We start from the raw sequence: 72,089 nt of genomic DNA on the forward strand, positions 1-72,089 counted from the left end.
TAGAAAACCTATGGGCTATCATAACTCACAACTGGGGTGTTGGCGAAGAACGGAGCCGGGAAATTGTAGCGCGACATGCTAATGAAGTGTGGGAATGACTGAGACGCCGCCCTAATATATGCTTCAATCTTGTGGAATCCACGCCAGAGAGGATTAATGAGGTTATTAACGTACATGGCGGCTGGACATCTAATTAGATTCTTGTGTTAGTCCTTTACCTTTATGTCAAATGTAAATGCATAATCTACCTGACTACATGTTTTCATATCCTACATATAACTTTCGAGTGGAAATTATTGGGAATAACATGTCGGGTAAGTGGGTTATGGCCAACATTTATCAATACCTGTCTCTAAATGTCTACATGTGTAAGTCTTTCTGTGATACAACATTATGCATCATCATGGGTTCCATGTAATCCAAATAAATGGAAATATAATTTTATATAGGTTGTCATGTCGTATTCATCTTTGATAATGGAATACTTTGGGGGAACGAATAATGATGAAACACGTTTCATAACGTGTGTGTGTGTGTGTGTGTGTAATCTTATGAAACGTCGTGGTTATGATAATATAAAGTGGTGGGGGGCCGGTGGTAGAAGCGGTATCGCTCTTGCCTCGCAAGCAAGATGTCACGGGTTCGATTCCCGGGCCGGTGGAAGTTGTTTGGACATACTTCCTAGCCCCCATTAGTCCCTGTTCACCTAGCAGTAAAGTAGGTACCTGTTGTAAGTCGAAAGTTGCGTAATCGTATTCAGGGACAAGTTGTTGGAGCTTCCAATAACTTGATGACATAAACCATTGTCTCTTCAGGCTTCTACGCCCTTAACTCATGAGACATAAGGCAAGCATGAACTTAGCATGCTTCCCTGTTGGGCGCTGTAAACGCTTCACCTTACACAAGGATGTAGGGGAGTGTCCCCCCCCCCAAAAAAAAAAATAAATAAAGCGGCGTTTGTCAGTAGTGATAACATGTAATACCTCACCACAGTTTCCTGTCGCTCAATACAGAGAACCGAATGATTATGATGATATGACTATTTGCTGGTGGGTGTTTAGCTTGGGTTCATCACCTTGCGTAACACCTGTGACATGTTTCCCTCACCCCTTTACCAAACCTCCACCACTTGTGGGAACAAATGCTCTTCCCGATATTACAGCGACGTCACCTCATGCCTCCATGTAATGCCAGACATGGTCTGTATATCCTGTTTTGTTATGAGAGTAAACATACAGTAAAAACACAGCGTTCTGTCTTTCTTTCCGATGTTAATTACGTGATAAGTTCTCCACTCCCTCCTACCCGGGGGAGGAAGTGTGGTAGGACGGTGGGCAGGGGGCGGGGTAGCACGTTGTCATTGCTGCTAACGCTTCTCACATGTTATAGGCTTGTTTTATGTTGACGATGCATTTCAATATATATTACAGATGTTACACCATGTGTAATATCACAATTGGCACCTTTACGTATGGGCCTTGTCAACCCATGCCCCAAGTCACGGTTACCAACCTTCCCAAACTATCCCTGCTGCTTCGGCCTACCTGCTCGAATATTTACGGGGTTCGGAACGCAGACACGACTTTTTTGGCTGACTGTACATAAATAATTCGAATAAGATAACAAGCATAATATAGGTGTACAATACTATAGATATATTATTAATCCTGAGAAATATGTGTACATGTTATTAATAAAATAAATTTAGACATTCATTTGAATTCTGTGATGATGTAATACCATGATGATAATGTAAACTGTATTTTTCCTCATTATTGGTAAATTATATGATTGGTCAAGAGAGATAATGGTACAGATAACGTCTCTATTACATGTTCAAAATCTTATCGTCTTATTTTTACGAATGACGGGAAGTTGTGACGTAAAACAATTAAAATCATTTACGTATGTTCTGTGCACATCTTTAGAAGAAGTTTGAAATAAAATTTAAGACTTTGTAATTAATATCCAACATATTTTTATATAAACTAAAACTAAACAGAGATTTGAACGAGTGGTTGCCTACCTGTTGACAGTTCTGACTTGTTCAAAGTTAGGTTATGCCGTAGTATTGAATGTCACTTGTTAAGTCTCCAATTGTCGAAAATGGAAGTTTCTATATACAGAAGAATCAAGGAGCAGTTTATACGTAGGAAGGAAGGAGGAAGGAAGGAGGAAGGAAGGAATGGAGATAAAAAAATGAAGAAGAAGGGAATGAGGAGAAGTAAGTGTAATTACTAGCCTTATTATGAGCTTAAACACCTTAGCTATTAAAGCACATTAATGACAGTAATAATGGTTGCCCTTCGTGTTCGAGGATGGCCTGCCAAGGGCCACCTAGGCGTGAACTTGTTTCAGGCGAAAAAGCTGTCGCCAACACAACGACTACACCCTGGGTTATCGAGTTGCATGACCCAGTGTCAAGGAATAGTCCTAGAAGACCGGACAACTCGTCAACTGTAAACATACCTTCAGAATACAACACAAATCTTGTGTAGTAAAAACATTGCAGTCAACAGTACTGTCACTTTCAAGGCCCCAACCATCCTTTCTGATAATCCTGAAAAAAACACGAGACAGACAGACACATAGATAGATAGATAGATAGATAGGTAGATATAAATAGATAGTATTTATATGCTTACAGTATATAAATTCTGTAAGTAATACGGATAATGACACCAATAACTTAGATAAATTATTTATTATTGTTTTGTCATGTTACATCTGTTATCTATATATTTACACAAGGTACACATTGAGGATTAAGGTCACTTATATATTATTATTATCAAGTGTCTCACGGGTAAGATGTTACAGTAAAGCTTTTGTAACGTGAGCACCAGTTAACTGTTCATGTACAACTACGGTACAGACAAGAACCAGGCAAGATCGGCAAGAATCATATTTATTGTATTTTGGGAACGTTAAGAAAAAATCATTTGTCACACCATGTTACTCTACAGATTATTCCCAGAGTTTAATTAGCGTCGTCTGAATCAATCAACTACTGCAATACGATGTTTGTTTTTTAATATTGTCATCAAAGTTTCTAGTTATGTTGTATCTACCAGCCAGGCTACGCTATTAACTTATTTTCAACAACTATTTTAACCGTATTTGGGGTTTAAACTGATAGACCATTTAGTGTACTGTACTTTCTCCTGATGCCGCTGACCAATACAACGCCCTGGACGACTTTACCAAATTTTACAAAGAGAAAATTTCAGATGACTCTTCTTAGTAATGTATGTTAATTTTGCCTCCTAACTGGTGCTAAGTGAACGTATCTTGTTAAAAGTATAGTTAATGTGTATGTGAACGTAATTTTACTGCTATTTACGTTAAGTGTTGCAGTCACACATCTTCAGCTACGAGTAATATTTATTCTACAAACATTTGATAATCTTGAACCATCGTTGTTGTAGAAGTGTCTGTCATACACTCAACCTCGCCAAATATTATCTAGGGGGAAAACCTGACTTAGAGAAACTTAAATTTAACTTGACTTTAATGGTTAACCCGTTTTGCTTGTGGATGTTGACCATTATATTTAACACCAGCCAATGAGGCGTTACATTGGGCTAATTATATTGAATAAGGACTAAAATAATCGCGCATTTCCGCTAATTAGCTGAAAGAAATTAAAGAGAAAATCGGATTTATTTATTTTTTTTTATTTTTTTTTCAACCACTACCGTAACTGTGTCCAGATATATTGATACTCATGCGCCGTTTTTACAAGTAACATTTTCTTAGGTTGATAAAAGTTATCATAATTTTTATAGAATCTGAGCATGGCACATTAAAACCAAGAATATTGTATTCACAGAAGATGAAAGTGTGCTTTTAAATATCAGATAAAACTATAAAAGTCGCCCATAGTTTTCTACGTGGGATCGAGTTACCGGAAACACATTTTGCCTCGTCCTGCTACTAGTGACTTCATCATGAGCATCATCCTGTGTGGGAGAGTCTGGCTGTGTATAACCAAGTTGAGAAATCATTGTTGTAATCAGTAAACAGAACTTTATACATGACTTAAGAAACAATGACCTTTTTGGTGTAAGACAGAGCCTAACCTCAGGTCGCCATTCCTTCATCATCCTCGCCTCGCGGAGCGTCGGATGAATAACTGATCAAACAAACTAGAGAAAAATAAATATAAATACAATATGTACATTTTCAACATATTTTTTGTTACGCTGTCTCAGTACATCAGTAACTCTACACACAGACTGCGACACACATGACACCATTACTTGTAGTTCACCAGCACGTCTAACATTTAATTTTTTTTTCATTATATTCTTTTTGCCTTTGCGGTTTCCAACTCTTGATCTGCGGTAGAAAAACTTTTACTCCATATATATATATATATATATATATATATATATATATATATATATATATATATATATATATATATATATATATATATATATATATATATATATATATATATATATATATATATATATTTTCTAAGAGACAGTATTTTATGGCAGTCAAGAATGACAAAATTACTTAGCCTAATGTGTGAGATTCTTATCTTAAACTAAAAAATATATTTAACATTGAAAATCAACTTATAACATCTGCTTCTCATACTGTTTGTGGACTTTTATTATTTAGTTTGTACACGGTACAAATCTGACCTGCAGTTAGTGTTACTGTACACAGGTTGTGGCCCACAGCCTGAACCTTCACTACCGTTACAACGGACTGGTAGTGTCATTTCTTTCAGGTAAAGTCACTTGCTACTGGTCACATCAGTTGCTGCTGATATTTTTTTTTCACTTTCTTTTGACTCAGTCATTTTCTGGTTCAGTGGTCACCTTCGTCACCTAAATTGAGAGTCCCCATTCGACACCTTGGACCCTGAACCATTGCTGGCTTTGTTATTATTTTTTAAATTACTTGTAAATATGAATGGGCGAGTTTCGTGCGGTTTGGTAGCACCGTAGAAACTATTTTTGAGGGACCACAGCAGGTAGAGGATGAGCCCCGAGAGCAGCGCCCCCACAGCGGTGACGACACAGGACGCCACGAAGAGCACAGGAAGAATATTGTTTACCTCTAGACACGAGAGGTTGGGGTACTGGAGCATTCTCACCCACGTGGGTCCCCGCTTCTCACACTCACAGAACGTCACGTTCAGTACGATATCATTTTCCCTGCCCGCGGCCACAGTGGCCAGGGTAACTGTTTCGAATTCGAAAGCCTCGTCGACGTCATCATCATGCGGCAGGTCCCTCGCTTCTCGTCCACTGCCCTCGCTCTCATCTTCGTCATCTTCGATTCCCTCCATATACTGCCTGGACGTGGGCACCTTCACAGGGATGGGAGTGGTCAGTCCGTACTGTTGACTTCCCTTCATTGCAGCGAGGTGGACCCCCGTGCCGGTGGACGGGTGTAAGAGGGCTGTGTGTTGTGTGTGGCAGGTCATGGAGGCCAGTTGGGTGAGGTGGAGGGCGGTGAAGATGCACACACACAGGCATGTCACCACGCTGATACAGCACAACGCCACCACCACGCCCTGAGGAGTACCACCATCTTTACTAACACAGTAAATAATGATAAAAATTGATCTTCTCAGCAATTATCTTCAGCGCTAAAGGAGGAGGCAAAAATCTTTCCCGTCTAGCTCCTAAACTGGTTAGCGGCCACGCGATAATACGCTGTTACCAACCCTACCATGAACCTTTGACTTTATCATTTGAAGAGAAAAAAAGTTGCATCTGACCGATTTCTGTCGTGAAAACTACAAGTATTTAAAGCTTTTATAACCAATATTGAGTTATATTAGATGAGTGAGAACCAGAGAGAATACTAACCTTGAGGATGTTGGCAATAGAGCGGTGCCGCCGCCTCTGGAAGCAGCTGATGAGAATGGCGCCGAACACCCCCGCCAGGAACACCTGAGGGACAACGTCACTATAAAAACTGGTTCAGTTCCTCGACCTCTGAGGCATCAACTCTGCCTCGTCTCGACCCCAGTCCTTACTACTGCATTCTTATGTGTTATTACTTATAAAACTCTTTCAGACTCGACAGCGTTGAAGCTTGATCAAAAAAAGACAATACTGTATTATCATAGATGCGTTAAGTAAGTTAGCCTCAAAGGTGGGCGGGTAACCGGTCGAGCCTCCGACACTGTTGCCACTACAAGGCCGCGCTGCACGTCATCCCGCGACCTTACCGCAGTGCACAGAGTCCACAGCCCGATATGGCGACACTTACAGCAAAACACGCGGAAGATAATGTTACTAAGTAATATACGCTATGTTACATATATATTGCGAAAAATACATAAATAACTCATATACTGACTAATATAAAGGGAAATCTTACGAAGTCAAAGATATTACAACCCGGAACTAACATTGACACTGGATAAACAACCACCACTAAAATCATAATACATGATTCAAAGTTTCTCAAAACTGACAACAGCTGGTCAACATATCGGTATAGAGGCCACTCCACGAAAGCTCTCTAAAAACCAAAACAAAACTCATTAAATTATTGTGCATTGAAATATATTCGAGTTTAAATGACAAGCTATAAGATCAACAAGAAAAGACTTATATTAACACAGCCTCAGTGACGCTAATGAGTGTAAACAATGTGAATGATATTGTCAAGATAATGATTACAAATAAGAAACCTTGAAAACTGGGTTCGCCTGAAAAATCTCCACCCTAACTTAACTTAACCTAACCTAACCTAACCTAACCTAACCTAACCAAACATAATCGCTCCAAATAGTGAACCTCATCCCACCAAATAGTGTTTTAGAGAGAGAGAGAGAGAGAGAATCACGCCCTGACGACGCCACTTCTGGGAACAACATGTACACGAATCTTGAACCCGAGTGTGGAATTTTTACCCTCCAGCTGCCAGCTCCACCTACTGAGATATATATGTTGTACGGCAAGTGTGAGGACAGCAGGTGTTATAGGTGCAAGTGTGAGGACAGCAGGTGTTATACAGTAGGTGCAAGTGTGAGGACAGCAGGTGTTATAGGTGCAAGTGTGAGGACAGCAGGTGTTATAGGTGCAAGTGTGAGGACAGCAGGTGTTATAGGTGCAAGTGTGAGGACAGCAGGTGTTATAGGTGCAAGTGTGAGGACAGCAGGTGTTATAGGTGCAAGTGTGAGGACAGCAGGTGTTATAGGTGCAAGTGTGATCCCATGATTATATTAACACTAAGTAATTTCCCGTTCTATTTACCAACCTGTGTTAGAGGCGCCACTTACCTGACGTTACACCTGTATGTCACTCCTTGATCTGTATTTGTACTGAAACTCTTTAATAAACTCTCTTATTCAGTTGGAGTTTTCAGGACCAGGAAGTGACTTTAAATGAGTAGCCTCCTCCCTACCTGCCTCTTCTTAATTGACCTGTGGGTGACCTGTCAGTGACCTATGGGTGACCTGGCTACGGGGATTGTGGTGACATCTTGGGAATGAGAGGATGTGAGAAGTGGTATGGAGACAGAAGGAGATTTAGAAAACAATGATATATGAGAGAGAGAGAGAGAGAGAGAGAGAGAGAGAGAGAGAGAGAGAGAGAGAGAGAGAGAGACACTCCAGAAGGCGAAGGACAGTTGCAAAGAGGCGGGGTCGACAAGGGCGTGTGGACCGGGGGTGTGTGGTCCACTTGCCTGGTCCATACCCGGGCGTCCTCCAGCCCGGCATACCGAACAAGGATCTAGTGGCCACAGGTGTTAGTTGTACTCCTCCCCACAACCTCTCACCCCTCTCCCTTACGCTCTCCATCCTAATGCGACACGGAGGAGGAGGAGGAGGAGAGATGAGGAGGGGAGATGAGGAGGAGGAGGAGGAGGGAGATGAGGAGGAGGAAGAGGAGGAGATGAGGAGGAGGAGGAGGAGGAAGAGGAGGGGAGATGAGGAGGAGGAAGAGGAGGGGAGATGAGGAGGAGGAGGAAGAAGATGGGGGGAATAGGAGGACAGGAGGAAGAGGGGGAGGAGAGGAAGAAGAGGGAGGGGGGAGTAGGGGGAGAGGAAGAGAAGTGGAGGAGGGAGGAAGAGGGGGGATGAGGATGAGTAGGGAGAGGAATACGAGGAGGAAGCGTGCAAGAGGGGCGGTGCCGGGTCGAGGTTTTCGTACAGACGGGAACCAAACATGGTATCGAGCGAGGCAACACCAAGTACAGTATGTGAGCGTACAGGGGTAAGGGTGTCTGATACGCTCTAAGGGTTAATAGAAATTCGTGATACGAGCTTACAGACGAATGTTATAGGCCCCTGCACATGTGCTCTATAGGCCTCATATGTGTGTTAAAGGGGATCCTCTCGGCTCCCCCATACAAGGGACCAAGACCAAACTCATTTTCCAATAGAATATAAACATTATCAGTAATTCATGGATAACTTGTATGTTCGCTCCGTGTTTCTTATCCATTTTGTACTGGAAACTTTTGTTAGACGACCCATCCACTCCCCAGTGATCCAGCATGTACTGTAGCAGGTCATGTCTGGGCACTGTAGATTTTCAGTCATTTTATTTATTTTTTTTCATTAAACGGTTTATTATTATTATTTTGTAATTATATAGTTATTATTATTATTATTATTATTTTGTTGTAATTATAGTTATTATTATTATTATTATTATTATTATTATTATTATTATTATTATTATTATTTTGTTGTAATTATATAGTTATTATTATTATTATTATTATTATTTTGTTGTAATTATATAGTTATTATTATTATTTTGTTGTAATTATATAGTTATTGTTATTATTACACCCTGTAACACACACCAGTATACTTCGATGAGCATAAGCAGTTCATGGGGGTTGTCACACGTCAAGAGAAAGCGGCCTGCAACGAGCTCACGGAGAAATAGGTCAAGGTAGGGTACAGGTGTGTTGCAGGGTACAGGTGAGGTACAGTACGTTGCAGGGTACGAGAGAGAGAGAGAGAGAGAGAGAGAGAGAGAGAGAGAGAGAGAGAGAGAGGTCCTCTGGGTATAAGTATTTTAAGACATATCCTTCAGCAAGCTCTATCAAGATGTTCTCGAGCTGATCCCTCCCTCCCCCCTTCCCCTTCCCTCTCTCTCCCCCCTCTTTCCTTCCTTTTAATTACCTTTTCCTCCCACCTTACCTACCTCCCTCTTTCTCGGGTAGTAGGTAGTAGGCAGCTATCAAACAGGGAGGTACTACCGCCTGGGAAGATATTGGAAGCATAATGTGTTGTCTAATGGTAGACCCTGCTGCCATATGGCGCCACGAAAATTGTGACCAAGTCCCAGGTTGCTCATCTGACTTTCTGCCTCATTTACACACAATTGCAGGGTCTCAATTGTTTCTCTTGCTATTGACAACACAACATACATATATCGTTTCTCACTAATGATCTTTTTTTTAATTTCTTTATGGTTCCTTATTATTATTATTATTATTATTATTATTATTATTATTATTATTATTATTATTACAGTGTTTTCAGTATTATCATTATCATTATTATTTTATTTTTATTTTTGTATTTTTATTATAAATTTTACTTATCTGAAATATTATTATTATTATTATTATATCATTATCATTATTATTATTATTATTATTGTTATTGCTATTACGTTTTCCCCCCCCCGGGCCCTGATGTGGGTCGGTGACCTGTGTCCGGGTGGGTTAATACCAGTAAAAAAAAAAAGTTCCCCTCCCCCCCTTCCTGTCTCCCTCACTGGCTTCCTGCCTCACTGCCTCCCTCCACCTCCTGTCTCCCTCATACCAGTAGCCCTCTTGTCCTCCCTCCTCCCTCCCTCCCTCCCTCCTTCCCTCTTCCCCCCCCACCAAGACAATCGCCCCTCTACTCACGGGGACGCCAGCGTAGTGAGGAACCTCCCTAAACTTGAGTGAGGGAGCCCACATGAGGAACCAGGCGGCCAGCGTCACGCCCATCACGCCCACCAGCACCTGAGCCGTCACCACCAGCACACCCACACGACCCAAACTTTTGGGCGCCCACCGACGTTCGCGTATTTCTGTAAAGGAATAAGATAATAATAACCATAGTAACAGTTAAAATAAGTACATGGTTATTGTACTGACCACCTGAAGTTTAGACACCCTAGTTTATTTTACCTGATTGAATATCCTAAACCTACTTGGTTGTGTTGTGTGGTGTAGTTGTGTGGTGTGGTTGTGTGTGGTGGTTGTGTGGTATGGTGGTGTGGGTATGGTGGTGTGGTGTGGTTGTGTGGTGTGGTTGTGTGGTGTGGTTGTGTGTGTGGTTGTGTGGTATGGTGGGTGTGGTGTGGTGTGGCTGTGTGGTGTGGTGGTGTGGTGTGGTTGTGTGTGGTGTGGTTGTGTGATGTGGGTTGTGTGGTGGTTGTGTGGTGTGGTTGTGTGGTGATGGTGGTGTGGTGTGGTTGTGTGGTATGGTGGATGTGGTGTTGTGTGGTGTGGTGTGGTGTGGTATGGTGTGTAGTGTGGTGTGGTGTGTAGTGTGGTGTGGTGTGGTGTGTGGTGTGGTGTGGTGTGGTGTGGTATGGTGTAGTGTGGTGTGGTATGGTGTAGTGTGGTGTGGTGTGGTATGGTGTGGTGCAGTGTGGTGTGGTATGCTGTGGTGTGTGGTGTGGTGTTTTGTGGTGTGGTATGCTGTGGTGTGTTGTGTGGTGTTTTGTGGTGTGGTATGGTGTTGTGTGGTGGTGGTGTGGTGGTTGTGTGTGTGGGTGGTGGTGGTGTGGTGTGTGTGGTGTGTGTGTGGTGTGTGGGTGGGTGTGGTTGTGTGGTGTGGTGGTGTGGTGTATGTGGTTGTGTGGTGTGGCTGTGGTATGGTGGGTGTGTGGGTGTGGTTGTGTGTGTGTGTGGTTGTGTGTGGCTGGTGGTGTGTGGGTGGTTGTGTGGTGTGTGTGGTGTGGTGTGTGTGGTATGTGGTGTGGTTGTGTGTTGTGTGTGTGGTGTGGTGTGTGTGGTGGTGTGGTGTATGTGTGGCTATGTGGTGTGGTTGTGTGGTGTGGTTATGGTGTGGTTGTGGGTGTGGTTGTGTGTGGTTTGTGTGTGGTGGTGTGGTGTGGGTTGTGTGTGGTGTGGTTATGTGGTGTGGTTGTGTGGTGGGTTGTGTGTGGTGTGTGGGGTGTGGTGGTGTGGTGTGTGTGGTGTGGTTGTGTGGTATGTGGTGTGGTGGTGTGGTGTGGTGGTGTGTGTGGTGTGTGGTTGTGTGGGTGTGGTGTGTGGTGTGTGGTGTGTGGTATGGTGGTGTGGTGGCTGTGTGGTGTGGTGTGTGTGTGTGGTGTGGTTGTGTGTGGTGGTTGTGTGTGGTGTGGTGTGGTGGTTGTGTGGTGTGGTTGTGTGTGGCTGGTGGTGTGTGTGTTGTGTGTGGGTGTGGTTGGTGGTGTGTGGTGTGGTGGTGGTGTGTTGTGTGGGTTGTGTGGTGTGGGTGTGGTGGCTGTGTGGTGGTTGTGTGGGTGGTGTGGGTGTGGTTGTGGTGGTTGTGTGGTGGTGGTGTGGTGTGGTTGTGGGTGTGGTGTGGCTTGGTGGTGTGGTGTGTGTGGTGTGGTGTGTGTGTGTGGTGTGGGTGTTGTGTGGTGTGGTGGTGTGGTGTGTGGTGTGTGTGGTTGTGTGTGTGGTGGTGTGGGTGTGTGTGTGGTGTGGTGTGGTGGGTGTGTGTGTGTGGTGTGGGTGTGTGTGGTGGTGTGGCTGGTGGTGTGGTGTGTGTGGGTGTGGTTGTGTGGGTGTGGCTGTGTGGGTGTGGTTGTGTGGTGTGGTTGTGTGGCTTGGTGGTGTGGTGGTGTGCTGTGTGGTGTGGTGGTGTGGTGTGTGGTTGTGTGTGTGGTTGTGTGGTGTGGTGGTGTGGTGTGGTTGTGTGGTGTGGTTGTGTGGTGTGGTTGTGTGGGGTGTGTGGTGGTGTGTGGTGTGGTGTGTGTGTGTGGTGTGGTGTGGTGTGTGGTGTGGTTGGGTGTGGTGGTGTGGTGTGGTGGTGTGGTGTGGGTTGTGGTGTGGTGTGGTTGTGTGTGTGGTGTGGTGTGGGTTGTGGTGTGGTTGTGTGGTGTGTGGTGTGTGGTGTGGCTGTGTGGTGTGTGGTTGTGTGTGTGTGTGTGTGTGTGGTTGTGTGTGGTTGTGTGGTGTGGTGGTGTGTGTGGTTGTGTGGTGTGTGGTTGTGTGGTATGGTGGTGTGTGGTGTGGTTGTGTGGCTGTGTGTGTGGTGTGGGGTGTGGTGGTGTGGTGGCTGTGTGGTGTGTGGCTGTGGTGGTGGTTGTGGGGTGTGGGGTGTGTGGTGTGGTTGTGTGGTGGTGGTGTGGTGTGGTGGTGTGGGTGTGGGTTGTGTGGTGTGTGGTGTGTGTGGTGTGGTTGTGTGTGGTGTGGTTGTGTGGTGGTGTGTGGTGTGGTGGTGGTGTGGTGGGTGTGTGGTATGGTGGTGTGGTGTGTGTGTGGCTGTGTGTGTGTGTGTGGGGGTGTGGTGGTGTGTGTGGTGTGGTGGTGTGGTGTGTGTGGTGTGGTTGTGTGGGTATGGTGGTGTGGTGTGGTGTGGGTGTGTGGTGTGGTTGTGTGGTGTGTTGTGGTGTGGTGTGGTGTGTGGGGTTGTGTGTGTGTGTGGGTGTGGTTGTGTGTGGCTTGTGGTGTGGTGTGTGGGTTGTGGGTATGGTGGTGTGGTGTGGTTGTGTGGCTTGGTGGTGTGGTGTGGTTGTGTGTGGTGTGTGTGTGGCTTGGTGGTGTGTGGTTGTGTGTGGTATGGTGTGGTGGGTTGTGTGGTGTGTGTGTGGTGGTGTGGTGTGTGTGTGTGGTGTGGTGGTGTGGTGTGGTGTGGTTGTGTGGTGTGGTTGTGTGGTGTGGTGGTGGTGTGGTTGGTTTGTGGTTGTGTGGTGGTGGTGGTGGTGGTGTGTTGTTTGGTGGTTGTGTGTGTGGTGTGGTGTGGTGGTGTGTGGTGGTGGTGTGGTTGTGTGTTGTGTTGTCATCAGGTGAAAGAAGCCGGGGTGCCTAATCTACAGGTGGTCCAGACTCAGTGATACTAATAATGGCTTCAAAATATCACCAACGATTATGACTGAACATTAGAAGAATCATTCATAACAAGTGCCACACCTGATCTAGTGCCACACCTGGCCTAGTGCCACATCTTGTTTAGTGCCACACCTGATCTAGAGCCACACTTGGTTAGTGCCACACCTGATCTAGTGCCACACCTGGCCTAGTGCCACACCCCTAGTGCCACACCTGGCCTAGTGCCACATCTTGTTTAGTGCCACATCTGATCTAGTACACACTGGCCTAGTGCCACACCTGTTTAGTGCCACACCTGATCTAGTGCCACACCTGGCAAGCCACACCTGGCCCAGGCCACACCTGGCCTAGTGCCACACCTGGCCTAGTGCCACATCTTGCTTAGTGCCACACCTGATCTAGTGCCACACCTGGCCTAGTGCCACACCTGGCCTAGTGCCACACCTGGCCTAGTGCCACATCTTGTTTAGTGCCACATCTGATCTAGTGCCACACCTGGCCTAGTGCCACACCTGGCCTAGTGCCACATCTTGTTTAGTGCCACATCTGATCTAGTGCCACACCTGGCCTAGTGCCACCTGGCCTAGTGCCACATCTTGTTTAGTGCCACACCTGATCTAGAGCAACACTTGGTGGCCACACCTGATCTAGTGCCACACCTGGCCTAGTGCCACACCTGGCCTAGTGCCACATCTTGTTTAGTGCCACACCTGGCCTAGTGCCACACCTGGCTCCACATCTTGTTTAGTGCCACACCTGCCCAGCACACCTGGCCTAGTGCCACACCTGCCTAGTGCCACATCTTGTTTACCACACCTGCCTAGTGCCACACCTGGCCTAGTGCCACATCTTGTTTAGTGCCACACCTGGCCTAGTGCCACACCTGGCCTAGTGCCACACCTGGCCTAGTGCCACATCTTGTTTAGTGCCACACCTGGCCTAGTGCCACACCTGGCCTAGTGCCACATCTTGTTTAGTGCCACACCTGGCCTAGTGCCCTACCTGGCCTAGTGCCACATCTTGTTTAGTGCCACACCTGATCTAGAGCCACACTTGGTTAGTGCCATACCTGGTTTAGTGCCACACGGTTTAGTGCCACACCTAGTTTAGAGCCACACTTGGTTAGTGCCACACCTGGTTTAGTGCCACACCTAGTTTAGAGCCACACTTGGTTAGTGCCACACCTGGTTTAGTGCCACACCTAGTTTAGAGCCACACTTGGTTAGTGCCACAGCTGGTTTAGTGCCACACCTAGTTTAGTGCCACACCGATATAGTGCCACACCTGATATAGTGCCACACCTGATCTAGTGTCACATCTTGTTTAGTGCCACATCTGATCTAGTGCCACACCTGATCTAATGCCACACCTAGTTTAGTGTCACACCTGGTTTAGTGCTACACCTGGTCTAGTGTCACACCTGACGGCTACACCTGGTCTAGTGTTACACCTGGTCTAGTGCCACACCTGGCTTAGTGTTACACCTGGTCTAGTGCCACCTGACTTAGGGCTACACCTGGTCTAGTGTCACACCTGGTCTAGTGCCACACCTGGCTTAGTGTTACACCTGGATTAGTGTCACACCTGGTTTAGTGCCACGCCTGACTTAGTGCCACACCTGGCTTAGTGTTACACCTGGCTTAGTGTCACACCTGGTTTAGTGCCACACCTGGTCCAGTGTCACACCTGGTCTAGTGCTACACCTGGCTTAGTGCCACACCTGGTCTAGTGCCACACCTGGCTTAGTGCTACACAGATCTAGCGCCACACCTGGCTTAGTCTCACACCTGGCTTACTGCTACACCTGGTCTAGTGCCACACCTGGCTTAGTTCTACACCTGGCTTAGTGCCACACCTGGCTTAGTGTTACACCTGGTTCATTTAGTTCCACACCTGACTTATTTAGTGTCACACCTGGTTAGTGCCACACCTGGTTTAGTGCCACACCTGACTTAGTGTTACACCTGGTTTAGTGCCACACCTGACTAGTGTTACACCTGGCTTAGTGTCACACCTGGTTTAGTGCCACACCTGGCTTAGTGTTACACCTGGCTTAGTGTCACACCTGGTTTAGTGCCACACCTGACTTAGTGTTACACCTGGCTTAGTGTCACACCTGGTTTAGTGCCACACCTGACTTAGTGTTACACCTGGCAGTGTCACACCTGGTCTAGTGCCACACCTGACTTAGTGTTACACCTGGCAGTGTCACACCTGGTTTAGTGCCACACCTGACTTAGTGTTACACCTGGCTTATTGTCACACCTGGTCTAGTGTCACACCTGGTCTAGTGCTACACCTGGCTTAGTGCTACACCTGGTCTAGTGCCACCTGGCTTAGTGCTACACAAGATCTAGTGCCACACCTGTAGTTCTACACCTGGCTTAGTCCTACACCTGGCAGGGCTACACCTGGTCTAGTGTCACACCTGGTCTAGTGCTACACCGCTTAGTGCTACACCTGGTCTAGTGCCACACCTGGCTTAGTGCTACACAAGATCTGGTGCCACCTGGCTTAGTTCTACACCTGGCTTAGTCCTACAACCGTGCTACACCTGGTATAGTGCCACACGTAGTGTATAGCCAGCATCCGGTGTTATGTTATGACAGGTGGGGACGTTAGGGCATCCGGTCACGTGCGGTGACAGACACACACACATGCACCTTCATAGCCCCCCCCTCCACACACACATGCACCTTCATAGCCCCCCCCTCCACACACACGCACACCTTCACGCCCCCCCTCCACATGCACCTTCATAGCCCCCACACACACATGCCTTAGCCCCACACACACACACCCCACCACCTACACACACACACACACTAATCCAAACATAACTACTCTTAAACAGCTAAATATGAAAATAAAACTCCCTACGATATCGATTAAAATGACTTATCAAACTCATATAAAAGACCATTAAATTTAACCAATAATCAAAGTTTCATCCAAATCTGCATGTACTTGTTAGAGTTACTGTGTTGACCCCGACAGCCACACACACACGTACGGAGGGCCAGGCAGCGTCTCTATAGGTTGCGTCGCACTCAGAGATGGGACAACAGACCAGACGAGACCCTGGTCAAAATACATAGACGGGACAAACAGAGGAACGTAAGGACTTAAGATATACTTGGCAGGAAATGGTGCTAAAAAACTACTGCTTATTTGTTGTTACGTTTACATGTCGTTATTTACTTTGTTGTTGCTGTGTTTGTTGTTGTTAATGTTATGTTGTTGTTGTCGTACTTGTTATTGTTATTTCTTTGTTGATTTTATTGATGTGTTGTTGTGTGATTGTTGTGTTGTTATTGTTAATATCAAGTAGTTGTTGTGTTGCACAGTAACTCTTATTGTGTTGTGTTGTGTTGTCTTTGTTTCATTCATTATTTATCACCCAAACCAACACCATTATAAAACACTTGGTTTACAACCTTACTTTAGTTACGAAGGTTAAAAGGAATGTAACAACACGTTAATAAACTCTACCGTAACTAGTCAGTCTTCCTCAACACCTGGCGCCATTTTCGCCCCATATTTATGTTACATCTCAAGTTATAAAGCGTTTTCTTATCAACAGTTACAGGTGAAGATGGATCTCGAAGACTAGGGTTCTGGATACAGCACACGGTATACTAAGCCTTCGGTACACAAAGGTACTGCTCTAATTCTCCTTCATTTTCCCAATTTTGTAAAGTTAGGTACCCATTCACAGCTGGGTGGACTGGCAGTAACCTGGTATCAATTCAGTGACTCATAGGACCGGAAGGAGCGTTGTATCCACTCGGCCACCGGAGCCATGTTCCATCATCAGTACAAATTCAATGTCATTTTGGCGAGTATCTTAGTGCAGCATCATAAGGAGTCAGTAAAATACAACGACAAAGAAAAGAGAAAAAGAAAATATTGAGAAAAAATAGATCTGAGGAACCATTGAGAAACCAGAACCCAGAAATTCAAGAAAGTTCTCAAAGTCAAAATATGTCATAAGTGAACGATTACACCTTCGCTTAAGAGATATAACCAATTGCTTTAAGTTAAAAGACGATAATTAGTCCAAGCATAACCTCAAACTAGACGCGTGCACTATATCATCATTTACAGTTTAAACGATGTAAGTGATACACAAACCTTTCCTAAGATTACGCTCGTTTTTTTTTCTTATGGTTTCGCTGAAGTTAACCAGTTAGGCGCCTCCTTAAATATCTAATCACGAGGAATATTCATCGAGCGAACCTCCGAGGATCCCGGGATGGAGGAGGCGAGGGTCTTGTCTCATCAGTATGCGGGGGTCGTCACCATCCCGCAGGTGACCTCCGACCCTCATGGCGAAGACTTCAACTCGAGTGCTACATCTCTTCCCACAAGTTACCTTCCCTACAGTGTATAATCTGACCAGAGGGATATATTTCAGAAAATCTTTCACTATGGAGGCTGAGTGGCGGTGGTGGAGAGGCACGAGTGGAGGGAGAGGGATGTGTAGATGGGGAGGAAGTCGTGAATGAATGGGGTGGGAGATGCTGGTTGTTTCCTGGACCCTGCCCGGAGGTCCCTGTTGCTCCCAACACGGCTATGAGATGAGTCTTCAGTCAGCTCACCCTCTAGACCTGGTCCTGATGTGTGAGTTAGTCTGGGTCCTGATGTTCAAACATTGTCTTACTGAGCCTTCCCTCCTATTTTGCTCTCGGGATGACGAGGCAGCTCGGGCCTGATGCATCAATTACACTCGGTTCTAACACATCCACTAGACCCGGCCTTTAAATCACTAGCTTGGCCCAGTATGAATCATGAGTCAGACTTGGTCCTGATTCACTAGTTAAGCTTGGCCCAAATTCCCTAGCTAGGCCTAGCTCTGCCTCACCAACTAGGTCGGGTCCTGACTCACTCACTAGGGTTGACTCGACTCTGACCCTAACCCATTACCTTAACTCACTATCTAGGCTGAAGTGTAATTTTCAACAGAAGTAACACTAAAGACAGAGAGAGAGAGAGGAAGCGTCACGCCACCATTAAGGTCACCACCACTACTACGACGACACGGATGTGGAGAGTCGTAACTAGAGGACGTCCCCGAGTTGTAAATACCCAGGTTGGGCGTCACCAGTTCGCCCACACCTAGGGGCGTCACCAGCTGGAGGGAACATATATCCCACGCCCTTCCTTCCTTCTGTAACAGCTCTGTATCACCGTTCACCCCACCCAACTGCCATCACCTATCTCCTGAACCTGTTTATACCTCAGCTCAGGGAAGCTTAAGCGTGTTACGACTCAAAAGGTTAAATCGTCGAAGAGAGTAGATACGATTGTGATACCGAGGCGCTGGGAGTCGTCCTGTACGGTCAAAGGAGCCGCAGAAGCCCCTGGGTGATGGCGCCCGTCAGGAGGATTGATAACCAGGGCTTCAGTGATACAAGATGGCTGAAGGGCGACTCTCTTAACCTGTTAACAAAGTTTAATTAACCTAACAAACCTTTTATTGCGTGGCTGCTGCCTTATTTGTGTTGATTCAAAGTGAGAGGCCCGATGCCACCCACCGGGTGACCCGGCCATCCTCAACCATCCTGGCCATCCTCATCCACCCTGGCCATCCTCACCCATCTTGGCCATCCTCGTCCGACCTGGCCATCTTCGTCCAACCCGACCACCGTCCCCACAACTCGTCCAACAACCTCCACTCGTCCCGTCCACCTCTACCTATCGTGGCTCCACTCATCCTAATTCTGGCTTGACTGATTATGTTTTCTCTGAAACTCACCACCCATCCGGTCGCCCCCACCAACCGCCCACCTCTCACACTACACCGCCCACCTCTCGCACCACACCGCCCACCCTCGCACTACACCGCCCACCTCTCGCACTACACCGCCCACCTCTCGCACCACACCGCCCACCTCTCGCACCACACCGCCCACCTCCGCACCACCCGCCCACCTCTCCTACACCGCCCACCTCTCGCACCACGCCGCCCACCTCACACTACGCCGCCCACCTCCCTCACACTACGCCGCCCACCTCTCACACTACGCCGCCCACCTCTCACACGCTGCCCACCTCTCACACTACGCCGCCCACCTCTCACACTATACCGCCCACCTCACACTATACCGCCCACCTCTCACACTATACCGCCCACCTCTCACTCTATACCGCCCACCTCTCACTATACCGCCCACTTCACTCTATACCGCCCACCTCACACTATACCGCCCACCTCTCACTCTATACCGCCCACCCCACTCTATACCGCCCACCTCTCACACTATACCGCCCACCTCTCACACTATACCGCCCACCTTCACTCTATACCGCCCACCTCTCACACTATACCGCCCACCTCTCACACTATACCGCCCACCTCTCACACTATACCGTCCACCTCTCACACTATACCGTCCACCCCCTCACACTATACCGCCCACCTCTCACACTATACCGACACCTCTCACACTATACCGACACCTCTCACTCTATACCGCCCACCTCTCACACCATACCGCCCACCTCTCTCACTATACCGCCCACCTCTCACACTATACCGCCCACCTCTCACACTATACCGCCCACCTCTCACACTATACCGCCCACCTCTCCACACTATACCGCCCACCTCTCACACTATACCGCCCACCTCTCACACTATACCGCCCACCTCTCACACTATACCGCCCACCTCTCCACACACTATACCGCCCACCTCTCACACACTATACCGCCCACCTTCCTCACACCATACCGCCCACCTCTCACACTATACCGCCCACCTCCTCACTCTATACCGCCCACCTCTCACCTATACCGCCCACCTCACACTATACCGCCCATCTCTCACACACTATACCGTCCACCTCTCACACTATACCACCCACCTCTCACACTATACCGCCCACCTCTCACACTCTACCGCCCACCTCTCCACACTATACGGCCCACCTCTCACACTATACCGCCCACCTCTCACACTATACCGCCCACATCTCACACTATACCGCCCACATCTCACACTATACCGCCCACCTCTCACTCTATACCGCCCACCTCCACACTATACCGCCCACCTCTCACACTATACCGCCCACCTCTCACACTATACCGCCCACCTCTCACACTCCCGCCCACCTCTCACACTCTACCGCCCACCTCTCACACTATACCGCCCACCTCTCACACTATACCGCCCATCTCTCACACTATACCGCCCACCTCTCACACTATACCGCCCACCTCTCACACTATACCGCCCATCTCTCACACTATACCGTCCACCTCTCACACTATACCACCCACCTCTCACACTATACCGCCCACCTCTCACACTTATACCGCCCACCTCTCACACTATACCGCCCATCTCTCACACTATACCGCCCACCACACTATACCGCCCACCTCTCACTTATACCGCCCACCACACTATACCGCCCACCTCTCACACTATACCGCCCACCTCTCACACTATACCGCCCACCTTCACACTGTACCGCCCACCTCTCCGTAGTCAGGACCTTCAGAATGAGACAACAGACAGATAAAGAGAGGAGGGGAGACAAGAAGGAGGAAGAGGAAGACAAAAAGGAGGAAGAGGAAGACAAAAAGGAGGAAGAGGAAGACAAAAGGAGAAGAGGAAGATAAAAGGGAGGAAGAGGAAGACAAAAAGGAGGAAGAGGAAGACAAAGGGAGGAAGAGGAAGACAAAAGGAGGAAGAGGAAGACAAAAGGAGGAAGAGGAAGACAAGAAGGAGGAAGAGGAAGACAAAAAAGGAGGAAGAGGAAGACAAAAGGGAGGAAGAGGAAGACAAAAGGAGGAAGAGGAAGACAAAAGGAGGAAGAGAAGACAAAAGGATGAGGAAAACAAGATGGGGAGAGGAAGACACGAAGAGAGGAAGATGAAGACACGAGGGGAGGAAGATACGAAGGGAGGAAGAGGAAGACACGAGGGGAGGAGAAAGAGGAAGACAAGAAGGGAGGAAGAGGAAGACACGAGGAGAGGAGGAAGAGGATGTGTACATCTCGTGGTCATTGCAGGGTGACTGGTGTTCCCTCCTACACTCCCAGCCCTTACACGTTTCACCCCTAGCTCTTACTCCCAGCCCTTTAACCTTTCACCCTCAACCCTTACCCACAACCTCCAGCCCTCATTCTAAGTTAATATTTCAGCTGAGTAATACTGTTGACTACACAGATATTATGCATGATTAAATGTGACCGAGGACTTAACGTGAGACGCCTCAAATCCTGTTTAGTATAGTAACCCCTGAAGCGATAGGTAAAACACGATATATGAACCGAGTATTTGAAGAGGATGGCAATATTTCCTACGATAAGAGGAGATGTGATGATTATACAGAACAGTGAAAGTATAACGGGGAGGGGGGTGGATGAATATGTTGTAACTAGGTCAAGAACACGAGTATACTGGTAATATAACAAGGTGGTGATGGTGGTGGTGTGGTATAATGTTATGGGTATATCCGATAGCATGTCCATAATTAATGAGGTATAACGTAGGGGAGGAAATGGGACAGGATATGGAGGAGAAGGTGAAGGGGCCCTTGAGGGAGGATGATGTGGAAAGAGTATAGATAGTAGGGTTCCCAAGGGAGGGTAGTCGTGTCCTCTTTTCTTTACTGAAGTGACTGAGGTATTGTTACTGTGTGTTGTAACTTTCTCGCCGTAAAGGTTATGAGCCACAACCAAGCAATGCTCCTCTCTGGCAGCCGCACCCATGTTCAGCTGTCTGGCTAAGGGCCACACCCCGGCAGTGCCCCCAGTCGCATTCCAGCAGTGCCCCAGACACACCCCGGCAGTGCCCTAGCTAAAACCCAGAAGTTCCCACAATCGCATTCCAGGAGTGCCCTAGCCACACCCCAACAGTGCCTCACACACCCCATCAGTGCCTCAGCCACACTCCAGCAGTGCCCCAGCTACACCTCAGACAAACCCTAGCAGTGCCCTAGAGTTCTAGACACACCCCAACAGAGCCCCAGCCATCACCCTAACTAGCAGTGGACAACAGTGATCGTTCTCACCAGTGTCCCGGACTGTCTCGTTCTTCTTGCTGGTGATGAAGGACATCACACAGCAGCTCTGAGCCACCTCCTGTTAGTGAGACAACGGGTCAGTTCCTCGTCGCCCCACCCACCCACCCACTCCTTCAATCTCCTGAGGATTAACCCATATTAAAAGTTTGCCGAGGCCAATATCGAGAGAGAGAGAGAGTACCTTGTTCTGCCGAGGTTCACCGCAGTTCCTGTTCTTCATCTCAAGATGCAAATGGAAGTCTGCAACTCGGAGGAAAAGTGTGATCGTGTTTAAGATATTTAAATATAACTAAGAGAGCCCTCTGTTGGTGGGATGGGCAACAGGAGTCTGTAACGGAGGTATACACATGCAATCATGTTTATGATATTGATATATAAAGCATAACAGCCTTCTATTGGTGGGATGGGCAACTAAAAAATGAAACTCGGGAATGTGTGACAGTGTTTATGGTATCAAGATACGACGTGTGAGAGCCCTCTGTTGGTGAGATGGGCAACCTGTTTAGAGTATAAATAAACTGAATAACTTATGAAAACACTCTGTCGGCAAGATAACACGAAATACTGTAACAGAGTGTGTTTGAGGTATTACTCTAAGAGGTGAGAGCCATCTGTTGGCAGGAAAGGCAACGAAAAAGTCTACAACACATTAAGGAAAATGTTGCAGTGTTTGGAGTAATAATATATAACATGTGAGACCTGACGAGAAACGTTTCCTCTCGGGAAGTTATATTAGTTAGCCTTATTCCTGAACGACGCCTGAGAGAACAGGTTACCACTATTCTGCCAGACTTTACCACTACAGTACTTACGATGTTTACCAACGAGTAAATAAACGGGTAAATAAGTATATATTCTAGAAAGGTAGACAATACAATAAATCTTTAATGAACGAACTGGATATAAATGTATACACATGAATCAACTGTCGAGTAAACGAACAGATACACATACATAAAAATAATCATATGAAAGAAGTACAGACATACGTTCTTAAGTAGATATAAAATACATGAAAACTTTTTCCCATTTGATCGAGTTACCGCGTACACAACACACATCACGGAGGTGAAGGGACAAACAGACGGACATAATTTTGACTTCCCCCGCAAGAGGAGACAGGTGGCTTACAACTAACCATAACCACAACAGAAAATCATCCAGCACGGTAGAGCAAATTTGAGACAAATTGCTGGAAGAGAAATGACAAAGATCTTATTTGAGTACCGTCAGGAGTCAAGTAGTCAACAGTACCGTATTCAGGGCCTCGACGCCTATAGCCGGAAGAGGACTTAGGAACACTATCCGGACTCCTTTGTGTATATTTGTGAATCTGATGCTCTGAGCTGTGGACGTGATATCTCGAGAACAAATTGAAGTTATCTTTCGATGTTGTTGAAGCGGAGTAATATAACATCAGCCTACGAGCTCAAAATACCTTTGTTGTTGAAGGTCAGTAATACACTGTAACATCAGCATTTCGTCTTTCTAAGCAAAATGGCAGGAGTTAAATGACCAGGAACGTCTCATTACCTCTCTCAAGTGCAGAGTTTAACGAGGAAAGAATTCGACAAGCTGAAAGTAACGTTACTGTACCTCGATGTTGTTGACGTGTTTGTTGACGGTGGTTCTCAGCTGTTGTAAGACGTGGGGTGCGAGTGTGTATGTGTGTGTAGACCATAATGAAATATCGTGATTTTAATGGAGAAATATGATATAATCACAGTTCTATCCTACTGTGAGGAGTTCTATCATACTACAGTATAAGTTCCATCTCTTATTATTTTGAATTGTTGATGGATTACTGTGATATTTTTTTACTCGTTCAGAAGATCTTAGTTGTCGAAATGCAGCAAATAACATTACATACCGTCTACGTCAGGTACCACAGGAGAGTATAGCCTAACAAGTACCACCTGGCAGTTACACGAGGTACAACCCAGAAGGTGAAGGAGGTACAACCTTTGCGGTACAGTGACCGGGGTAACTGTACCGGGGAAGGGGGCTGACGTCACGCCCCTCTAGATGAACTGTAAGCCAAAACGGTTGAGGTAATACTTTACTTCCTGTACCCGGCCGGATACCACCGCTTTTCCCTTATTATCCGGAATCTTTTTAATACAATGTTGTAATGGCTTGATGATAATGGTGACGACGTGCTCAACATTAGCGACAGGGAACAATAATAAATAAAACCAGTGAAGCTTATGTTTGGCTCATTAGATTAAGATGGCGGAGAAGGAGGAGAGGTTAAACACTTCATACAAGTTTATAAAGCACAACAATAATAACTTAGGAATGTTTTTAATTATCTTATTAAAGTGTAGAAACATAATCAAATCAAATAAATACAGATGTAAATAAGAGATCTTGCTTTGCGGAATTTAGTGTGAAAATTGGCAATAATAGCGACACGAGCAACAGTTTGGATGAAAACTGTACAGAAAAATGCGCTTTGTATTTGATGTCTGTTATTTCCTTTACATTCTTGGTCGTTAATGTTGATGTTATAATGTATTCTAACACTACAACAACTAAGGTCTGTTGTTGATGTTATAATGTATTACTACACTTCAACAACTACAGTTCGTTGTTGATGTTATAATGTATTCCAATTACAACAACTAATAGTCTGTTGTTGATGTTATAATGTATTACCATACTTCAACAACTAAGGTCTGTTGTTGATGTTATAATGTATTATTACACTACAAATGGGTCCAAGGTCTGTTGTTGATGTTATAATGTACAATACACTACAACAACTGGTTACGTCTGTTGATGTTATAATGTATTACTACACTACAACAACCAAGGTCTGTTGTTGATGTTATAATGTATTACTACACTTCAACAACTAAGGTCTGTTGTTGTTATAATGTATTACTACACTACAACAACTAAGGTCTGTTGTTGATGTTATAATGTATTACTACACTACAAATGTCTAAGGTCTGTTGTTGATGTTATAATGTATTCCTACACTACAACAACTAAGGTCTGTTGTTGATGTTATAATGTATTACTACACTTCAACAACTAAGGTCTGTTGTTGATGTTATAATGTATTACTACACTACAACAACTAAGGTCTGTTGTTGATGTTATATACTACACTACAACAACTAAGGTCTGTTGTTGATGTTATAATGTATTACTACACTTCAACAACTAAGGTCTGTTGTTGATGTTATAATGTATTACTACACTACAACAACTAAGGTCTGTTGTTGATGTTATAATGTATTACTACACTACAATAACTAAGGTCTGTTGTTGTTATAATGTATTATAATGTATTACTACACTTCAACAACTAAGGTCTGTTGTTGATGTTATAATGTATTACTACACTACAACAACTAAGGTCTGTTGTTGATGTTATAATGTATTACTACACTTCAACAACGAAGGTCTGTTGTTGATGTTATAATGTATTACTACACTTCAACAACTAAGGTCTGTTGTTGATGTTATAATGTATTACTACACTACAACAACTACGGTCTGTTGTTGATGTTATAATGTATTACTACACTTCAACAACTAAGGTCTGTTGTTGATGTTATAATGTATTACTACACTACAACAACTAAGGTCTGTTGTTGATGTTATAATGTATTACTACACTACAACAACTAAGGTCTGATGTTGATGTTATAATGTATTACTACACTTCAACAACTAAGGTCTGTTGTTGATGTTATAATGTATTACTACACTTCAACAACTAAGGTCTGTTGATGTTATAATGTATTACTACACTTCAACAACTAAGGTCTGTTGTTGATGTTATAATGTATTACTACACTTCAACAACTAAGGTCTGTTGTTGATGTTATAATGTATTACTACACTACAACAACTAAGGTCTGTTGTTGATGTTATAATGTATTACTACACTACAACAACTAAGGTCTGTTGTTGATGTTATAATGTATTACTACACTACAACAACTAAGGTCTGTTGTTGATGTTATAATGTATTACTACACTACAACAACTACGGTCTGTTGTTGATGTTATAATGTATTACTACACTTCAACAACTAAGGTCTGTTGTTGATGTTATAATGTATTACTACACTACAACAACTAAGGTCTGTTGTTGATGTTATAATGTATTACTACACTACAACAACTAAGGTCTGTTGTTGATGTTATAATGTATTACTACACTTCAACAACTAAGGTCTGTTGTTGATGTTATAATGTATTACTACACTTCAACAACTAAGGTCTGTTGTTGTTATAATGTATTACTACACTTCAACAACTAAGGTTTGTTGTTGATGTTATAATGTATTACTACACTACAACAACTAAGGTCTGTTGTTGATGTTATAATGTATTACTACACTTCAACAACTAAGGTCTGTTGTTGATGTTATAATAACCATTACTACACTACAGCAACAACTAAGGTCTGTTGTTGATATTTATAATGTATTACTACACTACAACAACTAAGGTCTGTTGTTGATGTTATAATGTATTACTACACTTCAACAACTAAGGTCTGTTGTTGATGTTATAATGTATTACTACACTACAACAACTAAGGTCTGTTGTTGATGTTATAATGTATTACTACACTACAACAACTAAGGTCTGTTGTTGATGTTATAATGTATTACTACACTACAACAACTAAGGTCTGTTGTTGATGTTATAATGTATTACTACACTTCAACAACTAAGGTCTGTTGTTGATGTTATAATGTATTAATACACTTCAACAACTAAGGTCTGTTGTTGATGTTATAATGTATTACTACACTACAACAACTAAGGTCTGTTGTTGATGTTATAATGTATGACTACACTACAACAACTAAGGTCTGTTGTTGATGTTATAATGTATTACTACACTTCAACAACTACGGTCTGTTGTTGATGTTATAATGTATTACTACACTACAACAACTAAGGTCTGTTGTTGATGTTATAATGTATTACTACACTACAACAACTAAGGTCTGTTGTTGATGTTATAATGTATTACTACACTTCAACAACTGAGGTCTGTTGTTGATGTTATAATGTATTACTACACTACAACAACTAAGGTCTGTTGTTGATGTTATAATGTATTACTACACTTCAACAACTAAGTTCTGTTGTTGATGTTATAATGTATTACTACACTACAACAACTAAGGTCTGTTGTTGATGTTATAATGTATTACTACACTACAACAACTAAGGTCTGTTGTTGATGTTATAATGTATTACTACACTACAACAACTAAGGTCTGTTGTTGATGTTATAATGTATTACTACACTTCAACAACTAAGGTCTGTTGTTGATGTTATAATATGTTACTACACTACAACAACTACGGTCTGTTGTTGATGTTATAATATTACTACACTACAACAACTAAGGTCTGTTGATGTTATATCATATTACTACACAGCAACTAAGGTCTGTTGTTGATGTTGCAATGTATTACTACACTTCAACAACTAAGGTCTATTTGTTGATGTTATAATGCTACTACACTACAACAACTAAGGTCTGTTGTTGATGTTATAATCAATATTACTACACTACAACAACTAAGGTCTGTTGTTGATGTTATAATGTATTACTACAACAACTAGATCTGTTGTTGATGTTATAATGTATTACTACACTACAACAACTAAGGTCTGTTATTGTTGATGTTATAATGTATTACTACACTTCAACAACTAAGGTCTGTTGTTGATGTTATAATAATGTATTACTACACTTCAACAACTAAGGTCTGTTGTTGATGTTATAATGTATTACTACACTATAACAACTAAGGTCTGTTGTTGATGTTATAATGTATTACTACACTTCAACAACTAAGGTCTGTTGTTGATGTTATAATGTATTACTACACTACAACAACTAAGGTCTGTTGTTGATGTTATAATGTATTACTACACTACAACAACTACGGTATTTAGGAGCGTATTCTAGGTCAGTAAATCCGTACAATAATCATTAACATTTAAGAAATAATTTATGTAACAAAATAAAAATGGATAAAATCAATTGAAATATAATACATAGTGAAGTAGATTACTAAACTGAATCAAAATAGTATAACTTTAGTCAGTATCTTGAAGGTAATTACTATCACGAGTCAACATGAGGAGGATATTTTAAATCCAGGAAAGAAAGCCACAGAACATAACCTAACCTATTATATTATTTTAATTGTTAATGGTATTTAAAAACAAATTTCCCTTTTTCCCGTGACTTTATTTCCGTTCGCCGGATATAATACCGCGCTCATTGACTCCATCTCATCAATAGTGTCAAGTTATTCTGTATTATATTACTACACGTATATCGGCAGTAATAAACAAAATAAACACCAAAACATGTATTATTATTATTTATTAAAAGTCATCAACAATAAAGTCATCAACTCAAAGATAAAGAGACATATATACTGTACAATACTTGACCAGATGTTGCTTTATTTACCTAGTAGTGTTTGAAGACTTAAAGAGGGATGTGTTGCAGAGCGCCTCAAGAGAGTACTACAAGGTCTTCCATGTTAAACTATAACGCATGATTCGAGGGTCAAGGTGATGGGAGAGAGAGAGGGATGATGAAGGAGAGGGAGAAGGAGGGAGCGGGGGATGATGAGGGAGGGGGAGAAGGAGGAAGGGGAGATGAGGAGGGAGGGGATAATGAGGGAGGGGGAAAGGGAAGAGGGAGAGAGAGATGAATCACGACACTATCTTTTTTTTTTTACTCCTCCTTCCCTCCCTCGACTCTTGGGATTGAATTTCAGTTTTTATCGTCTCCAGAGAGAAAATGTTGGAGATGACTTCGTAGACACACAAAGTGAAACGCGATTCCAGACAATAAATACACCGGGAACTACTGTAGATTCTGAATGCTGTTCCTCCAGTACTTTGGTCAGATTCCAGAGTATAGCTTCTTGTTACCTTAAGAGTTCTGTTACAGTGACATCTTAAAGTGGATAATTACAGCCCTTGGGGGAGGGGGGGGGTGGGGGGGGCGCTATCACCTCTCTTATTTTCACTATCAACAATTGTGAAATGTCCGGACGTTCAGAGATGACACTTACTGTTCAGGATGGAGACCTCTGACAACACGCTGGTTGATGCACTGATGCTCTCCACGGTTTAAAAGGCGGAACAGTGCAAGCTCTATACACCTTAGTCCCCTGGTTACTGTTATGAGTCATGATTATCTTGTGTGTGGGGGAGTTGTGGTTCTAGTAGTGTGGGGGAGTTGTGGTCCTAGTAGTGTGGGGGAGTTGTGGTCCTAGTAGTGTGGGTGAGTTGTGGTCCTAGTAGTGTGGGGGAGTTGTGGTCCTAGTAGTGTGGGTGAGTTGTGGTCCTAGTAGTGTGGGGGAGTTGTGGTTCTAGTAGTGTGGGGGAGTTGTGGTCCTAGTAGTGTGGGGGAGTTGTGGTCCTAGTAGTGTGGGTGAGTTGTGGTCCTAGTAGTGTGGGGGAGTTGTGGTCCTAGTAGTGTGGGTGAGTTGTGGTCCTAGTAGTGTGGGTGAGTTGTGGTCCTAGTAATGTGGGTAATGCTCCAAGAACAACAATGGTGTCTGGGACTCTCAAATATCATGAGCATCTGTCCTATTGTTCACTTGTTCCTGTCATGAGGAGAAAACCTGATAATTGTGTTATTTTATTATTAATTTTCCTCCCCAGATGGAGATGAAAGAGCACTCGCCGCTACTTAAGTCTGATTGCAAATTCGATTGAGGATTTTTGAGCCATAATTTGAATGAATCATTTGATGGCGACTTTAACCTTGGCCAAATAGATTGGACTGACCTTACGGGTAACTCAGAATCAGAGGATTTTCTCAAAACGATCCAGGACTGTTTCCTAAGTCAACATATAACCGAACCCACCCGGGGTAGTAATATACTCGATTTAGTTCTGTTGAACAGAGAAAACCTCATTAGCAATGTCGAGGTAGGGAATGAACTTGCAAACAGCGATCACAAAGAAATTAGATTCCTGTTAGATTTTCAGGGCAGACGTAAGGAAAATTCCACTAAAGTACCAGATTTCAGAAGGGCAAACTTTGACAGTTTAAAGAGGCAGCTGAGAGAAGGGGTGTCGCGCTTGGGCGTGAACCTGACAGATGACACAGACCTGATAACGAGATCTGAGATAGCCGAGTTCCACGACAATTTAAATAATGAGTTACTTAATGCACAAAGGCAGAACATACCATACAAAAAACTCAGATCAGACAACAATGACCATAAATGGATAAATAATTATTTAAAAAACATCATTGGACAAAGGAAGGCTATAGGTAGAAGGATAAATCATGACGAAATTTACCTCCAGGATTATTATAAGGTATTGGCGAGTAGGGTTAAAACCGAGATAAGGAAAGCCAAGAGGAATAATGAGGTAAGGATAGCAAGGGAGGCGAAGACAAACCCCATAGGATTCGATCAAATGTATCAAACTAAAACGCGAGTAAAGATTGGACCAATACGGTCAGATACCGGCGAGCTCACTGACAACGACGGAGAAATGAGCAATAATTTGAATAAATATTTTTCAACAGTTTTCACCACCGAAAATGTAAACATGATACCCGAGGCACCGAATCTATTCAGAGATAGTGAAGAAAACAAATTAAGCGAGATAGTAGTGACTAGTAGCGATGTTAGTAAGCAAATAGACAAACTAAAGCCTAATAAGTCACCTGGTCCCGATGAGATATTTGCATTTGCCAGAGTATTAAAGGAATGTAAGGAAGAGCTTAGTATGCCCTTAGCAAAGTTGTTTAACATGTCCATAAATACAGGTGTAGTACCAGAATCCTGGAGGATAGCGAATGTAATACCGATTTTCAAGAAGGGGGATAGATCACTATCCTCTAACTACCGCCCAATCAGCCTAACATCAATAGTAGGCAAATTACTTGAATCAATCATTTCAAACTCTATTCGAAACCACCTGGAAAAGCACAAGTTGATCAATGATTCCCAACATGGCTTCACAAGCGGGCGTTCATGTCTAACTAATCTATTAACATTATTTTCATCAGTTTTCGAATCGGTGGACGAAGGGCACAATTATGATGTGGTATATCTCGACTTTAGCAAAGCCTTCGACAGAGTCCCCCACGAAAGACTAATTAGAAAGGTAGAAGCACATGGCATCAAAGGTAATATCCTTAAATGGATTAGAGCATGGTTACAGGACAGGAAACAGCGCGTGAGCATTAACGGCACTAAGTCCCATTGGAGCAACGTCACTAGTGGAGTTCCCCAGGGCTCAGTACTTGGACCATTATTACTTATTATATACATAAACGGCATAGATATCGGCATAGACAGCAACATAAGTAAATTTGCTGATAACACTAAAATAGGACGTGTTATTAAAACTGACGAGGACTCCGCAAAACTACAGGAAGATCTAAACAAATTTTTCGAATGGTCTGAAAAATGGCAGATGAAATTCAACGTAGACAAATGTAAAGTACTCAGTATAGGAGATGTAAACAGGGAAACCAGATACCAGATGAACAACGATGCCATAGAGAAATCCGACTGCGAGAGAGATTTAGGAGTAATGATAAGTAGGACCTTAAGCCAAGTAAACAATGTGTTTTTGCTCGTACAAGGCTAATAAAGTACTTGGGTTCATACAAAGGAGTGTTAGTTACAAGACTAGCGAGGTCATCCTAAAACTGCATCTTGCGTTTGTAAGACCACACCTGGATTACGCAGTTCAGTTCTGGTCACCGTATTACAGAATGGATATAGAATCCTTGGAAAGAATTCAGAGGAGAATGACAAGACTAATCCCGGGCATTAGGAACCTTGAGTATAGAGACAGGTTAAAGCATCTTAATTTGCACTCCCTCGAGAGACGTAGAGCGAGGGGCGACCTGATAGAGGTGTATAAGTGGAAGTCAGGGCTAAACAAAGGGACATTACAAAGGTACTCAAACTATCCAACCAGGAGCGAACTCGTAACAATGGTTTTAAATTAGACAAATTTAGATTTAGGCGCGAAATAGGTAAACACTGGTTTGGAAACAGAGTAGTGGATGAATGGAACAAGTTACCAAATATCATCATTAACTCGAATATGCTGGATAGCTTCAAACATAGGTTGGATGCTCATATGAGCAATAGGGGTTGGGTGTAAACGGGACTGCCCAGTGTGGGCCAATAGGCCCGCTGCAGTTTCCTCCATTCTTATGTTCTTATGTTTTGTTTCTGAAGTTAAAAGTAATTATTTTTTTATACTATATGGTTCTTGTCATTCCTCACCACCTGTCATTGATTATGGCCACACAGCAGAGCAGACAGTAATACATGCCATAATCTAGACCCAATATGGAGATGATGGGCGCCACAAGACAGCACACAATGGCTCGGGTGTGTTTTCATTAAGGTAGGACATTATGTTTCGGTTACCTTGTGAAAATTACTCGACCTGTACTTATACTTGTGTTCTTACTAAGATAACTGTTCACTGTATGCTGGTTAAGATGGTGTACCGAGTGTGTAAGAAATTATGTTTATTATACATTAACGTTATAGAGGATGTGTTTATAGCCGAGCATCATGCCAAGAGGCGGGTCACTCACTAGCTGCTGAGTGTTGGGAATCAGGGGACAACAGCTTCCTGGGTGGGTGTGTGTGTGTGTGTGTGTGTGTGTGTGTGTGTGTGTGTGTGTGTGTGTAATAATAATAATAATAATAATAATAATATAATAATAATAATAATAATAATAATAATAATAATATATAATAATAATAATAATAATAATAATAATAATAATAATAATAATAATAATAATAATAATAATAATAAACATTTTACTGAAAAAGTTCGGCAGGTTAGGTGTGTGTGTGTGTGTGTGTGTGTGTGTGTGTGTGTTACGGAGAAAATGACATCAGACGTTTCAAATTTATGAAATCTATTAAAGGTACAGGAATGTTAGGGTTAGAGAGTGAATGTTACACTCCGAGCAGAGGGAGGGTGTCGGAGTCGATCTACTTAACACTTCCAGGGAGGCCCCCAATCCTGCCCGGCGCCAGCTTTTGTGTGTTCATCAGGAGATAATGAGGAGTGTGTGTGTGTGTGTGTGTGTAATTTTTGTCCTCTATTCACGGGGTGGGAGGCGGCCGGAAGTGACCAATTACAAGCATCCTCACTATTCCTGAGCCGCGGGGTGGAGGGCGTGCCGGGTTCAATGTATGCCTTTCATTTGGGTTAGAGCGACGCGAGAGAGGAATCGACAACACACGATAGCGTTTCATTCATGAGTTCCCTGCCAACAATCAAAATGTATATAATTATAACAGCAAAGAAGAAAAAACGAGATCAGAAATCTTATTGGAGGCTGAAATGAAAATGCGAACGTGAACGAAACAAAAAGAAGTCGACGCAACTAAGCGGAGTGCGGGCGGACAGTGTGGCTGGGCATCTCTGCAGCTTTGTTTTGGGTGCGCCGCGGGCCACGGGCTGCAGGGAGTTAATCTTCGTGCCAGAATTATGGAGCACTAAATCTCTCTCCCGTGCCAGGCCATTGTGACCCTAGATCCCCGGTGCCATTGAGTTTTTATTAGCATCAACCACGTGCCACAACTTAGCGGTTTGTGTTATTCAAGACTGGAAGGGCGGAGAATAGTTGGTGTAAGAATGGTTGCGTGGTGTGTGTAGCTCCCGTGCCGCCGTGCTTACTTTTATATTGCGGGGTGTTATAAGGCTGGGATTTACTTGGCAAGGGGCATGGCGCTTGGCTTGATATGGCTCTGGAGACAGGAGAGGAAGGTAAAGGCAACAAGTCTCACGAAGACCAGCGATTTGAACCCGACTGCGGACTTGAAGGAGGGAGGGACCGGTCTTACAAGTGTGTTCCTCAGCACACGGAACTATGTGAGAGTGCCCTTCCTGCTGGTATGTGTGGCCTCAGGTACGCTACTACACACTCGCCATACCGGCACTGCTATACTCTCCCTACAGTAATAGACTTGCATATCTGATCACCTGAAGAATCTCCACCCCAGTTTAATTCACTTAAAGATTAACCTCCCTAACGCCAATCTAACCTAACCTAACCTCATCTCCCCAAATAGTGTAATTAGGGTCGTCAACCTAAATGTAAAATAAGTTGGGGGGGGTTACTCTTCAGGTGATACTCTTTCCTTATAGTATCAAGGTTACAGGGGTTTGTTTATACTGTAAGTCTATGAAAAACTCTAAACTTGTGTCTACATCAATATCTCACCGTGGGTGTGTGGTACAGCCTATCATAACTGGGGGTCTAATCTCAAACTGTGTTGATATTCGAGAGACGACAAGACAACCACAGGGCGAAGCTAGAGGTTATATACAGACTATACTGTAGACTACAGAGCCTCGAGTTTATGTAGATATGCTATTGAGCCGCCATATTTACTGTAGTCAAGCAAAGGGCGAATATCTGAATACACACTCAGGCGCCTTCGATCAAAATACTCGTAAATATCATAAATAAACTTATAATTCAATGATACAAAAAAATATCTTTGGTTAAAATTAATAAATAAATAAACGCGCATCATCTTTCCACGCGCACCCTACATGGAAGAGGAGTCTCAGAGCTCACGTACTATTGATACTCGCTACCAACACACTCCACGGGCTTACTGAGATACTGGCCAGATGAAGCCATTTACAACCTACACCCACAGCTCGAGTGTCAGCTGATCAAATATCAGCTGGTCGAGGGTCAGCTGTTGAGTGTCACCTGTTTATAAACCTTGGTGCTGATGGCTATGCAAATAAAAAACCTGACTTGCCCCGCCAATGTTCCCAAGCCATCGTAAATTACTACAATTATCTCCCTTCCCACTCCTTGGCGCTAGTGAAAACAGGTAGAGTGGCCGCTAATTACCACAAAGCCCGGGACGGACACTGGGGACGTTCATCATCACCCCACTACCACAGACGAGCCAATTGGCAGCCCAAACGAACAGTGAGTGTGTGTGTGTTCCTCTCCGCCAGTATATCTGCTCAGGTTACCGCCCTTACCCAGAGCTCATCACGGCACCCAAATGGCACTGTCCTCATCTCCTTTAGGCGTTGTGCTTGTTAAATACCCTCTTTGTTAGTCATGTTTACGAGCTCACTAGCCAGCCCAGACTCGTGAGTGCCGCGCGCACGTGATTATGTGCAATTGTGCATGCCCGAGTCGTAGAGCGAGTGGTATCAAAATTTTAAGAAAGTTTACCCTACGGCAGAAATTCAAATGCGACGTTTTCTATGATTAAATAGTTTTCTACTCTATGGCGTGAGATGTGGGTCACCCTCGTTTAGAAAATACATTTGTAGAAATAAAATATTCTTCGATAGTTTTTTTTGCAGACTGGATTATTAACTGTGCAAATTTACTCCCACATGTGAACGGTAATCGCAAAATACACAGCCTTAGCACACACAAGGTCGATTTTGCCACATTACATACACAGTGCACAATGACTCATGTAACTACTAATATAATATACGCGTCTAAAGGCCTTGGTTGTTGACGTGCATTAATGTATTGTAACATACAGTAAACGTTTCAGAAAAATGACCGAAGACCATTTATTATTGCCATGTCAGTTACAGTACGACGGTCTCACGATGATATCCAGCAGCCATTCTCCTCATCAATCTGTCTTCCTGTCAACCCTTTCCTTGGCAGTATCTTGTCACATCTACTCACCAAAAAGGATAGTCGTTCATATTATATTATTCAGGAAAATATTGACCAGATTCATGTCACATTTTACAAGAGTTCTAAACTGCAGGTCAGAAAACGCCGCATCCAGTTATCTCCTGAGTCATGGGAGGGATTCTGACGTGGTTTTGATCGCTGCTTGAATAATAATAATAATATTTAAGTTAGAAGTAATTTTTAACGTAAGAATCTTTGAGAATCGTTCCTTACAGATTTGTTAGGTTAAGGGGAGTTGTTATGAGGGACACACGTCACTTCCCTGCCTCGGGTAAGATTAAGATGCAGGAGATAGTTGTGCAGCTGTGGGTTTGGGCGAGTGTTGTTAATTAGGCGGTGCAGCGGGCGTCTGTGGTCCACCCCATGGGAGGCGAGAGAGCTGCCTACCCTGGTGTTGATGCCAGAGTGTGTGCTGACTCAACAAGCTGCAGGCTCGGGAAAAACACTATGCAAAATATTTAAAATGTAATCATATCGTTTAAGGTTTCAATTAATTTGTTTTCATTGTAATTGTTGGTGAATAACATAACTGCATGATTGGTAAAGGTCACCAACACCGATAATATTCCTTTAAATCACAAAACTATTTACTTTTTACTATATACACAGAGAAAAACTATCCCAGCTCACCTTAGCCAAACCTATCCATTCATCACAAGATTAGCTTTGACCGGTTCGTTTGGCCCTGAAAAATATATGATATAGTGATGACGTGTATGGCACTTATCCAACACATAGTATGTCTTACTCGTGCACCAGGTGTTGATGCTATAATGTATTAATACGCTTTACCGCCACCTAGTGTGTCACGCAGTGGTAGGTGTAACGTTGAGAGTCAATAAGATAGAGAGGTGACTTCCTACCGCCAAGTAACTTTTGTTTAATGGTTGTCTATTTCTAATGTAAAACAAAATCAGCCAGGTCACACTCTTACACCACACTTCTATACCACACTCTTACACCACACTTCTATACCACACTCTTACACCACACTCCTACACCACACTCTTACACCACACTCTTACACCATACTCTTACACCACACTTCTATACCACACTCTTACACCACACTTCTATACCACACTTTTACACCACACTCCTACATCACACTCTTACATCACACTCTTACACCACACTCTTACACAGCGTTCTCACACCACACTCCTACACCACACTCCTACACCACACACTCCTACACCACACACTCCTACACCACACACTCCTACACCACACACTCCTACACCACACACTCCTACACCACACACTCCTACACCACACACTCCTACACCAGCGTTCTCACACCACACTCCTACACCACACTCCTACACCACACACTCACACAGCCACACCACACCTACTCACACTACACCACACACTCCTACACCACACACTCCTTGGGGGCCATATCATAATGCATTTATCTACTTGTTGATACTTACAATTATATTAAGTACAGTCCCCTTCACTAGTGCGTTTACAGGGGCTCGTCATATAAACATTCCACAAAACATTATCGTTGAGATATTTGTTTTAATATTGATTTACTTTGATTCCATAATATGTTTACTATTGCGAGTTTCCTTCTGTCGAATGCCACACTGCACAAAACCTGACGAGCCCCTGTAAACACATTAGTGAAGTGAACTGTACATACACGTATTTCATCCCTCATAGCTCACCCTTATGTGTACGTCAACGATTAGAACATAGAAACAACATCATTACAAGACAGTGTAGTGCCTCTTGGCTTATCTTGACCGTAGACAGAAAGAAACAAGAATTATTACAAGACAAACTGACCTGAAGGTGAAAGTTTATCTTGCCTAAGCTTTAATGTTTGTTGTCTAGTGTAGAAACTGACCTTGTGTTGTGTGCCTGACGACCCTATAGCTCTTGAAGGTCATAATACTTGATAACACCAAGAGAGAGAGAGAGAGAAAGAGAGAGAGAGAGAGAGAGAATGTGATCTCATATGCAAATTCTAGCCTTCACAATATTATTAAAAGTAACGAGCTTCATATAATAAATTCTTCAATCAGACAGACGGACGGACGGACAGACGGTCGCACAGAGAATGCACTAAACACTTTACTGCCCCCTGCTGGTGGCTGGTGTGGCCCTCTGCTGGTGGTGGTGTGGCCCCCTGCTGATGGTGTGGCCCCCTGCTGATGATGGTGTGGCCCCCTGCTGATGATGATGGTGTGGCGGATGATGGTGTGGGATGATGATGCCCCTGCGGATGATGGTGGGCCCCTGCGGTGGTGTTGGTGGTGGAGTGGCCCCTGCTGATGGAGGTGTGGGCCCCTGCTGGTGGTGGTGTGGCACCCTGGTGATGGGGGGGTGTGGCCCCTGGTGATGGTGGAGGTGGCCCCTGGTGATGGTGGTGGGGTCCCCTGCTGATGATGGTGCGGCCCCTGTTGATGATGGTGTGACACGTGGTGTGGCCCCTGTTGGCGGTGGTGTGCCCCCTGCTGGTGGTGGTGCGGTTCCCTGCTGGTGGTGGTGTGGGCCCCTGATGGTGGTGGTGGTGCCCCTGATGGTGGTGGTGTAGGCTCTGCTGGTGGTGGTGTGGCCCCTGCTGGTGGTGGTGTGCCCTTGCTGATGGACGTGTGTGCCCCTGCCTGTGGTGGTGTGGCCTCCTGCTGGTGGTGGTGTGCCCTGCTGGTGGTGGTGTGGCCCCCTGCTGGTGGTGGCCCTGCTGATGGACGTGTGGGCCCCTGATGGTGGTGGTGTAGGCCCCTGCAGATGAAGATGTGGCCCCCTGCTGATGTACGTGTGGCCCCCTGCTGGTAGTGGTGTGGGCATAGAAACACTCAGTTGTGTGTGGAGCTCTGAGGTAGGTGGAGGAGAGGGGCGTTTGGCCATCACCTGTGGGCGCGTTAATTAGTAGTTCAACAGGTGCCCCACCCACTTCTGCTGCTCCTCACCTCACAACACACGCCCCTGCTGCCTCCTCACCTCACAACACACGCCCCTGATGCCTCCTCACCTCACAACACACACCCCTGCTGCCTCCTCACCCTCACAATAAACACCCCTGCTGCCTCCTCACCACACACACACTCTGTTGCTCCTCACCACAACACACACGCCCCTGCTGCCTCCTCACCTCACAACACACACTGTTGCTCCTCCCCTCACGACACACACTCTGCTACTCCTCGCCTCAACACACACCCCTTGCTACCTCCTCACCTCACAACACGTTTCAATAAGTCGAGTTTAGATTCATAAAGATTTGTACGTTATAAAGTTTACCTAACTACAGACTTTAGTGATGTACGAAAGCATCTAAGTGACTGACTTATATTAAAACACAAGAAAAATTACTAAAAATTACACTAAAAACATACGAAGACTTTAATATGACTATGTACTTTATCTAGTTACATTAGGAGACAAAATCAATGTACCGAATATTTGTAAACACGACTCTGGCAGCTCGAGATTCACCACCAGTCACTTACTTGTACATTGCTGCAATAGCTACAGAAACACCCCCCCCCCCCCAACATCACCCTGCACGTATTGTCAAGTTATATCTCTTTATAACTTAATTTTTTATTGTCTTGTGTAATTACCAAAATAGTGGAGCTTATAGGTGTTAGCTGTTGAAGTGCAGAAAAACATAATAGATTCGGTATCATACGAGGCTTCTTATTTACTTAATAGTGCGTAAAGTTGACACCAGGGCGTCTTAAGTGTTATTTCTGTACCTTACAATATTGTACCGTTCATTATGTTATATATTTATCTAATTATTAATTATTATTATTATTATTATTATTATTATTATTATTACCATTACTATTATTATTATTATTATTATTATTATCATCATTACTATTATTATTATCATTCATAATAGTAGTGAGTATAGTAGTAGTACAGTATGTGTCCACCAGGTGCCGTGTGGGGGATCATATCCCTGTCTCTCCCCCCCCCACCCCCCCGGCAGCAGCTGACTGACGCAGTTCTCTTTCTGATCCTTTTTTTTTTCTCTCTACCAACACAAAAAGACGATGACGCCGACACACTGCCTCATAAAGGTGATAGTGGTTGAAGGACGATTATCCCACTGGACGATGTACCCACTACCTCAAGAAAAGAAATATTGGAGGAAAACGTACTGTGAACTGCATAATAACCTGCGAACTCGTACACACACACACACACACACACACCGGATGTGACCACAACTCCGCCTTGTCTACCGTAAGGATACAGGCAGATACGGGGACCGGACGCCTCTCGCTCGGCCTGCCTGACGTGTTCCTGGGGAGGGGGAAGGGCTTGTCCTGTCTCTGCTGGGGTGGGGGGGGGATTAGGGAGACGCGAAAAAGAGGGAGGAGGGGATAAAAAGAATAGTTGAGGGATGAGGGACATGAAGAGAGGAGGAGGAGGGATTGGAGTGACGGAAGTGGCGTGGGAGGGGACGGGACCCCAGTCAAGGATGGATGGGGAGAGAGATGGGATTGGTGGAGCAAAGAAGAATGGGGAAGGGCGTGGAGGGGTGTGCGGGACACAGGGGTGAGGAGGAGGGTGAGGATTGGTTGAGGGAAGGAACGCTGGAGAGAGAGAGAGAGAGAGAGAGAGAGAGTGTGTGTGTGTGTGTGTGTGTGTGTGTGTGTGTTTTGTGTGTCCCTAGGTATCAACAACAAAAGGTCTTGGAACACGTAGCCAACACTCAACCAGTTAATTCACTTGACAACAACAACTATCCACCATTGAGGTTATAAATATCTCTGCTTTGGTAAGTTGTATTGTTGTTGTTGTCATGTCGGGTATTTTTGTGCCTCAACAATTAAGTAATGTAGTTCATACACTAGACAACAACAATTAATATATATGAGCTTGAAGTTGACCATAACACCAGCACACTTCCCAGTAAGGTTGGAACTTTCATTTTATACAGATCAACACACAAACTTCATTAAATTAGTAATCAATAGATGAATTAATGAATAATCATAAAGATGAATTAATGAATAATCATAAAGATGAATTATTGAATAATTAATTAGATGAATAAGAGTCACGTGAAGGACTCATCTGTGTCGTCATAAAGAACTAAGGTCGCCAGGCTGCCAGAAATGGTCAGTGCGGAACCTTCTTGGTAACTGTGACCTTCAGTTAAAGGCTACTACACCATTTATTTTATACAAAGTTACATTAAATTCCATCAATGTTGACGTGAACACACACACTGCTACTTTGCTGTCACTCGGAATAAAGTATGACGATCATCCAGCTATGACACAATGATATGAGTTATTAAGGATGTCACCTAGGTTGGTGAGCTCTGGGGTGACTCGAGAGGCCGATACGGGACCGGCAAAGCATAAAGATAATTTTAACGAAATGACAAGAAATCAGACAATGCTTCTACTGTGTATTAAAAGATGGTGACGTAATTAATGTTATTTTGATATACAGTATCATTAGGCTTATCAAAGAGCGAATATCTTAATTACGTTTACATTTTCCCGGGAATACAAAAAATAATGCTTCATGCTCTTCCTGTAATGATAAGAACATAATGAGCCGACAGATATGAAACAATCCATATTGTTACCGCAAGCAGTACATAATTATGATGACATATAAACAAATGTTATGTTAGGCTGTAACTCACAACGTAGAGTGTTGAGATGGTTGAAGATGAGAGGCCCAGAAGGAGGTTGGAGGGTGTGAAGGGAGTTTGTTTATGTATAATTATAATCACCTGACTCAGCCATAGCTGACCAGCCAAGGGGCCAGGCTATAGGGTGGGCATTTCAGTATACCTACCCATATCTTAGAGTCAACACCTACCCTGGCTTCTCTCTAGACTTTCAACACGTAAGTTTAACTAGTACTTATTGTGTACACAGGTAGACTGTGTCATTGTTTTTGTGTTAAGATTAGACTAATGACAAAGCCATATATATTGGATTAAACATTTATGTAAGAGTGCCTATGTATGACTTATTTGAAATACTAAATGAATTGTATTCAACAGGTTTGACCGAATTATAATGTTCGTGTACGACGTGAGAAGTATTATTCACCCTCTAACCGTCTCATTGGCGGTTACACATTTATTTATGACAATAGAAAATAAGATTTGCTTCGCAGCAACTAAAAGATCAAACATGAATCATTACGATAAAAATAACACTGAGCGAATCTTAAGACCAAGATAGTGTTTTGTAAGACTCACGTTATGTGTGTGTGTGTGTGTGTGTGTGTGTGTGTGGCCACCCTATTCCACACACTTCCTGTACATTAAGTACATCCACCCATCACCCTTCATCATAACTCCCCAGGATCGCTCTCTCCCTCTCCTATCTATCTATCTATTTACCTATCTATATTTATATCTATCTATAATCTCTCTTTTTCTCTTTCTCCTTCTCTGTGTCTCTCATCATTGTCTCATGAAAAATTAGGACCTAGGAAATTCTCATCGTCTAAACTGAAAAAATTACCCTGACACTGCCTTCATCCTTGACGATAAGCTAAACTACCTCGTCACAAGACAGCCAGTGATCTCTCTAGCCCGACATTAGCCAAGTATGTAATTAAAATCTACATACCACTTATCAAGATTAATATCCTCGTTAGCTATTTAAATTGTTGTTTCAGTGTAGTTGCCTCTGTTGACAGGGTCTATGAGTTAAGTTTATCAAGAATTAGTTTATCTACTTGACAACAACTTCCACCAAAAGAGATATGGCCTAAATTCTTTATTTTAGTGATTTAAATGTTATGAATTGAATGTGATTTAACAGTAAAGGTATTTTTTTCAAGCACCGTTTATAATTGTCTCTTAAGAGTAAACATCGTTAGGAATGTACAAGTATTTATATGTTATCGACTAAAGTCATTATGTATACAATATTGTTAGTGTGTATTTTTATGTATGAACATCTAAGAACTTTTCAACACGTATACAAATCACTGTAAATACAACAAAGCAAAAATGCAATAAAATGTATCTCTGGTTATAAAGAAAAGGAATTTGCTTTAGTGTCGTTACCCCGCTGAGCTACAAGGAAAATTTTACCCCCGCTTATCATGATAATAATGGTTTAATGATAACATCTGAGTAACACAAGTAAGGGAATTAAAGCTAATGGGTATGTTGAATGAGGCTCCAAGCTTAACCACATGAACAAGCTGTACCACAAAAACCTAAGTAATGCCACAAGAATAAAAACATGACTTAAAACACATGAACAAAGACCTAAGTTATACCACATGAACAAAGTCCTAAGTTATACCACATGAACAAAAACCTAAATTATACCACATGAACAAAACTGTACCACAAAGATCTAAGTTATACCACATGAACAAAAACCTAAGTTATACCACATGAACAAAAACCTAAGTTACACCACTTGAACAAAAACCTAAATTATACCACATGAACAAAAACCTAAGTTATACCACATGAACAAAACTGTACCACAAAGACCTAAGTTATACCACATGAACAAAGCCTAACCTAAGTTACGTGGAAGGGGAGTCAGCAATGTTATTAATAGCGGCGGCAGGACACCCGGATGTTGGGCGCGGCGGACTGTGGTAGGGCAGGTCCGCCACACAGCCCAGGCACGAGGATAATACTGATACCGGACAAGCACAGAAGAGAGAGAGAGAGAGAGAGAGAGAGAGAGAGAGAGAGAGAGAGAGAGAGATATGTGGAGATAAATTTATGGATAATGGATAGATAGGTCAGATAAAGGACGTATAGATGGATAGATAAATAGATATATTTAACAAAATCGTCAGACAAGTAAAGAATGGTTTAACATATACAGTATAAATAAACAAACAATTACAAACATAAAGTCTAAGAAAAATAAGACTGTGTATCTCATCTGTACCTGGACAAGATGGAGTGAATCAAGTGAAGAACGATAATCACATCATAACGATAAGATCAGAAAGAACCCTAAATCAGGCTTCATAAGGACTAGATACATCGCACTAGTCCTCCGTCTTTAGTATATTAACTAGGCTAGTGATCACAATCTCCCAAAACGTGACAGAAGAGCTTGTAGTGGCCAAATGCCTCAAGTAGGAGCCACATACAACTGAATATTTACACGAAATACCAGAGAAAAATATCCACAATTATTGAATAGATATCAACAAACTACTTAATATTAATACAAACACATCAACTAACAACAGCACACAAACAAACAAAGGCAGTACTCACGATAGCCATTCTTAGCGAGGACTATCATGCGAGAATGGCGGAGTATACTTAGGTTCTGCACCACCAGGCTCTGAGGATAGGTTGTTCTGAGATCCTCTGTTGACAGTTCGGGCCTTTGACAGTCCTCTAGGATGAATGTGTGGAGAGAATTCCCGGTGCACAGAGTCACCTGTGTTAGTCCTGCGGTCATGGTAGTGTTGGGGTCATGGTAGAGCTGGGGTAATGGTGCTGCTGAGGTCATGGTGCTGCTGGGGTCATGGTAGTGCTGGGGTCATGGTACTGGGGTGCTGGTGGGGTTATTGTGCTCTTTGGGTCATAGTACTGCTGGGGTCATGGTGCTGGTGGGGTCATGGTGCTGGTGGGTCATGGTGCTGCTGGGGTCATATGGTGCTGCTGGGGTCATTAGTGCTGGGGTCATGGTGTTGCTGGGGTCATGGTGTTGCTGGGGTCATGGTAGTGCTAGAAGTGCTGGGATTATGTGGTCATGTTGGTGCTGGTCATGGTGGTACTGGGGTTGTTGTGCTGGGTCATGGTGGTGCTGTGTATTGGGTCGCATGGTGCAGCTGGTGCTGGGGTCGACGGTAGTGCTGGGGTCATGGTGCTGGTCTTGGTGGTGCTCATGGTGGTCCTGTGGTGGTGCTGGGTCATGGTGGGGTCATGGTGGTGCTGGGGTCATGGTGGTGCTGGGGTCATGGTGGTGCTCTGGGGTCATGTGTGTGCTGGGGTCATGGTGGTGCTGGGGTCTGTGACTGGTCGTGATCTCGGTTCATGGTGATGCTCGGTTCATGGTAGTCTTGGGGTCATAGTGCTGGGGTCACATGGTGGTACTGGTCATGGTGGTACTGGGTCATGGTGTGTAGTACGGGGTCTTATCCGGGTCATGGTGGTACTGGGGTCATGGTGGTGCTGGTCATGAGTGGTACTGGTCTGTACTAAGGTCGGTGATGTCAGTTCATGGTATTGCTGGAATCATGGTACTGGGGTGTAGTGCTGGGGTCGATGGTCGTGATCTGGTCTTGGGATCGTATATGGTGTACTGGGGTCATGGTGGTACTGGGGTCATAGTAGTGCTATGGGTCTCGCGTCTGTGGGGCTCTTGGTGGTACTGGGGTCATAGTGCAAGGTCAATGGTCGGGTTCTGGTGGTGCTGGGGTCATGGTGGTCATGGTGGTGCCTGGTGTGTGGTGGTATTGGGGTCATGGGTGGTGCTGGGGTTATGGTGGTATTGGGGTCATGGTGGTATGAGTTGTGGGATCATGGTGGTGCTGGGATCATGGTGGTGCTGGGGTCATGGTGGTATATTGACTGGGGTCATGGTGGTGCTGGGCCATAATTGGTCATGGTGGTGCAGTTGAAGTCATAGTGGTACTGGGGTCATGGTGGTCTGGATGGCGGTCATGGTGGTACTGCACAAAGTCTGGTATTCATGGTGTTATCTATCATGGTGGTGCTGGGCCATGGTGTGGGGCCATGTGGTGCTGGTCATGGTGGTGCTGGGGTCATAGTAGTGCTGGGGTCTGATGGTACCTAGGGTCATGGTAGTCTTGGTGGGGTCATGGTGGTGCTGGGGTCCTTGTAGTTATGGTCATGGTGCTGGGTCATGGTAGTGCTGGTCAGTAGTGCTGGGGTCATGGTGGTACTGGGGTCATGGTGGTACTGGGTCATGGTGATGCTGGGGTCATGGTGGTACTGGGGTCATGGTGATGCTCGGTTCATGGTGATGCTCGGTTCATGGTAGTGTTGGGGTCTAGTGATGCTGGTCATGGTAATGATCATGGTGGTACTGGGGATGTGGTGGTAGTCTGGTCAGGTCTGTGGGGTCATGGTGGTACTGGGGCTCATTGGTACCAGGTCATGGTGATGCTCGGTTCATGGTATTGCTGGAATCATGGTGGTACTGGGGTCATGGTAGTGCTGGGTGTGATATTGGGGTCATGATGGTCTTGGGGTCATAGTGGTTGGAGTTACCGTGGTACTGGGGTCATGGTGGTACTGGGGTCATAGTAGTGCTGGGATCATGATGGTCTTGGGGTCATAGTGGTGCTGGAGTTATGGTGGTACTGGGGTCATGGTGGTACTGGGGTTATGGTGGTGCTGGGGTCATGGTGGTGCTGGGGTCATGGTGGTACTGGGGTAATGGTGGTACTGGGGCATGGTGGTGCTGGGGTCATGGTGGTGCTGGGGCAGTGGTGGTACTGGGGTCATGGTGGTGCTGGGGCCATGGTGGTGCTGGGGTCATGGTGGTGCTGGGGTCATGGTGGTGCTGCTGTCATGGTGGAGCTAGATATGGTGGTGCTGGGGTCATGGTGGTGCTGGGGCTGGTGGTGATGGGGTCATGGTAGTGCTGGGGTCATGGTAGTGCTGGGGTCATGGTTGGGTCATGGTGGTACTGGGGCATGATGGTCTTGGGGTCATAGTGGTGCTGGGGTCATGGTGGTACTGGGGTCAATGGTCTTGGGGTCATAGTGGTGCTGGGGTCATGGTAATTAGGGTCATGGTGGTCTTGGGGTCAGTGGTGCTGGGGTCATAGTGGTGCTGGGGTCATGGTGGTACTGGGGTCATGGTGGTACTGGGGTCATGGTGGTACTTGGTGGTCTTCAGAGTGGTGCTGGGGTCATGGTGGTACTGGGGTCATGGTACTGGGGTCATGGTGGTACTGGGGTCATGGTGGTCTTGGGGTCATAGTGGTGCTGGGGTCATAGTGGTGCTGGGGTCATGGTGGTGCTCATGGTGGTACTAGGGTCATGGTTGGGCTCATGGTGGCACTGGGGTCATGGTGGTACTGGGGTCATGGTGGTACTGGGGTCATGGTGGTCTTGGGGTCATAGTGGTGCTGGGGTCATAGTGGTGCTGGGGTCATGGTGGTCTTGGGTCATGTGGTGCTGGGGTCATGGTTGCATGGTAATGGGGTCATGTTGGTCTGGGGTCATGGTGATGTTCGGTTTATGGGGTGCTGGAGTCATGGTGGTACTGGGGTCATAGTAGTACTGGGGTCATGATGGTCTTGGGGTCATAGTGGTGCTGGGGTCATGGTGGTCTTGGGGTCATAGTGGTGCTGGGGTCATGGTTGGGTCATGGTGGTAATGGGGTCATGTTGGTCTGGGGTCATGGTGATGTTCGGTTTATGGGGGTGCTGGAGTCATGGTGGTACTGGGGTCATAGTAGTACTGGGGTCATGATGGTCTTCAGTATAGTGGTGTTGGTATGGTGGTACTCAAAGTAGTACTGGGGTCATGATGGTCTTGGGGTCATGGTAGTGCTGGGGTCATAGTGGTGCTGGGGTCATGGTAGTGCTGGGGTCATGGTGGTGCTGGGGTCATGGTGGTGCTGGGGTCATGGTAGTGCTGGGGTTATGGTAGTACTGGGGTCATAGTAGTACTGGGGTCATGATGGTCTTGGGGTCATGGTAGTGCTGGGGGTCATAGTGGTGCTGGGGTCATGGTTGTGCTGGGGTCATGGTTGTGCTTATGGTGGGCATATGGTGGTGCTAGTGGTGCTGGTTATGGTAGTACTGTCATAGTAGTACTGGGGTCATGATGGTCTTGGGGTCATGGTAGCTCATAGTGGTGCTGGGGTCATGGTTGTGCTGGGTCATGGTTGTGCTCATGGTGGTGCTGGGGTCATGGTGGTGCTGGGGTCATGGTAGTGCTGGGGTATACTATATAGTAGTACTGGGGTCATGATGGTCTTGGGGTCATGGTAGTGGGGGTCATGGTAGTGCTGGGGTTATGGTAGCCATGGTTGGGTCATGGTGGCTTTAGGAGAGGGTTCATGGTGGTCATACCAGGTTGATTATGTAGTAATTCATTCAACAACAACGAAGTAGGATGAGGAGAAGGGAGAGGAGGAGGAGGAAGAAAAGGAGAAGAGGTAGGAGGAGGAGGAGGAGGAGGAGGAGGAGGAGGAGCAGTAGGTGGAGGTGGGGAAGAAAGAGTAGGTGGTGGTGGTGGAGGAGGAGGCGGAGGTGGAATTGGAGGAGGAGGAGTATGTGGAGGTATAAGTGGAGGAGTAGGTGGAGGAGTAGGTGGAGGAGTAGGTGTATGTGATGGAGGAGGAGGAAGAAGAGGAGGATGAGGAGGAAGGCGAAGAAGAGGAGGAGGAGAATAATTATGAACGAAACATAAGAGGACTCACCTTAGTGGCGGAGGCGGCGCTGGAGGAGGAGGAGGCCGCACTCACACTCCGGGTTCTGGGTAGCGTGGAAGACATACTGACGAAGCTCACGCACCAGCGCCTGCAACGACACACGGCTGAGTCAGACAACAGTGATTCATACAGGGTGAGTCAAATGAGTCACTTCCAGCGCACGTTCCAGGTAGCAGAGAGGAGGTGAGTCATCAGGAGGGGGGGCAGGTAGCAAGGAGGAGGAGGAGTCAGGTAGGTCGAAGAGGGAGGTGCGGAGTCAGTTAGCAAGGGACGTGTCTGGTGGAGGAGAGAGAGAGATTAAAAGAGAAAGATAAAAGAGAGAGAAAGAACGATAAAAGAGAGCGAGAGAAAAGAGATAAAGATGGAGTTGAAAATAGATATTTAGATAGAGACCATATTACCATATAGTTAAAACAACAGTATATGAAACACTCTTTAAAACTCTACTCAACAGTGGACATGAATCACTGCTGCCGCCTTAGTGAAGATAAATAGTCAAGCCAAATGTCGGAAATACAATCAAGTTCCTCCTCTGATAAGATTATACTCTATCACATAATGCTTATTGATTATATGTATTATATAGATCTTACTGTGGGTATAATAATAGAGCTTACTTATTATATATATTACTGTATATAGTTCTTATTGTGGGTATAATAATAATAGTTCTTACTTCTTACAACGCGAACCGTGCTTAATAAACCCGGCAGGTGAAGTGTTAAAAAAATACTATAACCAACATCAAGGTCAGTTAATGGTTTTAAAAGAAGTATTGGCGATTTAGTTTACATAAAAATTTAGAATATTGCTGTCAATTTGCCCGGAAGGTTGAAGTAATTTTTGTATTATATTTTGGGTACGTTTCCCTTATTTATACAACATTAATGTTTATTGTAATTATTAAGGTAAAATACGTATTTTAAAACCTTATTTGTTGAAGCTCAGTAATTCATTATAACAATATAAATGTGAAAATGTAATGATGGTGAACGAGGAAAACATTGATGGTAAACAGGGAAAATACGGATAGTGAACGAGGAAAACTCATGGTGAATGCCCCGGTATGATGTGAGAGGAAACACCGAGGAAGCATTGTTACAACTGACGTCACGCCATTTATGTTGAAACTTCTTAGTTCCACATTTTCCCACAACCCACCAGGAGCGCTGTACACACACACACACACCAAACAGGTTTCTAAATCAGTATCGTGTGAACTCTGAACCGTAGGCATGTCCCCGAAACTAAATCTTTAATATGCGTTTGGACGGATGGATAGGTAGGTAGGTAGGTAGGTAGCAGGCATGGGGCAATTAATTATCAAGTTAACTTTTGAAATAACAGTTTAACTTAATCGATATTTTGGCAAATTAATTGATTAACCGGTTAATTATCAATTAACTCCTTAGAAAAATAATATAAAAGACACCAGCCCTTGTTTCAGTGAGTGTCCAATATATTTAGCATTATAAAGTGTAATAAGTATGTGATGAAAAGTTTATTTAAACTTTAGTTATTATTATTTATTTGATATGCAGAATTCTTATCTTATCATGATATAACTTTTTCAGTAAGAAAGTCTAACTTGGTTTTGTATACTGAAATAATAAAATTATTTACATGTGAAAAACTGTTGAGTAAACCGTAGTGTGCCAGACTGCCTCACTGTTCAGGTATTCAAACTACAGTATTCATTGACTCGTTCGGAAAACATTTACAGGATATTAAGTTATTTAATCCACACGAAAATGCCCTAAGCAAATTTACCACAGACTGGTTAACTTAACTTAATCAAAAAAATATTAACGCAATAAGTTAATGTTAAAATATCAGATTAACTTAACTAGTTAAATTTGAAACTTAATCGCCCCCTGCCTGATAGATGTGTGTTCTCTCCGACACCTGGGCTAACAAGAGTTACCTCCGCAGGGTGCACAGCTATTTATAACGTGGTGGAGTTAACAGAGGATACCCTCCTCCCCTTCACTGCTCTACCCTCCCCTTCACTGCTCTACCTCCTCACTGCTCTACCCACCCCTTCACTGCTCTACTCCTCACTGCTCTACCCTGCCCTTCACTGCTCTACCCACCTTCACTGCTTCTACCCACCCCTTCACTGCTCTACCCACCCCTTCACCTGCTCTACCCACCCCTTCACTGTCTCTACCCAACCCTTCACTGCTCTACCTCCCCCTTCATCCTCTACCTCACCCTTCACTGCTCTACCCACCCTTCACTGCTCTACCCTCCTCACTGCACTACCCAACCCCTTCACTGCTCTACCCCCCCTTCACTGTCTCTACCAACCCCTTCACTGCTCTACCCATCCTTCTTCACTGCTCTACCCTTCCCTTCACTGCTCTACCCTTCCCTTCACTGCTCTACCTCCTTCACTGCTCTACCCACCCCTTCACTGCTCTACCCACCTTCACTGCTCTACCCTCCTTCACTGCTCTACCGTCCCTTCACTGCTCTACCCACCCTTCCTACTGCTCTACCCTCCCTTCACTGCTCTACCCACCCCTTCACTGCTCACCCCTTCACTGCTCTACCCACCCCTTCACTGTTTCACCTCCCCTCAGGAAGCCTTAAATCACCATGTTGAGAGCTTCCCTCCTGGTCTGCCATGATAACACCTAATGTGTCGTCCTCCTGATCTGGCGTATTTTTACACATTCCTTGCGCTCCATTACGCCCCGATAAGCTGCTATCATCTGGGGGCAAGAAGAAGCTAAGTCGACGGTAATAATATTAATCCCTGTATCTTGTAGCTGTGTGAATGTCTGAACTATATAGAACATGTTGGTTATGGGTATAAATATTTGGGTGACGTGAAGATTAGCTCCATAGTTTATTTTCACTTTATATGATCAACCTAACCTAACGCTAATGTAACCTAACCACAGCGACTAATATAACCTAACGTAAAGTAACATAACGCCCCCCCTCAATTAGCGCTAGGGTATTTGTTTGATCATCTGGTTAAATAAGCTTTATCGGGCGGGGATTGAGGGAATGGGGGGTACTAATCTTCAAGCGGCCCGATTATTTTAAATCCAACATCCGGGAAGTGGGATTAAATGCCGTACACACCACCACCACCAAGGTCCGGGAGAGGAGAATCATCTCTCTACTCTCGTGTACTAGTGACGCAAGGAACATCAAAGGGAAAGACTTGTTTATGGTAGAGATTGATGTTTATTTTCTCACATATGGAGCGTCTACCTCCCTACTTTACTTTCCTTTCCTTGCTTCACTATTTTTTCTTCCTTTTTTCTTTCTCTGCCTTCTTTCCCCTCACTCTTTTTTATGCCACCTTTGTCTCCCTTCTCTCCTTCATTCTACCCCTCCCTTCTCTTCTCTCTTTCCTTCTTTCTCTCCCTTCTTTTCTTCTTTCTTTCCTCCCTCCCTTTCATCCCTTCCTCTCTTCTTTCCTTCTTTCTCTCCCTTCTTTTCTTCTTTCTCCTCCTCCCTTTCATCCTTCTCTCTTCTCCTCCTTCCCCCTACTGCTTGGGGCCACTCTCCGTCTCACCCTGGCGTCTGGCTGGCCTCAAAAACTCTCGTCATTCTGTCATTCTTTTACTTTTTTTATTACTCCTTCCTCTTCTTTTTGTAAATAAACCACAAACTCCACTTAAGGTTCTCGAAATAACGTTAATGTTTCTTTAAGCCTTTTTGTTTTATTTTATCTCATTTATTTTGCAAATATGTTGCATTTTTTTGGATTCCTTTAGGTATTGAACACTTGTTATCCACCTCCAGTGTTACGAGATCAACTACAAGGTGTAGTCTCTATTACAGGAGGAACTACAGGAATAACACAGAAAATTACTGTACCTGTATATTAGGCCTGTAAACATATTTCACTAGTGTTGTTGCGTTGCGTTGTGTTATCAATATTTCTTGTTGTTATATTACTATCAACATCAAAGCAGCTGTAATAATAAACTGCCTTGGCTACAGTTAGTTGTCCAAGAGCTACCTATACTGTATTCACCCAAAGACTCTAACACCTGAGGAAGATGAAGAGACAGGAAGCAGAGAGGTAGACAAGGTGCAGACCCGAGTACCTTCAGGTGATCAGTTTGTCTCAGGTAACACTGGCAGAGGTCTGTACATTGGTGTTGATAAGTGACCCTAAGGTAGGTGGTGAGACACACACACACACACACACACACACACACACACACACACACACACACACACACACATAATACCGCCACCACTCCAGTGCAAGCCCCAGCAGTCACAGTGGGTGCCCATCCTCAGCTGGTGCAGTCTGCCAAACTCCTGGGTGTAACTATAGACAACAAACTTGACTGGAAGGCCCATGTAAATAACACAGTCAAGGCAGCCTCGTACCGTCTCTACACGCTACGAAGACTTAGGTCACTTGGGACACCCACGCCAGAGCTGAGGACCATCTACAACGCCTTTATTCTCCCCAAACTAACGTATGCGTCACCAGCCTGGTCGTCTTCTCTCAACTCCACCCAACAACGTCAGCTAGAGAAGGTACAGAAAAGGGCCTGCAGAATCATGCTCGGCGCAGAATACTCCGGCTACACCAACGCTCTCTCCACCCTGGAAATGCCATCCCTCAGTGACCTCCACCACCAAGCACTGGAAAGGTTTGGCCGTGGACTACTGCACCACCCTCGCCATCGCCACCTCCTGCAGCCCCCCACCCAACTCGCGCAGTCCGCCACTACAACAAAATTCAGCCCATAAGAGCCCGCACCGATAGATATAAGAACAGCACCATCCCATCTATTGTTAAAATAATAAACAACTCCTGATTTATGTACTGCACAGCCCTGTAAATGTATTCAATGCATATTATATCATTATGTCTAAATCTAATGTAAGTCTGTATATTTTCAGCCACCGGCTGCAACTCTATTAATAAACCGTTAATTATTATTATTATTACACACACACACACACAGTCCAGCCTTCATAGGGTGAGGGCGTCGGCGCTGCCCGTGGTCTCTTGACCATGGAGACAGCTGCCAGCCTGGTTTGTCGGGCACTCCCTTTCCCCATTTCCTTTTCCCCATCTGGATTTATCAACATCTTCCCACCAACAGTACAGTGCAAAGACTGACCATCAACCCACAATCAGTTCTTAGCGGTCATGACCGGACCAGACACACCCTGTCGACCGTACACTCGCCACCACCAACACTGGATGAGAAGTAAAGAAAGACTCCTAACTACTGTACATCAGGAGAGACATGATGACTCCCTCCTCCACCCAGGTGTGGAACTATGAATTCCTAACTTCATCACATGAGGAACAAGAATCATCTCCAAAACCCTGTGTGAGCTGGAGGACCTACCCGACCACGTAGTGCATCTGCAGCTGTAGTGAGGTAGCGGACTAACACCCAGGTATGACACAACGGCCATCCAGACAGTGGGCGCCAACATCAGGTCACAAAAATGTTTACAAGTCCAGCTCCCACAGTACCAGATCTATAGTCAATCAAGTGACCCACTCCCCGCTTCCACCATATGTAACCTATCACCTCTGCTTATTGTATATTTTCAGCCTTTGGGTCATGTTATCTTAATAAACCGTTAATTTCTCTCTCTCTCTCTCTCTCTCTCTCTCTCTCTCTCTCTCTCTCTCCTCCCTCTCTCTCTCTCTCTCTCTCTCTCTCTCTCTCTCTCTCTCTCTCTCTCCTCTCCAGACAGACACATATTCAAAAGACATTGCAGGAACCCAATTACAGAGACATGTTAATATCTGTACTGCACTCCCTCGAGACCGTAGAGCGAGGGGCGACCTGATATGGGGTGTATAAATTGATGCAGAACTAACAGGGACATTACAAAGATATTCAAACTATCCCAACCAGGAGCGAACTCGTAACAATGGTTTAAATTAGACAAATTTAGATTTAGGCGCGAAATAGGTAAACACTGGTTTGGAAACAGAGTAGTGGATGAATGGAACAAGTTACCAAATATCATCATTAACTCGAATACGCTGGATAGCTTCAAACATAGGTTGGATGCTTATATGAGCAATAGGGGCTGGGTGTAAACGGGACTGCCCAGTATGGGCCAATAGGCCCGCTGCAGTTTCCTCCATTCTTATGTTCTTATGTTAAGTGCTGTACAGATATGCGTCACTAGAAGGAAAATACACAAGTACTAAAAACACAGTGTGATTTTTTTCTAAACAGATATTGTCATTACCGTTATCAGCACTAATATTCAGTTTCAGTATACCTGTCTATGTATAAGTATTTGTATATGTATATGTACAGTATATGTATATATACAGTATATAACAAATATAAACTAAAATTAATTAATCTTGTTATAATAATTGACTTAAAAACACCAACTGAAGAATGTTAACTGGATAAAACAGACATAAATCTTCCCTCAGTAAGACCGGAGCTACGGTACTAGAACAACCTGAAGCTCTACGGTGACGTGATCAAGGGGGCGACTCACCCACCCAGTACAGTGCGGCGAGAGATTTATCACGGCCCAGTTTACCTCGACCTTGGGTGAGGCTGGGCAGTACTTACACCTGCTTTACGATGGGGATAATTGGTGGGTTTACCTGGTTATGTTATCTGAGGGGGGAGGTGAGGGGAGAGGCTGGGGTGGGGTAAGGAGGAGGTACTGGGAGAGGCTGGGGTGGCGTAAGGAGGAGGTGCGGGGAGAGGTTGGGGTGGTGTAGGGGGAGGTACTGGGAGAGGCTGGGGTGGAGTAGGGAGGGGTGCTGGGAGAAGCTGGGGTGGTGTAGGTGGGAGATGCTGGGGTGGTATAGAGGGGAGGTGCTGGGAGAAGCTGGGGGTGGTGTAGGTAGGAGGTGCGGGAAGAGTTATATATATTTTTTTTGTGTGTGTAGAGAAAGGAGGGGTGAAAGAAGATTAGAGGTGGGGGGAGGAAGTTATAGTTAGGAAATTGAAGAAATTTAGGAGGAGGTAGGAGAGGGCGGGCTGACCGCCCTGCTATAGGTTAGTTAAGCTAATAGTGTGTTAGGGTTGTGTCATGGGTTAGCTATTGTCTGTCGGTACAGGCACTAGACAGCCTACCCTGTCCCATATATGGGTGTTTTGAGGGACTTATTTCATATTCCGCCGACCCTACTGGCGTATGCTAGCCTAGGGAAGTTGTCTATTGCCTGGCCGTATAGAGCAAAGGTGGTAATGGACCTGTTGAGATTGGGAACTTTTTGGGAACCATGTACGGTTGTTGTCGTTGTCTGGTGGGAGTCTTTGAAGGAGTTCTTGCTCTGATCGTTCTATCTTTTGCCAAACTCTGCTGCCCAGGGTGTGCAGCTGCTGGTTGATGGGTTTTATTCTCAGGTCTCTATGTATTTCGGCTGTGGTTCTGGTCAAGGGGTATCTTGCACCTGTGATGAATCTTAAGGCTTCATTTTGGACCACCTGTAATTTTGATAATTGGGTGGTGCTCAGAGTATGAAGAGGTACTACTGGGTAAGTTAATATCGATATGATAAGTGATGTCACCAGGCGGAGTTTTATTTTCTCAGGAAGCGCGTTAAAGCGGTATAGTTTTCTCAGCTCTCTTCTTGCCTTTTCCTTCCTGGTGTGGACATGATGGGAGTAACCTGTCGTGGATTTATGCAGGCCCAGGAGGGTGCCTCTGCTTTTGTATTCTATCTGGGTATTATTGGTTACTAATGGATGTGTTTTCCTTCTGCATAAGGGTATCACTGTGAATTTCGGGAGACTGGTTTGGATTTTCCATTATTTTTCGTAATTATTTACCCTTTCTAAATCCCGTCTGGTGTTGTCGACCTGTAACGCTCGCGATTTTCTTCGATGTGTTGTTATTTAAGTGATGTCATCTGCATACATATCTTCGTTTCCTATTGCAGTGGGAGGCGGGGTGTCACTTGTGTAGATGATATATAGGGTGGGGGAGAGGACGCTGCCCTGAGGGACTCCGCTCATGAGTGGGAAGGTCTCTCCTGTGTGTTGTCCTACCCTCAGTCTAGCATTTCTGCCGTCAAGAAAGTTGCAAAGCAACTTTTCAATGTTGGCAGGAAGTCCGAGTTGGAGGATCTTATATTTTAGACCGTCGTGCCAGACTTTGTCAATTGCCTTCACTACATCCCGGAGAGTTAGATGACATTGTCTACCACTCGCTGCGGCTCTGGCTATGTTTTCACATGCCAGGGCTATCGCTGTTGTGGTGGACTTCCCTTTCCTGAACCCGAATTGTCTGCAGTTGACTCTGTTGGTTGAATCCAGTTGATTTCTCAGAAGGTTATTGATGATTTTTTCTAGGATTTTTCCAGGTACTTCGAGGAGGGAGATCGGTCTGTAGTTTAGTGGGACGGCGGGGTTCTTTCCTTGTTTTGGTGTTAGGGTAATAATGGCCTCTTTGAATTTAGATGGGAAGTAACCCGAGGCCAGGCAGGCGTTCATTGGGGTGGCGTAGGGAGGAGGTACTGGGAGAGGCTGGGGTGGTGTAGGGGGGAGGGTGGTGAGAGGTGCTGGGGTGGTGTAGGGGGAGGTGCTGGGGTGGTGTAGGTGCTTATTTTTTTGTAGAGAAAGGAGGGGTGAAAGAAGCTTTAGAGGTGGGGAAGGAAGTTATAGTTTGGAAACTGAAGAAATTTAGGAGGAGGTAAGAGAGGGAGGTGCTGTGAGAGGCTGGGGTGGTGTAGGGAGGAGGTGCTGGGAGAGGCTGGGGTGTAAGAAGTGGTGTAGTATGGAGGTACTAGGAGAGGCTAGGGGGTGTAAGAGGCGGTGTAGGGGCGAGGAAGGTACACCAGATTGAACTTTATAAGATGGGAGGTGATGTGTAGTTATTATTATTATTATTTTACGATAGATGAATGTGGCGTCACTGATAAAAGGTATTACTAAAACATATCAACACAAACGTATAATTAAACACTGAAAGATTAAATACACACATGCACACACACAATAGTTAAACAGACAGAGACACCCACACAAAGCCGTAGCGTGGTTAACAACACATTTCGCTGTGGTAAAAATGACTCGACACACCCCACCCAACGTATGTGTGCCGTGACGTCATCATCCCCATGGTCACGTGATCAAAACATTGCCTTTGTTTAGGTGACGAAAATGTTGGTTGTTGGTTGTGGTGCTTACTGTTGTTTATGATTAATTGTAAACTATTTGCTTTTGAAGTCACTGCCTCTAATAGATGGATACTGTTGTACATATTTTTTTCTATGCTAGTTCACCTTGTTATATCGATAGCATTTGTTTGTTTGTTGACGGTTTATGGGAGCTTTAAATGGCTAGCGGACTGAGATGATTCTTTTAAATTCTCACGTGAAGTTGTGGGGATTATTCCTAAACCAGCGGCATATTATTATTATTATTATTATTATTATTATTATTATTATTATTATTATTATTATTATTATTATTGTTGTTGTAACGAAAAATTTAGTTAGACCAGACACGTAATAAACTTTGTAAAAATGACTATGTAATACTAGTGCTGTAGTGAAGACTTAGTACTAGTGTTGTAAGAATATATGGTAATAGTATTGCAATTAACATACAGCACTAGTATTGCAATGAACAGCACCACCACCAACACCTGCAACACACACACACGGACAGTCAGCCTTACTGGGGAGGAGACCAGAGGCTGAAGACTGGGTGTGCCCCGCTGTGGTGTCTTGTACGACCACCTTGAGCCCGGGGCGTCACCTGTCTCCAGCAGAAGGTAACCAGGTCCGCATTCTTTACCATTCGTAAGTCATATCCCTTCCTTTACTTGGGAGTGAGATAAAGCGTTAAAACATTACGTAGAATTTAAAGTCCTGAAGGCAATATGGATGTCGTTTTTAAGGGTTGAATTTGTGTCATTTAGGTGAAACTTGAAGGCGTCTGTCTCGTTCTCTGTTGTGGGATATTAATGTAAGGAACCTTTGAGAACGTGGCGTTGTTTTATTATTGAGGCGGTGGCTTGTAAGATGCCTGGCTTGAGGTACATGGACTGAGATATGTGATAGTGTGTGTGTGTAAGCAGGGAGGGTGTGATGTGTGTGTGTGTGTGTGTGTGTGTGTGTGTGTGTGATGTGTGTGTGTGTGGGGAGGGTGTGATGTGTGTGTGTGTGGGGAGGGTGTGATGTGTGTGTGTGTGTGTGTGTGAGGGTGTGATGTGTGTGTGTGTGTGTGTGTGTGTGTGTGTGTGTGTGTGTGTGGGGTGTGATGTGATGTGTGTGTGTGTGGGGAGGGTGTGTGTGTGTGTGTGGGGAGGGTGTGATGTGTGTGTGTGTGGGGGGAGGGTGTGATGTGTGTGTGTGTGTGATGTGTGTGTGTGTGGGGGAGGGTGTGTGTGTGTGTGTGAGGGTGTGATGTGATGTGTGTGTGTGTGGGGGAGGGTGTGTGTGTGTGTGTGGAGGGTGTGATGTGATGTGTGTGTGTGTGGGGAGGGTGTGTGTGTGTGTGTGGGAGGGTGTGATGTGATGTGTGTGTGTGTGGGGAGGGTGTGTGTGTGTGTGGGGGGAGGGTGTGATGTGTGTGTGTGTGATGTGTGTGTGTGTGTGTGGGGGAGGGTGTGATATGTGTGTGTGTGTGTGTGTGTGTGTGAAGGGAGGTGTGATGTGTGTGTGTGTGTGTGTGTGTGTGTGTGTGTGTGTGGGGTGTGATGTGTGTGTGTGTGTGTGTGTGTGTGTGTGTGTGTGTGAAGGTGTGATGTGTGTGTGTGTGTGTGTGTGTGTGTGTGTGTGTGTGTGTGAGGGGGTGTGATGTGTGTGTGTGTGTGTGTGTGTGTGTGTGTGTGTGGGGAGGGTGTGATGTGATGTGTGTGTGTGTGGGGAGGGTGTGTGTGTGTGTGGGGAGGGTGTGATGTGTGTGTGTGGGAGGGTGTGATGTGTGTGTGTGTGTGATGTGTGTGTGTGTGGGGAGGGTGTGTGTGTGTGTGTGGGGAGGGTGTGATGTGATGTGTGTGTGTGTGTGGGGGGTGTGTGTGTGTGTGAGGGGGGTGTGATGTGTGTGTGTGTGTGTGTGTGTGTGTGGGGAGGGTGTGTATGTGTGTGTGTGTGTGTGTGTGTGTGAGGGGAGGGTGTGATGTGTGTGTGTGTGTGTGTGTGTCGTGCGGTAGGCAGGCAGGTAGAGGGAGGTGTGGTATACCCCTATAGTGTCAACAAATGGACCAACAACTAGAAAAAGTCTCCCCGTTGGTGGCACCTTCATGGACGTCTGCCAGAAGGTAAACAAACTCACCATCCGTCTCCACCTTCTTACCTGTGTGATGCTAAATACTTATTGACGCCACCTTTACCTGTACGTCACCTGCTATTATTCACACAACATTAATACACCGATTCATACACAACATATACCATTTGCTTTATACATTATACCTATACCTTACCTCTCAATCGTCCATACATGAGAAATACACTTTGTTTCATACACAGCATTTATGTATATTTTTTTTATACGTATCAATCAGTATCCGAGTTTCAGTTTCATACGCTATACATAACAAACGTAATCTGTTTCCATCATCCAGACAGACAAAGCACCAGTGTCATTATAGTTCATCTCTCACACACTCTTACAACTCTGTGTATCGGGTCAGGTTCCATCTCAGTATTATAGTATAGGACCATCCCTCCATCCTGTTGTGGTGTCCGTGTGTACATAACTGTATTCTCCGTCACGTCCGCTGTCATGTACACTTACGGGAGGAATTATAACAAAAAAAGTTCTTTACAAAGTTGTATGAACGTACAAGACATGACACAGCGGGCGTGGTGCAGATTACAGTCATGTGGCGGGAGAGGTGGAGAATTTACCAATGTTTTGAATGTGTAATCCTCCGGGAACGAACACTGTAAACACGAGCATCACGAGGCTCTGTAAACACACCTGTACTAACTATATTAACTATGGCTCCACAGCTCACCTGGTAGACCACTCACTTCACAAACGATTGGTTATGCACTAAATACCCAATTAGAGTGGAAGATTGGGTTCCTTCCCCACACACACACTGGTCCTTGTGTACTCAGCAGTAAATGGATACACCATTAGGTGCGCCTGCTGACGGTGGAGTAATACTCGAGTGGACGACCATCCTGCCAGGGTGGTGGGTAACACACTACCAGCTACTGGAGCTAACAATCAGGAGATCAGCAGCTGTCCTCCCCCTTAACACTTGCCCTGCCGTCCAGCACCTGCCCTGCCACCTAACATCTGCCCTGCCGTCCAGCACCTGCCCTGCCGCCCAACGGCTGTCCTGTCACCCAACACCTGCCTTGCCACCCAGCACCAGCCCTGCCACCCAGCACCAGCCCTGCCACCCAGCACCTGCCTTGCCACCCACCACCATCCCTGCCACCCAGCACCTGCCTGCCACCCAGCACCAGCCCTGCCACCCAGCACCAGCCCTGCCCCACCCAGCACCAGCCTTGCCACCTAACATCTGCCCTGCCGTCCAGCACCTGCCCTGCCGCCCAACGGCTGTCCTGTCACCCAGACCAGCCCTGCCACCTAACATCTGCCCTGCCGTCCAGCACCAGCCCTGCCACCCAGCACCAGCCCTGCCACCCAGCACCAGCCTTGCCGCCCACCACCACGGCAGGAACACGCTGGTATCCCTGAAGGCATACAACCAACTCCCAAACATCAAACATTACACAATTCACTTACTCGGCTGCCTCCGTGATATTCAGCAGTGAGTCACAGTATTGCAGCGGTCGTGATGCTCCCCACACAACACAACGCAACATAACACAACGCAACACTGTCACGCTGTCGTCGTTTGGTTGAGAGAGATCACTGGCTGACTGGCTAACCGGGGCGTCACCGTAACTGCTCGTCAATATTCGTATCCCAATCACCATAGTTCCAGAGTCTGAATTCCTGAACAATTCTTTTATTATTATTTTTAACCCCAATCAACAATAAGTATCCACCATTAACTACTAATATATAATCTCTGCGACAATCATATTTTTGCCACGACTTAAAACGCCCAGTCAGATGGGAGGGAAATTTAACATAACACCGGTCTTTGATGTCCTGTTAGATTCGAAAGTGAGGATCGCCTGAAGATTATCCCCAAGTTTATTTCACCTGATGATCATATACCCTAATGTAACGAGGGTGTGGGTGGGGTTAGGTTAATGTTAGTGTGGTTAATCTTCAGGTGAAACAAGGTGGGGTAACTAATCTTCCAGGTAACTCGAATGTGCTTCCCTGTCATGGTGGTTTTTACGTATAAAAGTCTTCGTAACAATAAATCCTCATAACACAGCAGAACGTAATCATTCACAATCGCTGGGTTTTTGAGAGAACGTAAAAAGGTTTCCGCTTTCTACTCGTCACGGCCGTCGACTGTTGACAATATTAGCGCTGACTCAACCAGGAACTGTGTCACCTGTCATAATATAACTTAGATAAACAAATTAGATATATTATTATTATTATTATTATTATTATTATTATTATTATTATATACTGACATTCATTCGTAGTCCAAAACAACTTATGAAAATGTCCAATAGTTTGTCCTGAGTGGCAGATGAGGAACACTGAACTGTATGTCATTCTTAATGGTCACTAATAAACAAACTATCGTACATTAACATAAACTATCGTACACTAACACAACTATCGTACATTAAAACTCAAACTAACGTACATTAACACAAACTATCGTACACTAACAAACTATCATTCACTAACAAACCAACTCGTACACATAACACATAGAATAATTTGTATATACACATTATCTTCAATAAATATACATAAAAATCCTCTGTCATAGATTTTGTTGTGTGGGGGACGTGTTTATCTCGGCCAGACCACAACATAGCCTCACTGACACAGGCACGGCCCCATATATCACACAATACAACAATAACAACAGTAGTCACGCGTTACGGTTACCATGACAACACCCCTGACCATACCCCATCACTAGTATGACCCACATACTTCACTATCATGTATTACGGTTTAACATAATCAGGTTGTCATATTTTTTGGTGTGTGTATTACAGCATATTCCGGCATCCAGCACACTCTAGGGTCTAGTATAGTCTCGGTATTCACAACACACTCAAGCATCACGACTGAGAGGTGAAAGTTGTGTTGTTGTAGCTTGTGTGAGGCCAGTTGACGCCCATCACTACATTCCCCGCGCCTACACACCCCCTTCACCCACGCCCACACACCCTTTTACCCACGAACACACGCCCTCCCTTTCTCTATGCCTACACACACACACATATGCACACACGTGCAGACACTGCTTATCATAATAAATGTCTAATAATAAAATAATAATAAAATAATAAAATAATAATAATAATAATAATAATAATAATAATAATAATAATAATAATAATAATAATAATAATAATAAAATAATAATAATAATAATAATAATAATAATAATAATAATAATAATAATAATAAAATAATAATAAAATAATAATAATAAAATAATAATAAAATAATAAAATAATAATAATAATAATAAAATAATAATAAAATAATAATAAAATAATAATAAAATAATAAAATAATAATAATAATAATAATAATAATAATAATAATAATAATAATAATAATAATAATAATAATAATACAGACGGTGACAGCAGCTCGACCTCCGGGACACCAACCAGTGCGTTTAGAGTGCATGAGAGATATGCCGGGGTTCCTTGATTGAGATTCCGAGTGCTTGCGTGGCAGTCACAGCCAGTCACATAGTTACAGTCACAGGCAGTCACATAGTTACAGTCACAGGCAGTTGTAGGTACATTTACAAAGCCACAGTTACATTCACACAGTCGCAGCTAAACCCTAGAGTCACATTCAACCACACTGTTACGGACACGATTATAGTTACAGACAGTCGTAGGAACGGTCATATAGACAGTTACATTCACATAATCACAGCCAAACTCTGCGCTTACACTCACCCTTACAGTTAGACAACCATAGATACAGTCACAAAGCCACAGTTACAGACAGGGTTACAGTCAGTAATAGGTACAATCACAGTTTCAGTCTGACAGTCACAGGAAGGAAGAGCAATTTGACCTCTACTCATGTAAATGACGAGGAACTCCTTTTATTCACTGATCTGTAGGAGCTACACACGGCCACTACAGCTGGTTAAGGCAAGTCTCACATCTTCAGTACAACTTGACCTTTCCCACCCTACTGGCGACCTACCTAGCCTGCTGTGTCCTGCTCCTGCTGTGTCCTTCTGCGTCCTGCTACAGTATGTCCCAATGCACTCTGCTGTGTCGTGCAGTGTGTTCTAATGGACCCTGGCGGCATCACCCAAAACCAGTACTGTACATATATAGAACAGATATGTACCAAGAAGATTGCTTCTAGAACAAACACACTATTGCAAGGAAACACTTATACAAGAACAATTACAACCTGTCATGATTTCAAGTAAACATCAACAACCACGACAACCAAAACAACAACAACAACTTTTCATGTTATACAAAGAATCTCTCGAAATTACAAAGCTAAACAAATACAATCTTGCTTATTGTTTGTGTATCGTTGTATGTATTAACAGCTAAGGTCTTTGGTGTATATATGACGGCTGTTATTGTTTTATTGAAGTTTTCGAGTATGAACATAGAATGATTCGTCGTGTTGCATGGGGTGAGTGTTGTCTCTGACCTATGGGAGTGTGAGGAGAGGTTTGTACTGGGTTATATTCCTTACACACACACACCAAGAGGGCAGTAGGTCATCAACTCGTGGTAATAACATTGAAATAGAGGACACAGTGCTGGTGGTGTTGAGGAGTGAAAGTGGTGAAGCCGAGAGACGGGTACTGCGCGCGCGCGCTCTCTCTCTCTCTCTCTCTCTCTCTCTCTCTCTCTCTCTCCTTGATGTTAATGATGGTGATAGTGATGGTAATGGTGGTAGCAATGGCGGTAATAGTGGTGGTAGTGAAGATGGTAGTAGTAATAATAATAGGGCAGTCACAATGGTGGTAGTGTTAGTAATTGTGGTAGTGTTAGTAATTGTGGTAGTGTTAGTAATTGTGGTAGTGTTAGTAATTGTGGTAGTGATAGTAGCAGTGATAGCAATAGTGGTAGCAATGGTGGTAGTGGTGGAGATGGTAGTATTGGTGTCAGCGATGGTGGTAGTAGTAGTAGTAGTAGTAGTGCCCCATGGTAAGCTATACTTTTGGTTCAAATTGTCAATGATTCTCACATTATCTTCTCCTCACACCCAGTTAGGTGCAGTCAAGTCTCTGAACAGTTCACAGTTAGTCTTGGTTATACGTTACTGTGGATTACATGACCCAGTTAGAGGGTCCTGTAGCCTATGTGACGCAGTTAGAGGGTCCTGTAGCCTATGTGTGTCAGTTAGAGGGTCCTGTAGCCTATGTGTGTCAGTTAGAGGGTCCTGCAGCCTATGTGAGTCAGTTAGAGGGTCCTGTAGCCTATGTGTGTCAGTTAGAGGGTCCTGTAGCCTATGTGTGTCAGTTAGAGGGTCCTGTAGCCTATGTGACCCAGTTAGAGGGTCCTGTAGCCTATGTGAGTCAGAGGGTCCTGTAGCCTATGTGTGTCAGTTAGAGGGTCCTGTAGCCTATGTGTGTCAGTTAGAGGGTCCTGTAGCCTATGTGAGTCAGTTAGAGGGTCCTGTAGCCTATGTGAGTCAGTTCGGTATGTTCCTCACATCACCAGTCAGTGGAAATTATTGTATTGTAAGAACCTTTCAGAATTTTCAACCATAGTGGCGGAATCCCTTACCTATATCTCTTCCCCCCTCTTCTCTCATCCCTCTCCCATCAGTCCATCCATCCATCCTCATCTCCTCACCTTCACCCCTCTCTTCACTCTCATCCATCCCCCTCTCTTCACTCTCATCCATCCCCCTCTCTTCACTCTCATCCCTCTCCCACCCTTCTTCTTCCTCCTCTCCCCTCACCCCTCTTCACTCCCTCACCCTTCTTCACCCTCCCCTCTCATCCTCGCCCCCTCTCCCCTAACCCGTCCTCATCCCCTCTTCCTTAACCCCTCCTCATGCCCCTCCTCCCTCTTCACCTCCCTCTCATCCCCTCCTGAGTCGAGTTTTTGCGCTGTTAGGGAATAATAGGAGGGTGGAGAATGTGAACCTGGTCAGTTATACAGCCGAATGAGGAGAGGGCAAGAGGGGGTAAGGCGCAGCAGGAGGAGGAGATACAGTCGTAGATGAGGAGGAGGAAGAGAGGAGAGAGAAATAACAGTCGTGAATGTGATGGAGGGAGGGAGGAAGAAGGAGGAGGGAAAGGAAGGAAGGAAGGAGGAAGGAAGAAGGACAGTAACAGTCATCAGCAGTAAGAACCAGAACTTATTTTTATATAACAGAGAGTTAATACCCGTGACAGGTAAATTGGTCCTTGGATAGTTACCTTTGATAATGTAATAAATGATAATGTTCTCGCTGCCACTCATCACCGCCATCACCACCGCCGGCACCATACCACCGCCGGCACCATCACCACCATCACCACCGCCGGCACCATCACCACCATCACCACCGCCGGCACCATCACCACCGCCGGCACCATCACCACCATCACCACCGCCGGCACCATCACCACCATCACCTTTAAAACGCGACTCTAAAATACACCTATAGAGTGGTCTTTAAATGGCGCCTATAAACAATGTATCCGTCCAGAGTAACTTCAGACAGAGGGCGGGTTGACTGGAGGACACACACACATAGTTGTTAATATCAGGTCATGGAAGGTTAAATGTCACTTGGGTGTTGATCATTGACGTAAATACCAGTAGTTTAAGTGAAAGAAGGAGAAATACCTAACCTAACCACACCCATACACCCTCCCTCCCTCCCCTGGTCCAACACTTCCCTTTTACTACCACACACTCCTCCCTCACACCATTAACACCCCTTCCTTCCTTCCTTCCTCATCCCCCCTCCTTTCTCCTCCTTTCCCCCTCCGCCAGAGCAGTAAGGACGGTGGCTTCTCCCTTTTGCAGGTAAATTAATTGAAATTCCTACCTCCCGCGTCTACCTTTACTGCATACCAATTAATACCAGGTGAGTAGCCCACACCTCTCCCTCACCCCTCTCCACCCTCCCCTCACCCCTCCCTGTCCCTCCCTCGCTCCTCCTCTCCCTCCCTCGCTCCTCCACTCTGCTCCCCATCTCCCTCCCCTCTCCTCCTCCCCCTTCCTCACTCCCCCATATCTCCCTCCTCCTCACCCTTCCCCTCCCCTCACCCCCCTCCCTGCTCCCCATATCTCCCTCACCCCTCTCCTCCCTCCCCTCACCCCTTACTCACTCCCCCATATCTCCCTCACCCTTCCCCCTCCCTCACTCCTCCACTCTGCTCCCCCATATCTCCCTCGCCCCTCCACTCTGCTCCCTCACGTAAGAGCATACGAATGGAAGAAACTGCAGCGGGCCTATTGACCCGTACTGGGTAGTCCCGTTTACACCCAGCCCCTATCGCTCATATGTCCATCCAACCTGTGTTTGAAGCTATCCAGCGTATTCGAGTTAATGCTGAAGTTCGGTAACTTGTTCCACTCATCCACTACTCTATTTCCAAACCAATGTTTACCTACCTCGCGCCTAAATCTAAATTTGTCTAATTTAAAACCATTGTTACGAGTTCGCTCCTGGTTGGATAGTTTAAGTACCTTTGTTATATCACCTTCGTTTAACTCTGACTTCCATTTATACACCTCGATCATATCGCCCCTCACTCTACGTCTCTCGAGGGAGTGTAGATTAAGATGTTTTAACCTGTCTCTGTACTCAAGGTTCCTAATGCCCGGGATTAGTCTTGTCATTCTCCTCTGAATTCTTTCTAGGGATTCTATATCCATCCTGTAGTACGGTGACCAAAACTGGACAGCATAATGCAAGTGAGGTCTCACAAGCGCAAGATATAGTTTTAGGATAACCTGGCTAGTCTTGTAACTAACTCTCCTTTGTATGAACCAAAGCACTTTATTAGCCTTGTATCGAGCAAATACACATTGTTGACTTGGTTTTAGATTCCTACTTATTACTCCTTAATCTTTCTCACAGACGGATTTCTCTATACCAACGTTGTTCATCTGGTATCAACAATAAAATAAACAACCTGAAATCATAGAACAAAGAACCCTTGGGTTGGGTTGGTCTTCAGGTAAAATAAGCTGAGCTGGAGATTCTCCAAGTGATCTAATTTAACTCTACTATTTACCCAGAGAACAGGATCAAGCTACAAATACTTTCTCTCAATAACAGTTGACTCTAACACCACCAGTCAACACTACAGGAGGAGTTTGTATAGACGTTCTCAACAGACACAGATGATAAGATGCTTCTAAACACAAGTACAAAGATACTTGTTGTGAGTAACAGCAGAGGAGGAAGGGACGATAAAAAGGAAACGAAAGAGGAGGCAGAGGACGAAGAGGAAGAAGGAAGAAAAGGAGGAGGAGAAGCACGAGCAGGTGTCTTGCAGCCTCAGTGTTAACCTTCCAGTAATTATTGTTCAGTACTGTAAGCCACCAACCCACCCTACCCCAACCCACCCTACCCCAACCCACCTCTGCCTCAGGTGTGATGGTCCTGCCCGACGCTGGGCAGGGCCTGGAGGCCTGGTACGGTGGACAGGGATGGTGGTGGTGGATGGAGGCGGGGAGGGTGGTGGTGTGGTGGTGGTGGTGGTGGTGTGGGCGAGAGGAGGGTGGTGGGTGGTGGTGGTGGTGGTGGTGGTGGAGGTGGGGCTGGTGGTGATGGAGGGCAGAGGGTGGTGGTGGTGGTGGTGGTGGTGGTGGTGGTGGGGGCAAGGAGGGGGTGGGTGGGGTGGGTGGTGGTGGTGGTGGAGAGAGGAGGGGGGTGTGGTGGTGGTGGTGGTGGGAGGGGTGGTGGTGGGGGAGGGGGAGGTGGTGGTGGTGGTGGGAGAGCAAGGAGGGGGGTGGTGGTGGTGGTTGTGGAGGGCTGGTGGTGATGGAGGGCAAGGAGGGGGGGTGGTGGTGGTGGTGGAGAGCATGAGGGAGGTGGTGGTGGTGGTGGTGGAGAGGGAGGGGGTGGTGGTGGTGGTGGTGGTGGTGGAGGGGTGGTGGTAGAGGGCAAGGAGGGGGTGGTGGAGAGGGAGTGGTGGTGGAGGGGGTGGTGGTGGTGGGAGGGCAAGGAGGGGGGGTGGGTGGTGGTGGTAGGGAGGGGAGGAGGGGGGTGGTGGTGGTGGTGGGGGAGGCAAGGAGGGGTGGTGGTGGTGGTGGAGAGCAAGGAGGGGGGGTGGTGGTGGGTGGAGGGCAAGGAGGGGGGGGGTGGTGGTGGAGGGCAAGGAGGTGGGGTGGTGGTGGTGGTAAGGGCTGCAGGGGAGGATATCGACTGCGTCAGGACAATGAACTAGCAGGCGACGACGACGATATCTGTAGCTCACGTCGTCTACTCACCCAAGGACTACGACACGTCATCTGAAAGGACGTGGGGGTCGTCATGTGAGGAGGTGGTGGTGGTGGTGGTGGTGGTGGTCGTCAACACCTGACTCACTCACCCACCCAACACACCACACTTCCTGCTACACCCTCAAGGCTCAACACTACGAACACACAACTCAGGTCCCGCCAGGTAAGTGCGTGTGTTGGGTACTGTCTAACCTTCCTGCTCCTACCTGTCCAATATGAGCCTTGAAAATTACACTTCCACACTGCCATTGCTTTCGACAGGAAGTTAAATGCCAGACGAACGATCGCCAGCCTTCATCTAACAATATCAACAACTTACGATTTAAACAAATATATATTCTCTACTTGTGTAATATAAATAATTTACGATACAAAAGTTGCTCTGGACAAGGACTCCCAATACACGCCTCTGCTGTAGAGATAGTTGTGAGGCAGCCAGGTGTGATGTGAAGTCTCGCTCTGGTATGTGGAACTGTTTATAACACCTGTCGCAAGTGTTAGGGCAGGTGTGGTGGATGGCAAGTGTGGTGGAGGACGGGTGTGGTGGGAGCAGGTGTGGTGGAGGATAAGTGTGGCGGAGGACGGGTGTGGTGGGGGTGGAGGGCAGATGTGGTGAAGGACAGGTGTGGTGGAGGGCAGGTGTGGTGGAGACTAAATAAAATTATGGCAATTTTCTTGTTTCTTAAGTTATTTCTCTTCCTCTCTTCTCTTCCTCCTCCTTTATCTTCTTTGTCTGCTCCTTCTACTTAACGCCACATCCTTCTTACCTATCCTCCTCCCCTCTCCTATCCTTCTCCCCTATCTCCCTGCATCCTTCCCCCTCCCTCTACCTCTGTGAATGTAGGAAAGAAAGTAACAGGGAAACAAGTGACGGAAAAAAGTAGCAGGAAAAAAAAAGAATGAGGAAAAAAGCAAAGCAACGGCTACAAAATAACAGGAAATAAAGTAACGGGAAATTACAGTAACAGTAAAAAGATGGTTTCGTCCAAACTATCTCGCCAAGCCAAGCCAAGCCAAGCCAAGCCAAGCCCTAACATGACGTAACATAGCGGCTCCGACATCACTACCAGGAGAGGTCGGAGGGAAGAATAACCATCCCTGATTTTTTTTTGGTGTTGGCCACAATATCCACTTGAGCCGACAACTAGAATAATGTAATAATGTGTATTTTATCAAGAAAGTAATTGCATACATGTTTTTATTCATATTTTATTTCATGTATATACGGTTACTTTTTTTTTCCAGTAAAACGATACTTTTTTCACGATACTTTTTTTTCCTAGCAAAATTTGTTACTTCTTTGCGTGATTTTTTTTCTTGTTACTTTCTTCCCGCTCACCTACCTCTGTACCCTGCACTCTCTCACTCGCTCTACCCTCAGCCCTATTCTCTCCATTCCACTCTCCTTTTCCCCCGTCTTACTCCCTCCATTCCACTCTCCCTCTCTTCCCTGCCTCACTCCCTCCGTTCCAATCTCCCTCTTCTCCGTCTTTCCCCAAATTTATACTCTTTTCTGCTTCATTCCCTCCCTCCTAATTTGCCCCCCTTCCCTGCCCCTCACAGCCAGTGGAGGAGAGGAAGGAAGGAGGGAGCCAGAGAGTGTATAAAGAGAGGATGGGGGAAGAGAGGATGTAAGTGAGGAAAGGGAGAGAGGATGTGGAATGGGAAGAGGGTTATGGGTGAGAGAAAGAGAGGGAAAGAGAGGGTGTGTACATAAAAACATAAGAATGGAGGAAACTGCAGCGGGCCTATTGGTCCATACTAGGCAGCCCTGTTTACACCCAACCCCTATCGCTCATATATCCATCCAACCTACAGTATGTTTGAAGCTATCAAGGGTATTCGAGTTAATGATGATGTTTGGTAACGTGTTCCACTCGTCCACTATTCTATTTCCAAACCAATGTTGACCTATCTCGCGCCTAAATCTAAATTTGTCTAATTTAAAACCGTTGCTCCGACTTCGCTCCTCGTTAGATAGTTTGAGTACATTTGTTTTATCACCTTTGTTCAGTAATGGGCCCACTCTTGTTCATAATCTATATACACGATCTAGATACTGGGATCAGCAGTGACATAAGCAAGTTTGCGGATGACTCCAAAATAGGACGGCAGATTAATTCAGGACAGGATGCAAATGCAGTAGGATTTAAATAAACTGCTGCAGTGGTCACAAAAATGGCAAATGAAATTCAATACCAGCAAGAGCAGCGTACTTAATATTGGAAGAACAAATACTGTCAATGTATAAGGCTTAAAAACTTCAACCTAGAGAAGTCGTCTTGTGAAAGAGACTTTGGGGTACTTGAAAGCTCGGACCTACGGCCTAGAAAACAGTGCGTTAATGTTCGAAATAAGGCAAACAGAGTATTAGGTTTTATATCTAGAAGTGTAAGTAATAAGAGTGCAGAGGTCTTATTGCAACTATATCTTGCGCTAGTCAGGCCGCACCTCGATTATGCTGTTCAGTTCTGGTGCCCTTATTATAAAATGGATATCAATTCACTGGAGTCGGTGCAGCGAAGAATGGCGAAAATGTTTCCGGGACTTAGAAACCTTCCATATCAAGATAGATTAAAGAAATTACTCTTGCATTTCCTAGAAAGACGAAGAGTGCGGGGAGATATGATAGAAGTATTTAAGTGGGTGAAAGGAATCAATAAAGAAGATATAGATAAAGTTCTTATTATCTCCGAGCAGGATAGGACTCGGAACAACGGATTGAAGTTGGATTAGTTTAGGTTTAAGAGGGAGATAGGAAGGAACTGGTTCACAAATAAGGTAGTAGACGAGTGGAACAAGCTTAGCAACTTTGCATTAAGTGCTGGAACGCTGGAAAGTTTTAAAAGAAGGCTAGATAGATTCATGAACGATAGAGAGTGGTAGTAACTCCCGACAGGAGCTGCCATGCACAGGCCAACCGGCCTATTGCAGACTCCTTATTTTCTTATGTTCATATGTTATGCACCTCGATCATATCGCCCCTCACTCTACGTCTCTGGAGGGAGTGCAGATTAAGGTGCTTTAACCTGTCTTTGGGCTCAAGGTTCCTAATGCCCGGGATTAGTCTGGTCATTTTCCTTTTGAATTCTTTCTAGGGATTCTATTTCCATTCTGTAATACGGTGACCAGAACTGAACTGCGTAATCCAAGTGAGGTCTCAAGTGCAAGTTATAGTTTTAGGATAACCTCGCTAGTCTTGTAAGTAACACTCCTTTGTCTGAACCCAAGTACTTTGTTCGCCTGGTTTCGAGCTAATGCAAGTTGTTGACTTGGATTAAGATACCTACCTATCATGATTCATTACTCCAAATTCTTTCTCAGTCGGATTTCTCTATAACAAAATTGTTCATCTGATATCTGGTTTCTCTGTCTTCGTCTCCTCGACTAAGTACTTTACATTTGTCCACATTAAGGAAAGGAAAAAGTGTGGTGAGGGAGGGAAGGGGGAGAGGGAGTGGAATGGATTTGTAGGGGTGAGGAGTGGAGGAATGGGGAAGAAGAGGGTGGTGAGTGGTGGGAGAGGGAGAGGTGTGGGGCGTGTGTAAGGAGATAAGTACAAGTGGTGAGGGACAC

At 45.0% G+C, this 72,089-nt stretch overlaps 1 protein-coding gene and 1 long non-coding RNA gene across 2 annotated transcripts in view; both read right to left on the reverse strand.

Moving 5' to 3' along the window:
* Positions 1-2,689: 2,689 nt before the first annotated feature.
* LOC121878023 lies at positions 2,690-43,998 on the reverse strand. The gene is made up of 4 exons (XM_042383979.1): positions 43,955-43,998; positions 9,856-10,022; positions 5,838-5,921; positions 2,690-5,539 (listed from the first exon to the last, which is right to left on the reverse strand). Exons 1-4 carry the CDS (start codon positions 43,980-43,982, stop codon positions 4,844-4,846), a joined length of 975 nt encoding a protein of 324 aa, XP_042239913.1. The 5' UTR covers positions 43,983-43,998; the 3' UTR covers positions 2,690-4,843.
* A 4,068-nt stretch (positions 43,999-48,066) lies between these two features.
* Positions 48,067-72,089, reverse strand: part of LOC121878024 — a 72,943-nt gene continuing 48,920 nt past the window's right edge. Inside the window, exon 3 of the long non-coding RNA XR_006091085.1 lies at positions 48,067-48,188. This is a non-coding gene — a long non-coding RNA (uncharacterized LOC121878024). The remainder of the gene's footprint in view (positions 48,189-72,089) is intronic.

Source organism: Homarus americanus, unplaced genomic scaffold, assembly GCF_018991925.1.
Source record: "Homarus americanus isolate GMGI-L3 unplaced genomic scaffold, GMGI_Hamer_2.0 scaffold40244, whole genome shotgun sequence".
NCBI lineage: Eukaryota > Metazoa > Arthropoda > Malacostraca > Decapoda > Nephropidae > Homarus > Homarus americanus.

Coding starts and splice junctions, on each gene's coding strand:
- LOC121878023 (XM_042383979.1), bottom strand. CDS start 43,982: ATGATAGTCCTCGCTAAGAATGGCTATC. Junction 10,023..43,954: donor CCTCGCTAAGAATGGCTATC/GTGAGTACTGCC, acceptor ATTCCTTTACAG/AAATACGCGAACGTCGGTGG. Junction 5,922..9,855: donor CTCACTACGCTGGCGTCCCC/GTGAGTAGAGGG, acceptor GTTGTCCCTCAG/GTGTTCCTGGCGGGGGTGTT.